The 72,089-nt window shown below is 34.8% G+C and overlaps 1 protein-coding gene and 1 pseudogene across 1 annotated transcript; both read left to right on the forward strand.

The window, feature by feature from the left end:
• The first annotated feature begins 18,038 nt into the window (after window positions 1–18,038).
• Window positions 18,039–27,351, forward strand: LOC132065822 (pectin acetylesterase 8-like; annotated as a pseudogene).
• A 7,153-nt stretch (window positions 27,352–34,504) lies between these two features.
• On the forward strand, window positions 34,505–39,245 carry LOC132030358 (probable cinnamyl alcohol dehydrogenase 6). Its single transcript, XM_059419962.1, has 6 exons — window positions 34,505–34,660; window positions 34,761–34,874; window positions 35,628–35,855; window positions 36,800–37,088; window positions 38,037–38,190; window positions 38,794–39,245. Exons 1-6 carry the CDS (start codon window positions 34,509–34,511, stop codon window positions 38,997–38,999), a joined length of 1,143 nt encoding a protein of 380 aa, XP_059275945.1. The 5' UTR covers window positions 34,505–34,508; the 3' UTR covers window positions 39,000–39,245.
• Window positions 39,246–72,089: the final 32,844 nt, after the last annotated feature.

Raw genomic sequence — 72,089 nt, forward strand, 5'->3', positions numbered from 1 at the left:
GCTCTATAACACTCACTTCTCTTATGGTTTACGATATTACGCATACCTATCTTATTTTGATATTGTTGTAACAATTCTTTTTATCTATTAAATGTTAATTATAATATGACACATTTACCCTTGCTGATATATATACTCCACCAGTAATTAATTTTAAAAAAAATCTTTAGAAATCAATATAAACTTACAAAAAATTATATGATAAGTCATATGGGGGTTGAGGAACCTTTATAGCCTAGAGTTGCTAGCGAAAAACTATGAGCATGTTATGAAATAAAAACTATAAAGTAAATACACCAAAACAAGTGTATAGAAAGAGACTGATATATTATTCAACTTTTTAACTGATATCCAAATGTATAAATGAGACTCCTATTTATAGGAGGGAAAAGAGAACAGCTGGGTGGCCAAGCCAACCAGGGAAAGGCTTGGAGGCCACGTTCCCTTAGTGGCCAAGCCACGTGATGGCCAAAAGACTTAATGGCCAAGTAAATTGATGGACATCCATCAGAATTCACAATACTCCTCCTTGGATGTCCATTAATTAGATGATGTGCTTCGTTAAAACCTTATTAGGAAAAACCCTGTGGGAAAAAGCCTCAATGAAGGAAAAAGAGTACACATATCTAGTAATACGCTTTGAGAGCTGCCTCATTAAAAACCTTACCAAGAAAACCCAATGGGACAAAACCTTGGTTAAGGAAAAAAAAGAGTACAACACGTATTTTCACTCCCCCTGACGAAGACTAAAATTCAGATGTCGGAGTCTTCGCATTCCAATCTTGAATATCATCTTCTCAAGAGTTGAAGTTAGTAAAGATTTGGTGAACAAATCTGCAGGATTGTCACTTGAACGGATTTGTTGCACATCAATATCACCATTCTTCTGGAGATCATGTGTGAAGAATAACTTTGGTGAAATGTGCTTCGTTCTATCTCCTTTTATGAAGCCTCCTTTTAATTGAGTTATGCATGCAGTATTATCTTCATATAATACTATGGGTATTTTTGTATCACACTTCAAGCCACATCTTTCTCTGATGAAATGTATCACTGATCTCAACCACACACATTCTCTACTTGCTTCATGAATAGCTATTATCTCAGCATGATTCGAAGAAGTAGCAACAATGGACTGCTTTGTAGATCGCCATGATATAGCAGTACCTCCGCATGTAAACAGATAGCCTGTTTGAGATCGAGCTTTATGTGGATCAGATAAATAACTCCGTATCCGCATAACCAACAAGATCCGTACTACCTTTGTTAGTATAAAACGGACCCGTATCACTAGTTCCCTTCGATATCGCAATATATGTTTAACTCCGTTCCAATGTCTTCATGTAGGAGAAGAGCTATATCTTGCTAGCAAATTAACAGAGAGAATGCTATGTCGGTCTTGTAGCGTTAGCAAGATACATAAGTGCACCAATTGCACTAAGATATTGTACTTCGGACCAGTTAAGCTCTTCATTTTCTTCCCCGAGGTCGGAACGGAGCTTTATTCACTTCAAGTGAGCGAACAACCATTGGAGAACTTAACGGATGCACATTGTCCATGTAAAATTGTTTTAAAACTTTATCGGTATAAGCAGAATGACGGATAAAGATCCCGTCGGCTAAATGTTCAATTTGCAAACCAAGACAAAGTTTTGTTTTTCCGAGATCTTTCATCTCAAATTCTTTCTTTAAATACTCAATTGCCTTTTGGAGCTCTTCTGGAGTTCTAATTAGATTTATGTCATCGATATAAACAGCAAGTATAATGAACCCTGATTTTGTTTTCTTAATAAAAACATATGGACAAATGGCATCATTTATATATCCTTCATTTATCAAGTACTCACTTAGGAGATTATACCACATGCGTCCTGATTGTTTTAAACCATATAATGATCTTTGTAATCTGATTGAGTACATTTCCCGAGACTTTAAACCAAATGCTTCAGGCATTTTATATCCTTCGGGAATTTTCATATAAATTTCATTATCAAGTGAGCCATAAAGATAAGCTGTAACCACATCCATCAGATGTATTTCAAGGGTTTCATATACAGCTAAACCGATGAGATATAGAAATGTTATAGCATCTATAACTGGTGAATACGTTTCTTCATAGTCGACGCTGGGTCTTTGAGAGAATCCTTGTGTAACAAGGCGTGCTTTGTATCGCACAACTTCATTTCTCTCATTTCTTTTCCGTACAAAGACCCATTTATGGCCAACTGAGACCCATTTATGGCCAACTGGTTTTACACCATTAGGCGTTTGGACTACAGGTCCAAAAACCTCACGTTTAGTAAGTAAATTCAATTCTAATTGAACTGCTTCTTGCCATTTTGGCCAATCATATCTTCGTCGACATTCTTCGACAGATTGAGGTTCCTGATCCTCATTGCCTTTCATAATATTTAGTGCAACATTATATGCAAAAACACTATTCATCGCAATTTCCAAACGATTCAAATTGACCACATCACCAGTAGAACTTAATGATAGTTTTTTACTCACTGGAGTCTCGAGTTTGCTGATTTCTTCAGAAGTATCAGGATTAATCAGATCTTGAATCTCTTCATGAGATCCTTTCATAGTGTCATTCTGATCTTTGTTTGTATTTCTTTTTCTAGGATTTTTATCCTTGGAGCCCAATGGCCTACCACGCTTCAGGCGTGGATGAGATTCAGAGGCTATGACACTAGTAGATTGTCCCTTTGGAACATCAATTCGAATAGGCACATTCTTTGTAGGGATATGCGACTTAGTTATTCTTTTCAAATCAGTAAGTGCGTCTGCCATTTGGTTTGCTATTTTCTGCAAGTGGATGATCTTCTGGATCTCTTGCTCACATATAGGGGCACGTGGATCAAAATGAGATAGTGATGAAACTTTCCACGCAATTTCTCTTTTGGTTTCTTCTTTTCTCTCTCTCCCTAATTGTGGAAAATTTGTTTCATCAAATCGACAATCTGCAAATCGTGCAGTGAATAAATCTCCTGTTAATGGTTCAAGGTAGTGAATAATAGAGGGTGATTCAAACCCAACATATATTCCTAACCTTCTTTGGGGGCCCATGTTAGTGCGTTGTGGTGGTGCTACTGGCACATATACAAAGACAACCAAAGATTCGGAGATGAGTAATATTTAGTTCATGACCAAATAATAATTGTGACGGGGAGTATTTATTATAATGAGTCGGTCTGAGGCGAATAAGGTGTCACAACCCCAACGAGGAGTATGACAGGCTCCGACCCGTAGGCCGAAAGTCACCTGACTTAACAGTTACTTGGACATCACATACCATAACTCAAAGAACACCTGCACGCAGAAAAGGCCCAACATATAAATATTCGATAATTCAACACATATGTATACATGCAGACCGATAAGGTCGCCACAATATAAAGTATATCATAAAGCCGGCAAGGCTATCAGTAAATATCCAGAACCCAAAACAAGGCTGACAAGGCCACACATAATATTTACATATCCCACTATGTCTATGAGCCTCTAAGAGTGTACGTATGAACATATACTACACTAGCAGAAAAATACCAAAAGACAGTAAGTCCGGAGAAGTGGCACTTGCTAACGCCGCTGAAGTTGGAAAGTCCTACTGCGGTCGCTCCTCAATAACCCTGTCAGTGCACGAAATGCAGTGTCCTGTGCAATGGGACGTCAGTATGGATAAAAGTACTGAGTATGTAAGGCTGGAATTAATAACATAAGTAAAACGGAGATACAAAGACAATAGAAGTAACCTGCCATCTAAGAACGTACAGTATACAATGCATGAGTTTAAAATCATATTCAAGCATATATATATATATATATATATAAATAGTATCATCATTATAACGTACCCGGCCTTTTCAGGACTCGGTGTATAACGTACCCGGCCTTTTCGGGACTCGGTGTGTAACGTACCCGGCCCTTTTGGGACTCGGTGTGTAATATCAACTGATCAGTGGTTGCACAATAGGTGCCGTACCCGGCCGACTATAGCGCGGCTCGGTGTAGTAAAATAGTGCATACATACATATATATCATGCATAATAAGCCAGTGAAGTAATAACGGCCTTTTGGAGTGACATACGGTCATAACCTCCGAATGAATTATGGAGCTCGTATCGAATCCAAGGAATTAGCTTAATGGTGATAAACATAATAATATGGTAAGAATCAATCAAATAAGTAAGGCATTAAGATTTGAAATACATAGCATAGGAATGGAGTGAAGTTGTTATGGAACGCTTATGCTCATGTTGTAGGTGGGTTCGTGCCAAAGAAAGAAGGAAACGAACTCCTTACATACCTTATCCATCAAGCCACCACTTAAAGAATTCCTTACACCGATGCTTGCCCTTCACCCGAATCTATATATCGAGAAATACATCTTTAATCATACTTTCATCATATTTTCATCAACTTATAAGCACTAATTATTGAAGACTAATTTGGGTTACAAAAATTTGGGCAGCATCTCCCCTATATCATATACTTCCTCCAAATACCAAAACAACTCCCAACAATATCAACAACAACATCCTCAATATTCTACAAGATAAATATGTATATTCTCATCCAAAACTCTCTTCAAACCTCAATCCATAAACCAACAACATCAACACAACAAACTATAACTTTTATTCTTGTAAATATTCCTAAATCAACGTTGACAAAGAGAGATTCAATGATTCATACCTTATCTTTACCAAAGTGGAAAAATCTTCAATATTTACTTTGTTTCCAAGCCAACTCCAACACAGAATGAAATTATAATCGAGACTACACGTTGTCCGGACCTTGATTAATACGCCGTAACTTGAATTTTACTCAAAATCCTCACTTTTTATGTGATGTAAGAGCCTCTTCACTTGCTGAATTTTCTGGAAATTTTTAGAAGTTTTTGATGGAAAAAAAATGAGGTTTTTAACCTTTTTATAGTGGCTAAAAGTCGGCAGTACTGTAGCAGCTCTGTTTCTGCTTTGTCAGCTGAATTTGTAACGTACATAATTCTCTACTCCGATGTCCTATCGACGAGAGGTTTGTTGCATTGAAAACTAGACTCGACGAACTTCATTTTAGGCTTTTGCTTTACCTTAAAACTCCTCATATACTAAAAGATATTCTTCCTCAAAGTTGGGCCAAAATTGCCCCTCATATTTCCTTCAAAATTCGAACAAATTTAATTTCCTTGATTCACTTGCCCTTCAATCCTTCCATAGATAACCCTCATAAACATAAGGTAAGCACATCTATTCTGGTGTATCCTTGGAGGTAACTCCAATTTCCATACTTAAAACCGCCAACACCTACGAATTTCCGCGTACCAAACTACGGGGTGTAACATAAGGGATGCTGCATGTAAGATAGCATGACCCCAAATGGTAGTAGGCAACCGTGTTTTCATGAGTAATGGTCTTACTATCAATTGCAAACGCTTAATAAATGACTCAGCAAGGCCATTTTGGGTATGAACATGAGCTACAGGATGTTCAACCTTTATCGCAATTGATAAACAATAATCATCAAAAGCTTGGGATGTAAATTCTCCAAAGATTATCAAGACGTATAGCCTTAATAGGATAATTTGGGAATTGTGCCCTTAAGCGTATTATTTGTGCCAATAATTTCGCAAATGCCAGGTTGCGAGACAATATGAGGCACACATGTGACCATCTCGAAGACGCATCTATTAGAACCATAAAATATCTGAATGACCCACAAGATGGGTTAATAGGTCCACATATATCCCCTTGTATACGATCTAGAAAAGCAGGGGATTCAACGTCAACTTTCATTGGTGATGGCCTGGTTATCAATTTGCCCTGATGACAAGCGGCACATGAAAATTCACTACTTTCAAGAATCTTCAGGTTCTCAAGTGGATGCCCATTTGAATTTTTAATAATTCGTCTCATCATTATTGATCCAGGATGACCCATTCGGTCATGCCAAAGCACAAAAGTTCCTGAATCGTTAAACTTCTAGTTTACGATTGAGTGTGCTTCAATTGTACTAATTTCTGCATAGTACAGGCCAGAAGACAAAGTTCGTAATTTCTCCAAAACATATTTCTGGCCGGAGACATTCTTTGTAATAATAAGATATTCATCATGTATTTCATTTAATGTCTCGACGTGATACCCATTACGGCGGATATCTTTGAAACTCAACAAGTTTCTTGGGGATCTAGAAGAGAATAATGCATCTTCTATAACAAGTTTCGTCCCCTTAGGTAGAAATATAGTAGCTCTTCCGGAGCCTTCAATTAATTTCGAATTTCCAGAAATTGTACTAACATTTCCCTTTTTCTTAAGCAAGTGAGAAAAGTATTTCTCATCTTTGAATATGGCATGCGTTGTTCCACTATCAATCACACAAATATCTTCATGATTGGTCATTGATCCAAATAATATTTGAGGATTTTCCATATATTCTTCAAAACGAAAGAATAGACAAAGTAAACATCGAAGTAGATATTATGATTAGACAAAGCATTAAATATGCTTTATTACATATATTACTATTAAACAAAGCATCACACACACTTCATTTACATAACTATGGAAACATAACCACATTAGCTAATACAAACGGCATGTATGAAATATCTAAGTTATTACAGATCCATCACCGATCAGATGATCTATTTTCCCTTCAGGGTGTTCAAAGAAATCTGCCACATCTAGATGCATGAGTTCAACATTATCTTCAGAAATGAAATTTGCTTCGGCATTCTTTTCGGCCTTTTTGAGGGAGGCTTGATACAACTCAACTAGGTGCTTTGGCGTACGACAGGTACGTGACCAATGCCCCTTCCCTCCACATCGGAAGCATTTATTTTCTGAATTTTTCTTTTGCACAGCTTCATGCTTTTCCTCCTTCTTTTTACACTGCTGGTGATGAAGGGTATTATTTGGTGCAATACGAGAATCATGATTAAAATTCCTTCCTCGACCACGGCCATGACCACGACTGGGGCCACGACCTCTTCCACGCCTAAAATTGTGAAAGTTTGCCTCATTCACTTCAGGGAATGGAGCAGTACCAGTAGGTCGACTTTCATGATTTTTCATTAATAATTCGTTATGTTGTTCAGCAAGTAAAAGATGTGCAATAAGTTCACAATATTTCTTGAACCTCATTTCTCGGTACTGCTGCTGCAGGAGCATACTCGAGGCGGGAAAAGTGGAGAATCTTTTCTCCAAAGATATCATGCTCAGTAACATTTTGACCACATAATTTTAACTGAGAAATAATTTTAAACATTGTAGAATTATATGCCTTAATAGATTTAAAATCTTGTAGCCTTAAATGGACCCAATCATAATTTGCTTGTGGTAGTATGACCATCTTCAGGTGATCATATCTATCTCTCAGATCATTCCACAGTGTAAGAGGATCTTTAACCATGAGATATTCCATTTTCAAATTCTCATCAAGATGATGGCGGAGGAATATCATTGCCTTGGCACGGTCTTGGTTTGATGCCTCATTTTTATCTTTGATGGTGTTTGCCAGGCCCATCGCATTAAGGTGAATCTCGGCATCAAGAACCCAAGACATATAGCTATTGCCGGATATATCTAAGGCTATAAATTCACGTTTAGTAAGATTTGCCATTAGTAAAGGGAAAAAGAAAGTCAATAAATTCGAGGCTTTTAAAGTATTTGCTCGAGATAACAGAGTCTCGTGCTGATAACGTGTTATGAAATAAAAACTATAAAGTAAATACACCAAAACAAGTGTATAGAAAGAGACTGATATATTATTCAACTTTTTAACTGATATCCAAATGTATAAATGAGTCTCCTATTTATAGGAGGGAAAAGAGAACAGCTGGGTGGCCAAGCCAACCAGGGAAAGGCTTGGAGGCCACGTTCCCTTAGTGGCCAAGTCACGTGATGGCCAAAAGACTTAGTGGCCAAGTAAATTGATGGACATCCATCAGAATTCACAATAGAGCAAAATTTATTGCACAACCTACTTTGGGCAAACGCGAGCAACAAATTTAATTTTATTAAATTTCCCCCTAGAGATTCTTGCTCGAGTTAACATTCATTTTGAGTGCAATCCTTTTGTGCTATATTTTCCGGTAACACATTCCTCATATGTGTAACTCAAACTTATTATCCTTTGATCTGAATGATTTAAGAGTTTTATTATAAGATGATAATTTTAAAGTATAAGGGTATGTGTTCATGACGGAATAAAAAAAAGGTGTTCATGACAGATACAAAGTCGTTCCATAGGAAGAATGTTATCGGTGTCGTAGTTGCCATTTGATTTTGTATTTGGGTTATGATTGATTTTCATTTATGCATAAAGCATTAATACTTTTAAGTTTTAATCCGTTACCTTATTACCCTTTTACTCAAATCTTGAAAAAGAGAAAAGGAAAATAAATTTGCTGGAAATCCTAATTTGGTTTCTTTTGTAGAGAAGATGGTTTGTTGGTCTTGTTCGAAAGACCGAAGAGGAAGAGGAACGTAGAAGAGAAAATTCGAGGAGTTCGAGCCTAGATATTTGTTTGTCCAAGAAAGAGTTTAATCTTAGCAAGGGTAAATGTGTCATATTGTAAATTTTTAATATTTATAATAATAGATAAAAAGAATTGTTACAATGAAATCAAAATAAGAGAGGTATGTGTAATATCGTAAACCACAAAAGAGGTGAGTGTTACGAAGCGAAACCTAAGGGGAGGTCTCTGAAATTATCCCTTAATAATAACTAAGATTGAGTTCAGAACTTACCCCCAAGAAGAAATGAATTACCACTCTCAAATCTCCCAAAATCGAAGTGTACAACTCAAATTATGTGAATTGGGAAATAAGACTTGAAATGGAAGATTTATGGACTGATTTCAGCAATCCTTGCTGGTGCGAGACATCCCGCGTAGGTGCGACGCCTCCCTTGCGGAAAAATCCACGCAGGTGCAGGCTTTACTAAACTCCCGAAGACCCATAGGTGCGACTCCGCAGCTACGCAGTCTATCTCGCAGGTTTGGTTGCACCAGAACCAGAAAAATCTGCTTTTTATCAAATCCGATCCAAACCGAAACTCATCTGAGATCTCTCGGACACAAACCAAACACGCAAACTTATCATAACACATGCTACGAACTCGCTCGCGCACTCGGATTTCCCAAAAGAGGCCGCCTTGACCCGGTGTTGACCCAAGTCAACACCAACCAAACCAAAACCAACATCCTAACCAATGACCCAAAACACAAACGGACACCTCGGTACCCAAACCAAAAGCTCAACTAAGTCAAAAATCACATTCCAAACCTAACAGAACTATCAGAATTCTATTCCGGACGCAATTACCCAATAGTCAACTATTGGTCAACTCTTTTTCACTTATCCAACTTAGAAGACTCTAAACTCCTCAAAACCAAACTAGACTCACTCGATAGCCTCGAAAACCGCGTCACCCATCCTCAAATCCTAAATACAGGAAGTCGAACTACGAGAAATATTATTTTGGGAAGAAAAGAGTAAAATGCTTAAAACGACCGAACGGGTCGTTACAAGGCTATAGTCTATAAGACTTAATTGGGTATCCTAACGGTGATACTTATTAGCCTGTGATGATCTACTTTCATTTTATTGGATGCAGATACAATCGATATATCACGTTCCTGGTACGACTAGTTTAGACCAGGTAACAGTATAACTTCCTCCCCTCCTCCTCCTTCTTCTTCTTCTTCTTCTTCTTCTTCTTCTTCTTCTTCTTCTCTTTTAAGTGGGAGATTCAGTCTTATTGTCTAATTAAATCTATATATATAATATAAAGCTAGAAATAGACAATCCTATGTGGCACCTCTCTATGGCCAAGGATCCTATTTATCTTTTTCTCCCTTTTTTGACTTTTTCTCTCTTTTTTTGTTAATAATTTTATGTTAAAAAAATCATCTCCATAACTCACACCTCTTTATTTATCATAAATTCTATTCATAATAAATATTAATAATATCCATAACCTCCAAGCTTTTCATGTTCATAACCCTCTAATTGTTTAATGTACAAATTTATGACACCTTAAAATCACTCTAATTTCTATTCATATAAATTTCTTTTGAGTCATGTTGGTTATCCTCTTTGTCAGTTTGTTGTATAGAGCATTTGTTTGGGTTCTTGAGGATATGAATGGAGAAATTCTTCAGAAAATGATTTCAGATTTCTCTCTGCTTCTCTTTTTATTTTATTTTAGAGAATTTGATTATGCTATATTAACAACATAGTCCTTATTTTCACTTTAACTCATAATTATAGTATTTTCTAAACTTTCATTTGCTTGGTTGTTTTTTTATTTTTATGTGTTCTTTTCTTTGTTAGCGTAACTTATAATGTCTCCATGTCAGGATGTTTTCGAAAGTGAAAGCATGGAAAAGAAGCCTACGTAAACGTGCATGCTGCTTAAGGAAGTAAGTATATGTCATTTGGTAGTCATGTGAATCAATTTATAATATACCTAATGAAAGAGCATGAGAATGTAAAATTGTTTGTAATATTCAAATTACAATTTAATTCATAATATTTATTGATATGTAAAATTGCAGTCTTCAAGTTTTTCATTTTCTTTTTGTTGATTAAAGTCTTCAAGTTTTTCAGATTTTTAAGTTTCTAAGAGAGTAAATACAATTTATAAACTCATGATCTCGAAATAGCACATACAACAAAAATTTGTCAGTCTCTATCTCTTCTTCTGTTTCTTTTCTTTCGCTATTTTTGAGAGGGAGTGTAAATCGAGTTTTTTTTTTTTTTTTTTTTTTTTTTTGGCACTTGGACTAACTGATGCCATGATGGATTGCAGGGAACGTTGATTGAATTATATATGATTATGATTAGATCGTAAGATCTTTTAAAATAGGAAGGGTAATGAATTTTGATGAAAAAGGCAATTACACCTATATTTTAAATGGCGTTATTCGGAACGCAACAATGTTATTTTACGGGATGGACAAGGAGGAGGATAGAATTTTGATGTTCTGAGCTCTCTAAATTCACACTGTTACTTTGTGCAAAAAAATATGTATATATATTTGCAAGGAGGATACAAAATAAACAAAACATCTAAAAGAACAAGGTAAATTCGAAAAGGCCGTATAAACTTATACGACCAAAATCATTGATAAAAGTTCTTACAAATAATTTTCGACAAACATTGAGATACGTTCGTTGATGCACTTTGTAGGCAAGTAACTTTTATGTGCTAAAAAGTGGGAAATGAAAGAGGAAGATAACCATTTATAACCAAATTATGAAGTAATTTTGGATGTTTAATATAACACATAAATCATGAGTTTATGAGATATAGTTAATTAAGAGAAAATTTGATATTTTGCAATTTAGTAGAAGGAAATGGGCAAATCAACTTGATTAATTTAAGGAAAGATCACTATAATTACTAATTTTTTGGTTGGATTGAAAAAAAAGGTAAAACATAGTAATGTATAAAAAGAGAGAAGGTAAAAGTGAGCCGAAAAATAATGTTAGAATGAATACAAAGAAAAAAGTGATTACATAAGAAAATTATTAAGATGGAAAATGGAAGGAAAAAGATAAGAAAAAGAGAAATAGATAATCAAGAAAAATTCAAAAAAGGAAAAAAAGAAGATAAATTTCAATTATGTCAAGAAGGTAATGAGTAAGGTGAAAAAAAGACACACAACCTTGACAATAATGACGTTTCGCGAGTGTATGACTCATGCTCCTTTAGGTTCTGAAGTTTTTATTTGCAATGTGTTGGGTCAAATTTCTATTACTTTACCGGATTATTCGTTGCTGCATATTTACACTATACAATATGATCAAATTGAGGAGGGTTATTTGTTAAATATTGAGTTGAGTTGAAGTGAGATTTGCTTTTTCATTTGTCATCAGTTTGGTAAATATTATTCGAACAAACAGTAGTGTTACAATTGAAGAATATAGAAAAGATAAAACTAATTGATAAGCAAAGATTGATATTTTTAAATAAAAAATTAAATAACTACTTAGGTATATTTTAATTTAATGACCGCGCGAAGCGCGAGCTAATTCACTAGTCTATATATCTAATATAAACCTAGGCATAGACAAAGTGATGTGGCACCTCTCTATGACCTAGAATACTATTTATCTTTTTTCTCATTTTTTTGGATTTTCTCTCATTTTAAAATTAATTGCTATGTATTAAAAATATCAAAAGCAACTCTCTTAATTCTCTTAATCATGCCTCTTAATTATCTTAGTTACACCTTTTTTCTCCCCCTCTACAACCGTTGGTTATGCTTCCCTGGAATTTAATGTGGAAGTTGAAACATATTTTTTTTTCAATTATTGAAAAATTAAAAGGAGTCCATCACGTATTTGTAGGTTATGAAGGAGGTTTTATCATTAACCTTGAAGACTAATACTCTAAGTATGCCTATCATTCAACATATACTCTTATCTCTAACCTAATAGAATGTCTTTATTTTCTGCTACATTCTCAAGATTTTTTTAATTTAATTTAATCAATTTGATTGATAATTTTCTACTTTTTGTAGGTGCAAAAAATGGTTGGAATGCTATGGTTTCGCTCCAAGAAATGGTTTTGATGTACATTTTATGCTACCGAATCATGGTGAACTCTCTTTGTTCCTAGCTGCCATGGAACTTATTTTGTAACTATATATTGCAATTGATTTTTGCATAGGTTTTGTAAGTTTTTATGTTATTTGATATTTGATACTTTCGTTACGGATTGTGCCGTTTAGACACAAATATTAAACAATAACTGAGACAATTGTGATGTTATGAAAAAATTTAATTATTCACGTACGTCAACAATATATATATATATTTAGCTGGATTTCTCTCTCGTTCAATAGAATATATTCTCTTTATCTTCTTCTTTTTCTCCTTGTGCATTTCCCCCTACATTCATTGATTCAGACGTTTCTTCAAGTAAATATATTGGAGACTGCATCTTTAATATACAAGAATATGTCAGCATAGAATTTTAAGATGGATAATCATATGTTAATAGCTTTATGCAATCATTGTGAAAAGTGGGTAAATGGGGAAGGAAGAGATTTAAGTGCCTCAATTATCATAATTGTTACTAATCTTCCATTTCCTATCCCCTCATTGTAACTGTTAGCAGTTACACGTAGACATGCATTGATAGTGAGAATTGAGAGGTTTTAGTTTTAGGATATAAATTAAATGTAGTTACAATTTTTAGAGTAGCAGAACATGAGACCCAAAAAGATCAGAAAAAAAGAAGAAGATGCTAGACTATATTCCTCCATTGAAGAGGATAAGATAAATTTTACTGCGTATGGACATTTGAAATTGGAGTTGAAGATGGAGTTGTGTTTGGTTATAGTTTTTTGCAAAGAATATTTGGTTATTTGAATGTACTGAAAGTGAAAACAAAGTTTTATGTGTTTTTCAAATTTCAAATACAACTTGGAGAAGTTTTATTATGTGCCTCACACAACTAACATTAGTTGTGTGAGGCTGTTTTTTGTGAGACAAAAAATTGGATCCACATCTTACACTTTTGGGTCTACATATTTAGGTCCACTTTTTTATCTCACAAAAATGAGCCTCACACAACTAATGTCAGTTGTGTGAGGCACATATTAAAAGTTTTCAAACAACTTGATTTTCATAGCTAAAGGCTGATTTTCAAATTAAGTGAATTTTTTTTTAAAAAACAGTGAAAAATTCTCATGGCCAAACGGGATCCACTGTTAAGTTTCTTCATAGTTTCTTTTAAAAGTTTTACCATTTTTAGCTTTTTTTTTCCTTGGCGTTTAAAGTATTAGATATGCTTAGATAAGCATTGTGACTTTCCTTTTTGCTCGAAAAGCTAATGTGTTCACTAGACAATTTCATTAATACATAAGTGAGTATTTTCTTCTAATGATTTTCTTTTTCTTATTGTGACAAGATGAGTGTTCTTCCTATGTCTAGGTTTTTTAATTAGACATTGGGAAAGACTTCTTTAACAAGAAGTTGTGGTGATGATCGAGATTTTAGTTATAAATTCTGACGAATCGCCAGGATTTCAGGCATAAGGCTTATCTTAGCCACAAATTAATCCGGATGATCACCATAAAAACTTCAACACCAAATTTTTGTTCTATAATTTATTGAAATTGTTCTACAATGTTTCATTTAAATAAGTCAATTTAATTAATTTGTGAGTGAAGTAAATTAACCCATTCTCTTAGATTAGGATTTTAGAAATATTAAAAAATTGTAGGATAAGTTAGAAAAGAATCATTTCGCGTATCTAATCAGATTTTTGTAACCGTAAGCGCGGACCATTTCACTAGTTGCTTTAGTATTTTGGGGGCTATGCCCGAGACATGGGCGGAGCCACCTTAGGCGAAGGATGACCGGTGCACACCATTCGCCAGAAAATTATGCGGTCTACATAAGTTAAATGTTAGCTATTATGAATATATATTTAATTTTGCACACCATTAACATAAGTGAGAAGAAAATTTGCACACCCTTTACCAAATTCTTGGCTCCGCAACTAGCCCGAGAACATATGTTTTCAGATTTTTATCAATACTCTATAGAAACTCATGACTTAACATAATGGGTGTTTATAGATTAAGCCACAATTACTAGTCTTCAGTTACGGACTCAGACATATTACCACATTGTTATCTATGGTTGGATTTCTGGTTGAATTGATCAAACCGCTCAATTGGTTTATCTATCAGTTAATTAGGTTCAAGGTTCGCTCGAGTAATAATTAGAGTGAGATACATATCAAGTCCCACCCTAAAATGGTCATGACAATTATATTTATACTAATATGTATCTCATATTCTAAATTAAAATATAAAAATTACATTTTTATTTTTACAAAATTCTGGTTCTCTTTTAAGATATTCTCCAAAATTTATATAGTTTACAGTACTAAGCGCTCCCATATTAAAATCCTAAAATGCATGGGAAATTTTAGAAATCTGCCAGAATTTTGTGATTGACAATCTTTCTGGGTAGAGGCGGAGCCAGTAAGGGGGTAGGGGGTTCACCTGAACCCTTTCGGTCAAAATTACACTTTATATACAAGATTAAAATCATTTTTATGTATATATAGTAGATGTTGAAACCCCTTTGGCTTCTTCGTGTGTTTACTTCTTTGTATATTTGAACCCCTTTAGTAAAAATTACGCCCCGCAATTGTTTCTCGGAGCAAATATATGAAGATATTTACTATCCTAACAATGATAATTAAGACTCTACTTTAATTAATTAGATGAAAACCGCTAGTGTTAAAATATGATATGTGTCCCCTATCCACGTAAAAACTTTGGAAAATATAGATAATAGGAAATGAGGAGAAGCCGCTAACTCCCCTTTTCAGAGACTTTCCCAATAATTATGTCTCTTCCCAACCATTAATGTTAATTATGTCTCGATCACTATTTATAACGGTTTGGAGTTCTGCGCTATTTATGGTATTGCTAGATATAAGACCCTCGTTCATAAGCCCTAATAGAACAGAGTTGCAGAACGTATAAATAGAACATTACTTGAGAAAGCCCATTGTATGCTCTCAAATGCTGGTTTATGGCACCGCCGTGATTTTTGGGCCGAAGTCGTTTCTACGGCTTGTTACCTCGTCAATTTGTCTCCACATTCATCTATTGAATTTAAAATTCCCGAAGAAGTTTAGTCTGGTAATCCCGTTGACTACTCTATTCTTAGGGGTCGTTTGGTAGAGGGTATAAGGGCGGATATACCGGTACTAAATTCTTGGGTTAAATTTGTACCACGTTTGGTTTGAGTTATTAATTAGTCCCGGTATAATTTTATACCACAATCTTGGATAATATTATCCCATTGGAAAGCTGGTATAACTAATACCGGTATTAATAATCTTGGGATAACTTTTCTAAATGACCATCTTACCCCTTAACCACAATTCCTGCACAGTTTCTGCATTTTCTGCATAGTTTCTGCACTCATTTTTGCACAATTTCTGCATTTTTTGTATTTTCTGCATTCGTTTTTGCATTTTTCTGCATAATTTCTGCAATCTTTTTTGCACAATTTCTGCACAGTTTCTGCATTTTCTGCATAGTACTCATTTTTGCACAATTTCTGCATTTTTTGGCTTCAGTTTTTGTATTTTCTGCAATTGTTTTGGCATTTTTTTGCACAGTTTCGGCATAGTTTCGGGCGTTCTGCCCACTTTTTTGCATTTTTCTGCACATTTTCAGCATTTTTCTGCATAAGTTTTGTACTACTTATGCACAATAAGCCATTGAATATCAAGGTTAAAATTGAAAATGAAAAGTTTATCCAGCTTTATCCAACTTCAAACCAAACACATGCTTTGGATTATTAATGGTATATCCCACCTTTAATCCAATGAACCAAACAAAGAACTAGTACTAAATAATCCAGGGATTATTTAGTCCCAGGATTATAATCCCAGGACTATAATCCCAGCATAACTTTGTCCGCGTACCAAACGACCACTTAGAGTTTTTGGATGCACTGTTTTTTCTCATGTCAATGATGGGAAGCTAGCCCCCAGGGCTGTTAAGTGCATGTTTCTTGTTCATGCTTCTGAGTCTAAAGGATATCGTTTGTGGTGTCCTAGCTCTAAGAAAATTATTCAGAGTCGGGATGTAATTTTTAATGAGGCTGTTATGTTATCTTCTAGGAAAGAGTCTGTTGTTTCCTCTACAGGTAATGATGATATGAAAGATGCCAGTGAGAAGGTGGAGGTAGAAGTGAGTCATGAAGCTCATGAAGTTGGCCCTGTTTCTTCTACAGTTCCTCAGGCTAGCGAGGAGGCTCCTGTTGATGAGCCAAGTACTAGTACCACACGTCCCGTCGAGCCACAGGTGGAGGATGATCATGTTATTGCTCGTGATAGACCGAGACGAGTTATAAAGAAGCCTGCTCGATATGCTGACACTGATGATGATGGGCTTATTGCTTATGCTTTTGCAGTTGCACAAGAAATTCCCGAGGGAGTTGGTCCTTCTACTTACTCTGAGGCAATTTCTTGTCCTAATTCCTCAAATTGGTTAGTGGCTATGCAAGAAGAGATGGAAAGCTTGCACAAAAATAATACATGGGAGTTATGTGAGCGCCCAAAGGTCACGTGCATTGATCGCAAAAATGGATCTACAAACTAAAAGATGGTATTCCCGGGGTTGAAAAAGCAAGATGGAAAGCTCACTTAGTGGTTCGTGGTTGCCACCAAAAGGAAGGTATTGACTTTAATGAAGTTTGGAAGGTATTGACTTTAATGAAGTTTGGAAGGTATTGACTTTAATGAAGTTTTCTGTCCTATTATTCGTCATACCTCCATTAGAGTGTTACTTGCTATTGTTGCTCTTTTTAACTTGGAGTTGGAGCAACTTGATGTTAAAACTGCGTTTCTTCATGGAGTTAGAAGAAGAAATTTATATGAAGCAACCCGAGGGTTTTATTGTTCCTGGCAAGGTGCAATTTGTTTGTCGGTTGAAAACATCTCTTTATGGCCTTAAACAAACTCCAAGACAGTTGTACAAAAGTTTTGATTCCTTCATGATTGGGCAAGACTACAAACGTAGTAAGTATGATAATTGTGTGTATTTTTGACAGTTTTCTGGTGGTTCCTTCGTTTACTTGTTGTTATATGTTGATGATATGTTGATTGCTTCTAAAGACAAGTCTTTGATCAACAAGTTAAAAGCTCAACTTAATTCTGAGTTTAAGATAAAGGATCTTGGTGCAGCTAAGAAGATTCTAGGTATGGAGATTCACAGGGATCGAAAAGCTGGGAAGCTTTACCTGTCTCAGAGGAAGTATTTTGAGAAAGTCCTCGATAGGTTTAATATGTTTGATTGTAAACCTGTTTCTACTCCGTTTGCTGCTCATTTCAAACTGTCTGCTGACTCTTGTCCTAAGTCCGAGGAGGACATTGAGAGGATGTCTACTATCCTATATGTTAGTGCTGTTGGTAGCCTTATGTATGCTATGGTTTGCACTAGACCTGATTTAGCTTTTGCGGTAAGCATGGTAAGTTGATACATGCATAATCCTGGAAAGGATAATTGGAATGCCGTGAAATGGATTCTTTGTTATGTGAAAGGGTCCGTTAATATTGGTTTGGTATTTGATAGAGCCAAGGCATCATCTTATGATGTTGTTGGGTTCGTTGATTTTGATTATGGTGGTGATCTCAATCGTAGTAGGTCTATTTCTGGTTACATTTTTGCCACTGTGCTCTGGTGCTATCTCTTGGAAAGTACAATTACAGTCTATTGCGGCCCTTTCTACTACCGAAGCTGAGTATATCGCTGCAACTGAAGGGGTTAAAGAAGCTACATGGTTGTGAGGTCTTCTTATTGATCTTAGTGTTCAACAGGGTACTACCGTTGTATTTTCTGATAGTCAGAGTGCTATTCATCTTACCAAGGCCGATTCTCATCGCTCAAAGACCAAGCATATTAGCGTTAAATACCACTTTATCAGAGATACTATTGCTGCAGGGGAGATTTTGGTAAAGAAAGTTCATACGTTAGAGAATCCCGTAGATATGTTAACCAAGCCGCTTGCTATTACTGAGTTTAAGCATTGCTTAGACTTAGTTGGTGTTCTTCATGCTTAAATTGCCCTTCGGGGATTTATGAGGTGACGAGTGTTGATGTTGATGTATTTTGGTCCAAGGTGGAGATTGTTAGAATATGTCCCAATAAAAGGGTTTCACGAAATTGTCCCATTCCAACAGGGATTCGATAATTGTCCCATTCCAACTGGGATTTGACTGGCTGTCCCATTCTAACTGGGATTTGAACATCTTCAACCCCTATTTAAAGGATATTTTTCGGCCAGAACATCAAGTGAAAGAGAACAACTATCAAGACTATCAACACTACACACAAGACTATATTCCACACTTACGTTAGAGAGAGTTTTCATTGAGAGATTGTAATCTTTCGTTTCCTTTGATCTCGTTGTGCTTCGACACCCTGTTGAGATCGTTTTGTACTCCTCACCTTATAGTTGATTTCTCTACGCTTCGCGCCCCGTGATTTTTCCCGTCTTGGGTTTTCCACGTAAATCTTATGTTCATTACTTTTATTGCTTTCTTGCATTATTGTTCTTGTGTTGGTGCATCCTAATCGGTTCCGCTGCATCACTCGCTTATTTCTTAACAAAACTTGAAGTCATATTTAATGGAACAATTTATCAAAATTAGGGGTGTGCTTGGCATGAAGGAAAACATTTTTTGGAAAATACTTTCTAATTTTCTTATGTTAAGTTGGTCATCAAACTATATTGGAAAAGACTTTCTCTAAGAAAACAAGATGAGGGAAATGACTTTTCCGGTGAAAATAGGAAAAACAAATTTCGGAAGTGACATTTCACTCCACCAATCCTTCAACACACTCATCCCAACCCAGGCCCTCCCACCATAGCCCTCATCTCCATCGTCCCCACCTCCCTGCCCCATATCTCATCCCCAAAATATTTGCCTAGATTACAATTTATATATAAATATTTTTGGGATTATATTTTTTGCTTACTTATCAAACACCAGAAAATAAACAGCAGGAAAATCACTTATTTTACAGAAAAACATTTTCAGGAAAATATTTTTGTGTACCAAACCCACCCTAGAAGTTGTGCATTTTCAAATAAAAAAGTTTAAAAATGAGAGAAAATCTTTTCTTAATGGACGTAGTGCAACATCTATAGTGAGTCATAATTTTGGAAATATAATTAACTTTGTTGTTAGGGAGGAGGATGGTGTAAAGATGTGAGAGACTGCAAGAATCGTTCACGGAGTTCCTTTGGTTCTTCAAAGCATGTGGGTCTATTCAAATTTAGAAGTCACTTCAGCAAGAATCAAAGTGCTAATCCAGGTACATCTTCGATTCAATTATCAAGATTCCCTTTATGCACACCAATTTTTTTTTTTTTTTTTTTTTTTCAAAGAGCAACGAGAATATCTGTGCTATTATTTGTTATTTCTATGATTGTTTGAGAAGCTATACATGTAAAATAAAAAGGGTCCTGATCCTACACTGTATATTCACCGCAAGAAAGAAGACATTTGCCAACAATTTTTTTTTGTTGCCATAGTATTGACTATTGTTGCAAGTGCTTTTGGCAACAATATTATTTTTGTTGTTGCATAAACTTTTCTCATCGGCTGTTATTGCAACGACGTGCTACAACTTTTTTATTGTTGCCAAAAGTATATAAGCCAACAATAAAACTAAGCTGTTGCCAAATATTGAATTTTGCCAATAATATTATTTTTGTTGCCAAAGAGTTGTTGTCATTTCTGTACTTTCTTGTAGTGATTGATTCATTTAATTTTAGTAGGTAGGATCAGCGGAGCAGGTCAATTTAATGGTTAAAATGGATATCTTTTTATTTGGAGAAAGATCATGCATATCCCCTCAAACCAAAATAATTACCCGCCCATACCCTCATTATATTCGTACCCCTAGAAAAAATCAAAAATATTTACTTGAGATGCCCCCCCAGTTATATACCAAGACGGTATTATGAATGATCATGTTCATTTATTAAAAATGACACAATTTTCTCGAAAAATACCTCTATGATACTATTGTCTTATATACAAATACCGTGATGGTATCATGAAGGATTGCTTCAGTCCTTCAATGAGACACTCCTCAGGACCATGGTACCACCATGGTATATAAATATAATGAGATGGTAGCATAGAGGACTGTTTCAGTCCTTCTCTTAGTCCTCCATGATACCATCGTGATATATAAATAGACTGCGATGATATCACGGAGGAAGGGGATTGGCCGAGGGGTATGTCGGGTAAAAATTTCTAGCCGATAGGGGTAGAAGCGAAAATAGTTTGGGAAGGGGCATGGGCAGGTAAATATTTAATATTTTAGGGGTATTATGTGATGTTTTCCCTTTTTATTTTTCAAAAGTTTGTCTTAAAAAAATATGTGTCAGCAATATCTACCGAAAATATCACCTAAATTGATGAAATGACAAAAATTGAGTGATTTTTTCGTTAGAAAACACAAAAAAATGACTATATAAGATAATTATCATTAGTTGAGTGGTCGTCTAAGAAAAACTCTTAAAAAATTAAAAGGAATCCGCTTAACAGGTATAAGTTTAATTCTCACTTTTCCCCTTCCCCGACGTAATTGGCAAGTACATTTGTGTGATGCTATCTCATAAATGAAACAAGCTTGTTTATAGTATTACCAAAGGGGTCCTTCTACTATAAGCCAAAAGAGGTATGATTTTACATTTGTGGTTACTACAATAAATGTAATTTGCAGAACTAATAGCTTTACAATGCAAAACGTGCAGATTTGTTCAATTGGAATAAAGTCATGGTTGCATATTGTGATGGAGGAGTATTCACCGGAGATGTTGAAAGAGTTGATCCTGTATGTTATTTGTAAAAGCAATTATATAGTTTTGTTTAGAGTCCGGAGATAAAATGGGTTATTTTTACAGCAAAGAGCACAAAATGAGTTGCTCTTTTTTTTTTTTTATACCACAATGGGTATTTCGTTGGTTATCCAACGAAATACCCAAAGTTTTTGTTCATGGCGCTTTTTTTTCAACCAAATATATATATATATATATATATATATATTTTTTTTTTTTTTTTTTTTTTTTTTTGCATTTCGTGATGCTATTCACGAAATAGCATTAAATTTTTTTTTTTTTTTAAATTTGATAACAGCATTAACAAAAACGAAATTTAAAAAAAAAAAAAATTTGTCCCATACGAAATAGGATAAAAAATATATAAATATTTTTTATCCTATTTCGTTGGTAGTCCAACGAAATAGGACAAAAATATTTTTTTTTTAAATTTCGTTTTTGTTAATGCTGTTATCAAATTAAAAAAAAAAAAAATTAATGATATTTCGTTAACCATTTCACGAAATGCAATAAAATTAAAAAAAATTATTATATTATCCTATTTCATTTTTGTATAAACGAAACAATTTTTTTTTTTAATTTCGTTATTTGTGTAAGCGAAATAATTTTTTTTATTTTGTTTATACAAAAATGAAATAGGAAAATATAATAATTTTTTTAAATTTGGTTGCATTTCGTGAAATGCTTAACGAAATAGCATTAATTTTTTTTTTTATTTGGCTCATAACAAAAACGAAATTAAAAAAATTAATATTTTTGTCCTATTTCGTTGGACTGCCAACGAAATAGGACAAAAATATTTAATTTTTTTAATTTCGTTTTTTGTATAAACGAAATATATATTTTTTATTTCGTTTATATAAAAACGAAATAGGAAAATATAATTTTATATAGAACCTGATATTTTTTTCGGACAATAATGTAGGCTCAATACATCAAGGATACGTAGAATTCGGATAGTCATTTTAGGGGTTGAAAAGGTGTCCGTAAGTTTTGTTTGAAAAAACTTAGTGTTTTTTCCATACTTTGACAAACGATTAGTCGTGTGTCAAACTCTAAAACGTCAACATTTTATATAGAACACGATATTTTTTTTAAATGCGTACTATAATGTAGATTTTTACATCAAGGATACGTAAACGGTCGGATCGTCGTTTTAGGGGTTGAAAAGATAGCCGAAGTAAATTTTGTTTAAGGTTTAAGTGTTTTATTTTTTAAGGTTTTGATTTAAGCGTGTTATTTTTTAATCAAGACATAACGTTATTTTGAATATAAATCTAATTCTAATTCTAAAAAATATAAGGTGAAAAACTAGTTGTAAAGTGGTCAAACTTTAGATGGTCATAACTTTGCGCTCGGACGTCCGATTTACGCATTTTTTTTTTGAACTTGCGTATTTTTTCGAGATCTATGCGGGCAAACTGCCACAAGGCGGTTTGGCCGAGCCGATTTTTAAAAAAACACCTTTTATCCCATTCAATTTCAATTTTCCCCCAAATTGGCCTGAAATTTTCAGTTTTATTTACTTATAAGATGATGATACGCAATAGATTTCAACGTAAAAATCCCAGGGTAATGTAGTTGTGAATGTCAATTTCACTTCTGCGGTTTCAATTTTTGAAAATAAAAGTTCGACTAATTTTCTCGACATATAAAGTTGACTAAAATAACCTTACGGTAAACAAAACTTACTTCGGGCACCTTTTCAACCCCTAAAATGACTATCCGAACGTCTATGTATCCTTGATGTATGGGCCTACATTATTGTACGCAAAAAAAATATCGTTCTATATAAAATATTGACGTTTCGGAGTCTTGACACACGACTAATCGTTGGTCAAAGTATGGAAAAAACACTAAGTTTTTTCAAACAAAAAAAAAAAAAATTACTAATTTTTTTTTTTTTTTCGATTATAGCCATAGCGCGGTATTTTCTATCGCAAAAAAAAAAAAAAAAAATTCTTTAGCGCGGATTTTTTGCGCTAAAGGTAGTTTTTAACTCTTTTTTTTGTTGGGGTATTTTGGTTCATTTGATTTTTATTGAGTCATTTTTTTGTTCCGGACCCTTTTTGTATGAGCCAAATACTATTTCTTTAGTAGTATCACGAAATAAAAAAAAATTATTATATTTTCCTATTTCATTTTTGTATAAACGAAATAAAAAAAAATTTATTTCGTTTATACAAAAAACGAAATAAAAAAATTAAAAAATTTGTCCTATTTCGTTGGACTACCAACGAAATAGGACAATTTTTTTTTTTTAATTTCGTTTTTTTATGAACCAAATTAAAAAAAAAAAAAATTTAATGCTATTTCGTGAATGCTGGGTATTTCGTGAAAAAAAAACTGCCATGAACAGTAAATGCTGGGTATTTCGTTGGATAACCAACGAAATACCCATTGTGGTATAAAAAAAAAAGAGCAGCCCATTTTGGGCTCTTTGCCGTAAAAATAACCCATTTTGGCTCCGGACTCGTTTTGTTTATATCTACCATATAGTTTTAATTCTTGATTTGGAAAACAGGGTTTTTAATAACTTCATTCATAATTAAGATATTAAATTATAACCAAATCAACAATTTCTCTCAAATGAACCAGTATATTATTAGTAATAATTTAATATATGACAAGGCTAGTAAATTTAAGTGGGAAAATTACCGTCCAATGATTTGAGTGATCTAGTTTACAAAATAGCCAGTAAATGTATATGTTTTGTACATTTATAATATAATATACATATACTATACATTTAATGTACAGATAATATATATAATCAGTGTATAGAGTTTGTATATTTGGCTAGCGCTGGTAAATAAGTTTGTCCGAAGGGACAAAATTGAAAGAAGCGCAAATTTAAATGGGCCACAGGATGGAGTTATCTGTATTGTTATTCATTATTAGAGGTTAAGCTTCAATTCACATTCTTACTTCTCTAGTTTTTTTTAGGCCACCAATCTTCACTTTAGAGGTGCAAGGATTTTTTCTGCAGTGATGGAAGATCTATTAGCGAAAGGATTAAAGGATGCCAAAAATGTATGTCAACTTAATTTACTTATTTTACAAAGTAAATAATATATTGCCTTAATATTGTTTTTATTCTTCCATGCGTTACACATACATACCAATAAAAGTTTATTGTACTAGGCCCTTCTTATTGGCAGTTCTTCAGGTGCATATCCAGCAATGTTATATTGTGATCCCTTCGGCAAACTATTGCCTAATACTCCTAGAGTAAAATGCTTGACTGATAGTGGTTATTTCATCGATGTGTAAGATTAATTCTTTTATGTTGTTACGTTGCAAATGTTTGAAGATGATTCAATATGTGTAAGAATTACATTACAATTTTACATTTTTTTTGGTTCTTTTTTCAGCAAGAAGAATCTTGAGAAGGCAAAAGGATTTGAACCAATCTAAAAAGCACTTGTTACTTTACATGTATAATCTCCTCCTTTCCTATCTTTTCCTCTTGCATTTTCGACTTACTCAAACAGACAATTCACAAGACTAAAAACTGGCAATTTTATGTCAATATTTGTATATGTAGGTCTGTGACATATAAATGTAGCTCAATCAATTTTGTTCTACATCAATTCCTTCTTGTGTAAATAGACCGAACTAATGGCTTTACTTATTTTTATTAAAGTTGTTGATAAAAAATTGCTTATTTGAGTTACAGGGGTCTGCCAAAGCACTACCAAAATCCTGCACTTCAATAATGAAGCCAGAGTTGGTACAAATTACTGCTTGATTGAATTTTCCTCATGTGCAGTTGTGCATTATTAGGGTGTTCCGATGTTGAAATAATTACTGAAAATCCCTATACATTTTGCAGTGTTTCTTCCCACAAAATATGCAACATGATATCAAAACACCACTTTTTACAATCATGTCAGCATTCGATAAAGTTCAGGTAGTTATATTATATGTATATCAGTTGGTATATATGTATCTCTTACACTGGCTTGTCATTAAACTATGGAAAATAGTAAAAAGAATGTCTTTGAAGTATGCAAAATTCAAAACATTTTCCCTTCATTAATAGTTTGGTTCAATTATTTCCCCGCCGGTACTTAATTGGGCAAAAATAGCCCTTATTTCACACATAGATGCCGTAATTAGTTAGTGTAAGATAAGGTATTTTTGGCCAATTAAATAATGGCAGGGGCATGGTTGGACACTTGGGCTAGACTATTAAACGAGGGCAAATGTTATGAATTTCACGTACTTTAAGAACATTTTTAACTCTTTTTCCAATTAAACTGTTATAGATAATATTCAATTATGTGTTTAATTATCTCCTAGGATACCATTCTCTGAACTAAATGTAGTGCAGGTTGGAACTACATTAGGCGATTATTACAATGTCATCAAATATAATTATTGCTCTGCTAGTCAAAAGAAAAACCTCAAAGGTTAGATGACAAAACTTTTTCCAATGTTCCAAGTTTATGTGAATGATTAAAGGATAGGAATCATGCTAGATATCGAAACTAATGTAAGACCAAAATATTCGGAGGACCCTTTTGAGAAAACAAAAAATATGTAATTGTCAACAAAGTTGTTTCTTTTATTTTTTTATCCAAAAATCTCTTCTTACTTAGAACAGGTCGTCGATTCAGTATTAGATAAAGGAGGTAAAATCTCGTTTTTACAATTTAGAATAAGTGGTTCAAATCATTTTATCAATATGAGTATCCTATATCGATAAAATATTTTTTCTTGAAACCACCTCTATATTAACATCCCCAACAGGTTGCATTTCTAATTTTCTGAGTGGTTTATTTCAGAACTTCGATTGGAGTTCTTAACTAAGTTGCCAAATGCAAGTGATCCAAAATCAAGAGGAGCTTTCATTGACTCTCAATTTCATCATACTCGACTTCAGAGTTACTGGAATCCAGAGAATGCCAGTGTGTTGAATAATGTGGTATGATATTATTTAGTGGCTTTCAACTTTAGTTGTTGTCTGAAACAAAACAGAAATATAAATTCTGCTTAAAGGTGTGTTTGGTATGAAAGGAAAATGTTTTACATTGAAAATATTTTCCTAGAAAATGTATTCTTAGATAATAAGGTGTGATTTTACTTATTTTCTAGTGTTTGTTAAGTAAGCAAAAAAATATTCTCCCCAAAATCATTTATATGTAATCTAGAAAAATACTATGGAGATGGTCAACGGGTTTGGGGTTAGGACATTAAGGGGGAGACAATAAACTTGAAATACCAGTACTTATGGACATTGTTTTTCAAAATATTTTGACCATCCAAACATGAGAAAATTAAAAAACATTTTATTTTATTTTATAGAACTTAAACTAGATGTTAGAGACAAAAATAGATAGCAAAATTATTGGAGAACAAAAATTGTTTTATTTGAACGTAAACAATAAGCCGGACCTTAAACTATCTATAACCTGCATTGTACATCCGCGAAAAACAAAATTACTTACTGTTCTATTTCACCTACTGTTCTCGAGATCTATATATCCCATCATGAAAGTTTTGAGAAGTTCCAGCATCTTGATTTTTTAATATGCTTTTCCAGTTTTGTGCTTGAAAAATTATAACTATCGGAAAAGGAAAACAATTATTTAATAAGTAGTTCATCCCAATTTATGTGACACTCTAAAGAACACCACCTTTCTATATCTGGTAAGAATTTGACTTTAAACTTCTCATTTTATGAGATAATTTATGACCACACATTTATTTATGATAACTTTATTTTAGACCCAATAGTCTTCCTTTTTTTCGTAAACTCTGTGTTCAGTCAAACATCTTTACGAAAATTGGGACGGAGGGAGCCTTAATTAAGGTTTATGTGCTGACAATGATAAAGGCATTTGGAGATTGGTACTTTGACAGGTAGTACTCTTATCTCATAGCCAAGCATGACTTGCCAATACCACGAAATAAACTCCCTGGATCATGCTGATGGGTTGCTCTAGGAGTAATTAAACACATGGAGACTGCAAAATGGCATGGAATATGTGTCTTATATTATACTCCGTGTAGATACTGAAAAAGTTGTGAATGTTATCGAGTTTTAGATTTCCACTTGCATATGTTAAGTATTCAACCTACATGTATGTTGCAGCAAACTTCTAATATACTCCTATTTAATGTGAAGTTAATGATCACTTTCATCGTCTAACAAATTGATCCGAAATTCATACTACCTCCGGTTCGAAAAGAGTGTCCACTTAGCTATTTACACACCCCTTAAGAAAATACTAATTTCTAGACAAAAATAGGTAATTTGACTGAATTACCTCTAATTAAGTATTGGGATTTGGTCACTTCACTTAATAAGGATAAATTTGAAAAAACAAGGTTAATTCTTTTTTGATTTGGTAAGTAGACATTCTTTTTAAACAAAACAAAAAAATTAAAATAACGGCTAAGTGGACACTTTTTTTTTAACCAGAGGAGTAGTTGTTAATGTTTGATTACTTCTAGCTAAGCCCACTTACACAATTGTTTAATGTTGATTCTTATAGCAAGTTTATATTTTGCATAATATAAGCGCTGAACAGTCGTCCTGCTTAAGCTTTGTATAGACATTGCATCTATAAATATTGTAAAAGATCAAATTTTGGTGAAATTTTTTGGGATGCTAGACATTTACAAGACTGGATAGATTTGGTTTAAAGTCGAGATGAGGCAGAGAACTTTATTTGACGTAATTAATTCGATTCTCAACTTGATGACCGCTATTTAAGGCATAATCAAAATTCATAATTTCTAGTATAAGTTTAGCCGCCTCAAATTCAACTTCGCACACGGGTTTGACATCAATCTTTTATTTATTTTTCTCTTTAAAAAATCATGAATTAAATCAAAAGTATTTAAGTAGAGATGAGTAAAGAAACAAACAATGTTTAACAGTAAACACATAATCAAAATTGGTTTACAAAAGAGTGAAGAAGAAAACGATGAAGGAGGAGGAGACAGAGTAGGCAGCATTTCGTTTAAAGTTTGCCAACACTTTCTACACGTTAAATATTTTGACAAAACTGACTATAGCTCGAATAGTAAGGTAGACACTGGTCACCTCATGATTTTTTTTTTTTTTTTTAATTTGGCATTATATTGAGCTACACAAATAAGAAATACTATCCAACACTGGAACCTACAATTTGATAAATTAGTACGTCTTTCTTTTGCTATAATTATGTCGTTCGAGACAAATTTGACGATGAACAATAGTTATGCCGTTTGAGTTAATATAAGATGCTGGAAATCAGGTAATGGTAGAAGGAAAATGCCATAGAATTGAATCAGAATAGCGACATCTTTTCATTTTACAATAAAGTAATGCTAGAGGGAACATGCCATGAAACTGACTCAGAATCACAACTATTTTTTTGTTTGTTTCGTTATTTTAGTTTCCTTTTAAGGATTGGAGTTATGTGTTCTTTATTCACAGAATCTAAGTCTTTTACGATTATGCTTTATGTTGTAGTTTATCTCATATATGGTCGCTGAATTTCAAAATACCGATAAAGTCAAAAAATTATATTTATATCATCAAAATCACAGAACTATGCATTAATTTTTCAAAAAGTACAATTCACCAAAGAGTTGATTATTGATAAGTGAATTGTAGCATCGTGCCATGGTTTAAAAAGATTGTAGGATTTCTCGTTCATGCTTTGCAAAGAAGGTACGATTATGGTTATATTTCGTTGCTCTGAAAAGAGGTTTTTATTTTTAATTATTTTATCTTCAGCTAAAATTTGTCATAAAATTGTTAGGAGATTGTTCTGACATTCTTCTGTACCACCAAAGTATTTGGTGGTGGGGTGGATGCGATTTCTTTCACCCCTAACAAAATGTCTCGAATACGAGTTCAAAGAGTTGATAAAAAAAGGACTTAATCAAATCAATTTCAAATTAATCAAATCAATAGATGTTGGATAACGAAGGATGAGACACAAAAAAGGACTTATTTATGTCCAAATACAAATCCCATCATGAAAATAATATATTTTTTAGAATTTCCTGATCATGCAAGTACTTTTGTCGTCTTCCTCCACCTTTTTCTTTCTTTCCTCCTTATCCTATTCACATGACTAAACAAATAGGTTGGTGATATATTTGCTTTTAATGTCATCTATAGTGTATGAAATACAAAAGAGAATGGTTAGATGGAGGATGATTCAGCAACTGGCTTTACTCCAAGTCTCCAATAGCAGCTCTGAAATAAAAATAACAAATTCAACCAAGTACTAAAAGAGGCAAGAGAGGAAGACTTGAACTTAACATATAATAACATCAACTATAATAAGAACATGATTCAGACAAAAAGGAATTCATCTAAAGTTCTGCACATGTACGTGATTGTTTCATTCTTTTAGATGTGTCTTCCTTGTTTATATCCGTTGACTGCCGTCCATCCACGTGGTCAATTTAGAGGTTAGTAATTGGTAGTGTGATGCTTTGGAATAGACTTGATAATTAAATTTTATGTTAACTAAAGTATGTTATTACAATAAGCATGGCGGGCTCACCAAGGTTAGGAGAGTCCGGGGCTTCTTGAATCTTGAAAGTTGACTTTCTTTTTCAATCAACTGGCATACCTTGAACCTAACAGACCCAAAATTCTTTCTTTACTTTATCTTCCAAAATTTCTAGTTTGTGATTGAGGGCGGCCAAATATGAGATAGGTTGCAACTATAGTCAGAACTGAATTTGGCAAATTTCCTAATATTGTGGTTCTAAACACAGGAGTTTCTTTTCTCGAGTCGGACAATAATACTGCTTGGGCCTTCCTTCTAAAATCGAAATTTTATTTTAAAAAGATTTTCAAAAAAGCACTTTTGGCGAAAGTTAGCTTTGTGTTTGGCCAATTAATTAAAAAAACACTTTTGAGCACGAATTAGTGTTTGTAAGCTTTAAAAAGTGCTTCGCTTGTATTTTTCTCAAAAGTACTTTTCAAAAAAGTGCTTTTGGCAAAAATCGTTTTTTCTAGCCACCGAAAAACGTTTCTTACTCCCCAAAAGCACTTATTTTCTCCCAAAAGCTTGGCCAAACACCTCACTTTTTTTTAAATAAGCACTTATTGAAAAAATAAGTCCTTTTAGAGGAAAAATAAGCTTGGCCAAACAGGCTACAAGCCTTATGACGGAAGGGGGACAAAGTACGGATCACTTGTCGATCTGTGATCAAAGAAAACTATAGTTACAGAATGGGATATAGATTGACAAGCACAAAAGGGTAGGCTTGGCTATTAATCTACACTCAGAATTACTATGAAAAGTTTGCCTTTACTTGTCCTTGTTATGATTACTAGGGTATCCAAAGATAACTGATAAATCGTATCAAATTAAATCGATAAATTGAGCATCGATAAAAAAACTGACTGATTGTTTAGTTTGATTTGATTTGATATTGAGAAAAAAAATTCCTCCATAATTGATTTGGTTTGGTTTGGTTTAACTAAAAAATGTCAAATCAAAATCAAACTAAATCGACACTATGTGCATATAATGTTTTAAATTTTTTTATATTTAAAAATATTTTATAGTGTCATTTGGAAGTATTTCTTAAAAGTTTTCATGATCTTTGTTTCAAACACATGTTATTTCGGGTTTGGACTTACAATTTTGAATGGTCTACTAAGTCTGTTATAGAATTATAGCTCATAGATGTCTATTATTCAATTTAAATCAAAATCAATCTATGTCCATTTCCATTACTCTTATTAACAGTATTTGTTTTATGGATTTTCATTAGCTTTACTGTTGGCGACACTATCTTTTAGCATAATGTCATAACTCTTCTCAAATTTTGTGTTTTTTCTTTTGAAAAGCACAATATATTGTTGTATTTAACTAGGACCGAAGAAATATTTGGACGCACACGTGGAAGTAACTATGAATCTTTTAAGATAGTTAAATGCTTTGTCATCTACTTAGTGATGCACATGAATGAATTAATGAGATTCTCATAGTCCCTGTCTACGTACTATATAGAGAAATCCAGGGCCGTCTCAACAAGATTAGGGGCCTAAGGCCAAGCTTCAAAGAGAGACCCTATTTTTATTAAAAGAAAAAATTGTGATATATATGTTTATTTAAAGTCTATTTTTAAAGTTTTTTTTAGATGCGAAGTCATTAATTAATATTTTATAATCGTCAAGAACAATACAAAGTTGTTAACAATTTTTCAAATCAATTTATTCTAAAAAATATTCAAGTGACAACAATATAGCTAATCAATCACGTCACTAAAAAAAATTCTTCTTCTTTTTTTTTCTTTTTTTTTTTTATAAAAATTGTTTACTCCCTCTATCTCAAGTTTTGTGACACAATTTGAATTTTAGGAGTCAAATTTTATTTTTTATATCCGAAATTCGGACATACAATCTTTAAGTTTTTTGAAATACAATTTACATATTTAGAAACTACATATAAAAATATTATAAGTCACAATAATTTTTTAAACAAATTAGCAATAAAACATGATAAAAAATGGGGCCCCAAAAATTTGGGGCCCAAGGCCATTGCCTTAGTGGCCTTGGCCTTGAGCCGGCCCTGGAGAAATCACAACCAAGGGAACGAGTTTGGCATAATCGACGGGGAAAAAAGAATTTATTGATTTGGATGAAAAACCCAACAAAATAATTAATTAATTTGGTTTGATAAATAAAAAAATCGAATCATACTAGCTAGTTATTATCGAACAATCACCAAACCATGGTAACCATCCACGGAGAATGATCTAATTTTGTGATGTCTACAAGTCTTTGCTAAAAAAAAAAAAAAAAAAAAGAACCTTTGGTGAATAATATATCACAATTCACACACAAGCTTTCTTTTTTTGAATGGCTAGGATAGACCACTTGCTCTGTGGCATCAGAACAGCTATAAACTATAGTAATAAAATTTATTTTTAGATTCTTTTGTTTGACTATAGTTTTCTGCAACTAGTAGTATGTAGGGGTGTAAATGGACAGGGGTGGTTCGAATTTTTTAAATACCAAATCAAACCAATTACGTCTGATTTTTAAATTTATAAACCAAATCAAATCAATAAAATTCGGGTTTTTCAACTTCAGTTTCTCTCGGTTATTCGGTTTTCTCAGGTTTTTCGGATTTTTTTCCAGAAAAGTCTTCATACAAAATATATAACTTTTACTTCAAATATTTCTTTAGTCTTAGTAAGATACAACTATATAATTAAGGTTTTTCTTAAAAAAATAACACAAAATGTGAAATGAGTGATGACATTGTATTAAAATATTCAACAAAAAAGATAATAAAATCGGTTAAAATAAATATTGCTGATTAATAAGCCATAAAGAAAATGACCATAATCTAAAAATACTAAGTCATGCTAAAATAAGTGCGGCTAATAAGTATTAATTACATGACAAAGAAAAAAAATTAAGTTATGTATTTTCACTCTCTAAATCAATTATGCTAAACTAAAGAATATATATCCAACATTATTGTCATTCCTAGTGTTAGAGTTGAATTTCTTTTGTTAGCATTAGTGTTGAGTTGGTTTTGGTTAAACTTTATTTGAGTTATTAACATTCATGGGATATAAAATTTATTGACATTCAAAATTCTAAGTTCAAGCTTGAAATAATATAATAAAAGGCAAAAAAACTATAAAAAAAATTTAAGAAATATTTATAAAATACATTACAAATCAATATTTTTATTTATAAAATATTTAAAAAATTGAATACATGTAATGTCGGGTTGGTTTGGTTCGGTTTGGCTTTTTTTCTTAGCTAAAACCAAACCAAACCAATTATGGTCGGATTTTTTTTTCAACACCAAACCACTAATCGAATTTTTTTTCTCGATTTGACTCGATTTATCGGTTGATTTGACTCGGTTTATCGGTTTTCTTTGTACATCCCTAGTAGTATGTATTATTCCCTCGGACTAGCGCACGTCCTAAAACGAGGATTAGGTAAAGAAATTGATAATTAATCCTAGGATTAGATATAGTGGTATCTTGGATCCATGCCGAATACCACTAGGTTATATTTCATATGTGTCCTGCAAACTATGTATTTTTAGCTTCTTCTGTTTTTTCTAAGCTCAAAAACATAAACTTAACAAACTTTAAATCTGAATATAAAGATGAGACTGCAAGTACTTTATGTCTCACAATTCACATTTATTTCACCTACTAGCAGGGCTATATGTTGCAAACTAGATCTTTACTCTGTAGGTCTACTCAATTATATCAAAACAGTTAGATATCTAGAGCCTAAACAGTTAGATATCTAGAGCCTGTTTGGATGGGCTTATGGCTTTTGATTTATAAGCCAAAAGTCATAATTTAGGATTCTAGCTTATGTCTTTTGACTTATGTTTACTATTTTGGCTTAAAAACATGTGATTGAAAACACTTTTTTTATTTTACTTAAACACTATAAAAGTGCTTAAAAATCATTTCGACTTAAAAGCACCTAAAATAAGCGAATCCAAACAGGCTCCTAATGGTGCATAGAGTTTAACGCAGTATAAATTTATACTATTAAGTTATCTAAAAGATAATTATAGAAGTCATTAACCATAGGATAAACACTTACCTGAAAAATAAGGCAGACAATATGCTATAGCAAGTTAACTTACACTAGCTAATAGTGTAAAAACTATACATGAATCTTCGTTAGGTGTACAGATAGGGTAAAGATCTTTTTATACTTTTAGTAAATATTAACTTGCGATAGAAGGTTAGTTACCGTTTTTACGAGATTATCAACAGAGAAATTTACATATATATATATACCTAACAAGTAACTTGATTGAAAATATTTTTTATACTGCCAATCAGGGGTGGAACCAGGTAGAGGCAAATGAGTTCATCCGCACCCCCTTTGATAGAGAATTACACTGTATATACAAGTTACTTCTGAATCCCCTTGGCTTTTTGGTGTGTTTATTCTTCATATTTTAAACTCCCTTAGTGAAAATCCCGACTCTGCCACTGCTGTCAGTAACTTAAACTCAAAAACAGAATATATTGTCGATATGAATAGGAATGAGAACTCTATAAATTAAGACAAAGGTCCCCTCTTCATTTGAAAACCAACACGCTACAAAAATAGAAAGCCTTGTCAAAATGCCACTCTCTCCATCTGTACTCAAAGCTCTAATAACAACTCCTGCCATCTCTCCAATGGCTAAATCAACTCCAAAGCTCACAAAAACTGCACTTGGTTGGGCTGCTCACGACTCCTCTGGCAAGTTGACACCATTTATCTTCAAGAGAAGGTTTGTAATATATCTTAATTAGTACATTATTACCATTAATTACTTCAACAGTGTTGTTTTCCTAGTTTTTGGAAATTCTAACAATTGTTTCGAGTTGTAGAGAAAATGGAGTTGATGATGTGACCATCAAGATATTGTATTGTGGGATGTGTCGTACAGATGTGCACTTTGCCAAGAATGATTGGGGCAACACAGCCTATCCTATTGTTCCCGGGTAACTTATTGCACAATAATCATTTCACTATATATATATATATATATATATATATATATATATATATATATATATATATATATATATATATATATATATACACAATAATCATTTCACTATATATATATATATATATATATATATATATGTTAGTATATTTCCAATAACTCATGCAAATGACCCCCAACCCTAACCCACCCCAACAACACATACTTATTTTAGAAGTAAAATTTTGTATGATTTGAGACAAAGAGGATAATATGGCTAGGAGATAGATTCATAATCGATTGGGCTGTTGGACCCTGGATCCACCTAGCCTGTATAATAAAATCTGAAAATATTATTGACTCGTTCACTTGAAGTAATTTGTCAAAGTATCAAGTCCTTTATGATTGAATTGAACTAGACTAGAAATCGCGGATGAGTCATCCCGAGGTCTACTCACAAGTTATTCAATTTATTTTTCTTCTGAAAATCTGGTTATACTTCATATTGATCTATAGTTGAGCACTTAGCTGAAAATTTTCCCTGCTTAATTATTTGCCCATTTGTATGGCCTATTTTAGTAATATACATTGGCTGTACAAAATTTATCTGCGGTAGCAGATTAGTTACCACCTTTATCAGGCTACCAAGTGATGTTTAGCATAGAAATCTTACCTATAATTAAATCTTATAAGTGACATATTTTTGACAATATTATTGTATCATCAGTACATAGAACTTAAACTTTGATTTGTAATATAATTTTAGGTATGAAATAACTGGAATTGTAATTAAGGTGGGAAGCAATGTCTCAAACCTCAAGATAGGGGAGAGAGTAGGAGTTGGATATGTAGCAGCATCATGTTTGGAATGTGAACTTTGCAAGAGCTTCCAGGAGAACTACTGTGACCATATGAGACCTGTCTATAATAGCATTCATTGGGATGGCAGTCCTACCTATGGTGGTTACTCCACAATGTTGGTTGCAGATCACAGGTAACAAGAAATCAACATCTCTTAATGTGCACAACTTGGACAAAATGAAGTATGACGTCCAATTATGCTTTAGATCTTCACTTTTTTACCATTTTGCATATTTTCTCAACTTGATTAGTAGTAACTTTTATTAAATGTAGTGGCTAGGTAAAGAAAAAATCTTTGAACTAGAAAAAAAAAGTTGGAACTTGGAAACACCCACGAACTTGTCGCTAATTTGTGATTAAATCGCTCGTAGTTGATAGAATATTTTGATATTATGTCGCTAATCCGTCGCTAAATAGGATTAGCGACGAAAGTTCTATGTGTTTAGCTACATAATTTGTCTGTCGCTACTTCCTGTTTGTTTTTTTTTTTTTTTAGTAGTGTTGGATTTAGATCCCTAATAAGTAATAACATCAATGCATCACAATATTCAAATAACTATACAAGAGAAGTTATGCTAGCTATTTAAAAGATGTTACATATCTAGTTGCACCGGAAGGTGTGACTGGACATTTGCACAAATGGCTTTTTTTACTCATCCTCTAGTAATTTGATGAAAAAGGCCTACTAGTCAAAAAATGAGTTCATCAAATTACTTTCAAATGAAGAATTTCACCTACTAGGCTAAAAGAATAATTTAAACAGTAGCCTAAAAATTATACGGTGCAAATTTTCCTGGTGTGGCCTAGTAGTCAATATATAGGATGAAAATCACGAGAAACCAGTGTTTAACTCTCAGTAAAAATAAAAAATATTAGATCATTTCTTTTCATCTGTCTAAATTTTGGTGGGTGTTGATGAAAGGTAATAGGTATTCAGTGAAATAGATAAACTAGGCGCAAATTGGCTATCACACCATAAACAATGTTAGTATAATCTAAATACTATCTAATTGTGTTCCTTCTAATTTTCTTTTTTTTCTCTTCCTATTCTTCTCTAATTGTTTTAATTAAATGTAGATATGTAGTGCACATACCAGAGAGCTTGCCCATGGATAGAGCAGCACCACTAATGGGAGCAGGGCTGACAGTATACACTGCCATGAAACACAGCAACTTATTTGAATCAAAAGGAAAACATATGGCAGTAATAGGTTTAGGAGGTGTTGGACATATGGCTATCAAATTTGGAAAGGCTTTTGGTCATCATGTTACTGTTATTAGCACCTCTCCTTTTAAAGAAAAAGATGCAAAAGAGAAATTGGGTGCTGATGGCTTTATATTGAGCACTGACCTCAAACAAATGCTGGTTTGTAAACTCGTACCAACTCTTAAAGGGGATTAATTTTGGAAACTTACATAAATGTATTGTTGGCTTAATTATCGACAGTAGCTTAAATATACAAAACCTATATACTGATATGTATATTATGCGTATAGTACATATATCATATGTATAGTATATATATATATATATATATATATATGTATAAATGTACAAAACTTACACATTTGCTGGCTATTTTTTATAACAAATTACTTGAGCTGTAATTTTATCTTGGTCATACAATTTTCAGTTTATTAAAAAAAATTATAAATTTCATTTTTATAATAGACAATAATTCAATTATTACATATTACAAAAACTAAAAACCTTTTCCGACTAATTCAATTATTATTTTTTAAAATGCTAAATTCAGTCCCATAAACACAAGTATAGTAGGACGATACCAGAAACCCAATTGCATAATAATGTTGGTGTGGAAGAACTTTAAAATATTAAAACACATTTTCCGACTAATTTACTAAAATTTAAAAGAACCCCCATGATGTGCCTCATGCTGAAAGACATGAGGTTATCATTATTGTTCTAATAAAAATAATCCTTTTTTGTGTATTTATGTTGTGATATATGGATATTTATATAAGTTGAGTTGCTGACACACATATCTATACTTATATGACTATTTTATACATGTGGCAGAATACATGTGTGTTTTTTTAGAACGGACCAATATTTTTCGACGTTTTTAAACTTTATATAAGCATAATTAAGTTTTTTCTGTCACAATAATTAATTTATTACTTTACTACTACAATAAACTATCCCTTTAGAAGGATTAAGTAGATTAAACCTACTTCAAGTCATCACATCATCAGTACTACAATAAACTATCCCTTTTAGTTTTTATAACATTTTTGTTACTTATTTGCTCTTCTTGCTTTTTTTTTTTTTCTTCTTTTTGGTGATTGGCAGAGGAACAGAAGAAGTCTAGATTTTGTTATAGACACAGTATCAGCAAAGCATTCTCTAGGGCCTTATTTAGAGCTGCTAAAAGTGAATGGAATTATATCAATTGTAGGAGAACCAGCTCAGCCAATTGAAGTCCCAGCTACACCTTTGATATATGGTAAACATTTCCTGCAGAAATAATTTTGACTTCTCTTAAATTTCAGCACGAATTATTCAGAAGCGGATACATAATTTAAAGTTTACGGGTTCCTACAACGACCTCAACTTAATATACTACAATAATAACTGGGTTCACAGTAAAATATCATTAGATGTTTGACAACATATACATTGATAGTGCATACGTTGTGTATATTTTGGCTATGTTGGTAAAATATCATTAGATGTTTGACAGATTTTTTTTAAGGGTTACGGTTACGGATATGTACAGTTCGGCCAAATACTTTACCAACATAGCCAAAATATACACAACGTATGCACTATCAGTATATATGTTGTGTATAGGTATGTATATTATATGTATAGTATATGCATATTTTAGTATAAATATACACAACCTATACATGTTGTACATATTTTGTAAACTAGTTGGCCGAAGTGTTTAGGACTGTAATTATCCTTTTTTAATATATATAAAGATCTGGGCAAAAATTACAGGATTTCGGTAAAACGGTACTAGATCTGCCCCTGGAATTATTAATCTATAGAAAACATGTCATATTCAAGTCGTTTTATTTTTCTTTTTTGAAAAATGTTTCAGGCAAGAAAGTTATTAGGGGTAGCATTATTGGAAGTGTGAAGGAGATACAAGAGATGATGTACTTTTGTGGAGAACACAATATCTTGTGTGACATAGAGGTTGTTTCAACTGATAAAATTAATGAAGCCTTTGATAGGCTTGCCAAGAATGATGTTAAGTTTCGATTTGTCCTCAATGTAGCTGGACACCAATCCTCAAAGCTTTAGAGAGTTTCAAGAATGGTGTTTATTGTTCAAGGCTCTTACATAGTTTCAAGTTGTTTGTGTTTTTTGGGATTTTTCAGTGCGAATTTTAATTTTGTCGGGCCTCAATGAGGATATCAGACGCTGGGTGGAAAAAAAAAAAATTGTTTGTGCTTCTTCTTGTATGTAGCTTACTGTGTCTTGATTTGAGTCACAAGCTTTATGTTCTATTGAAGATTTTCGACCATCATTAAATCAAAATAATGGATCTATTAATCAGCTCTTAAATTCCTCATGGCAAGAAACTGAGATGGTTTTTTAACTCGCTATAGAGTTTAAGATGTTAATATTAGTTCGTGTAATATATTAAGATTGGGCTCCTCTCCATTTCCCTTCTCTCCATTTTCCCCAGGTTCTACCTTAGATTAGGGACACGTGCATGGGTTAGAATTAATGGCTAAGATTTAATTGGCTAAAATAAGGCTCTAACCATGATTTACATAGTTAATAACTTATCCATAAATATATTAAAATATTCTGTCTCTTCCTAGCTATTTTAATTTTCCTACACAGTAAAATATTTTTGCTTATTATCAGTTTACTCATTCTTTTCTCCCTCTTTGCGCCAAAACAATTTTTGGTGTAAATTTTTTTGCAACACTCGAAAATCATGGCTGCAGATATCTTTCAGATTTTGAAATAGGATTTTTCAACCCTGCTATGTGGATAAAGAAAAATGAAAGGAATCTATACCCTCTTTCAGAAATATACTATTACCAATTGAATAATGGGGTCTATATTTTGTGAATTAATAAGCATCATAATTGAGAAAGATGAAAAATATCACCAATTGAATAATGGGTTTGCGTAGGAAAACAAAAATAAGTGGGAGAAATCATCGGGGTAAAAGAGCAAAAATATTTTCCTGTGTAGGAAAATTAAAATAGGAGGAGAGAGAAAATATTTTAATATATTGATGGATAAGTTATTAATTATGTAAATTATGGTTAGGGCCTTATTTTAGTCAATTAAATCTTAGCCATTAATTCTAACCCATGTCATGTGTCCCTAATCTAAAGTAGAACTTGGGGAAAATGGAGAGAAGGGAAATGGAGAGGAGCTCAATCCAAAGTAATGAATGAAAATTTAATTTGATAGTAAAAAAATATCACTAAGTTGTCTAAATTTGAGTTGAGTTGTATTTTTTTTTTTTTTTTTAAAAAACGTTCTAAAAAATTATATAAATTAGGATGGATGAAGAATTTTATAACTTGCACTCTTTTTCCCCAAGCCCTTCCTCCAAACAAAACAAAGAAAAGAAATTCTTAAACCCTAACACGGTACGTAACATAAGATACCTAAAAGATAACTTCTCATACACAAAGTTTCTTTTTCTCTTGCCCTAAAAACCTTGCATCCTCTTCCTTCCAAACCTATGGCGAATTGGGCAGAGTTGCCGCAAGATCTCCTTTCTTTGATTGCAAATCGTGTTAAAGCAATAGAAGATTCATTGCTTTTGGTTCTGTTTGTACCTCTTGGCAAACTGCTGCTACAAAGAAAAATTCCGATGTGCTTTCTCCCCAAGTTCCATTGCTTATGCTGGCGGATAAAGATGATGATTTTCGAGAATTTTACTCTCTTTCCAAGAAGAAAGTTTCGCGCATGTTTCTCCCGGAAGCTAAAGGGCGAGAGTGTTTTCCATCAAAGGGATGGCTCTGCACCTTGACATCTACCGGTGAGATGAACTTGTTGCATCCTTTCTCTGGCATCAGTATAAAGCTTCCCTATCTTGGTCCTCGAGGATAGAGCTGGAACTACATGGAGAAAGCTGTCTTATCTGCTAGTCCTTCTCTTACATCAGATTATGTATTGGTGATTAACTATTATGGACATTCTAATCATTTGGCTTTTTGGCGACCTCGAAACTTCAACTGGTCTCATATCGACATTAACAATAAAGGTGGAGTCGCGGGTATTAATTATTATAAGGGCCAATTCTATTGTGTGACATGGTGTGGCGAAGTATGGGTTTTTGACGTTTCTCCTAGTATTCCCGAACCACCGATTGTAAAGGCACGCTTGCTTGTTTGGCTGAAAGATGATATATTTTATCCACTGACATTTTCAGTTCAGTTCTACCTAGTCGAGCTATCCGGTGCACTATTACTTGTTACCCGATTTTCTAACCGATTTCCTTAAGGCAAAGATTGGTTAGAAACCTTTGAATTTAAAGTCTTTGAGTTAGATGTAAACAATTGCAAATTGACAAAGATTAGCACCTTGGGAGATTCAACCATTTTTGTGGGCCTTAGTGACGCAATTTCCATTGACTCATCTCTATTTACAAGAGTCAAGCCTAATCATATATATTTTACTGATAATTGCATTAAAGACTCTAAAGAGGATGATCGAAGAGATATCGGTGCTTACAATCTTGACGATGGAAAAATTGAATCTTTTTATCCCGGTTTGTCACTGAGTCATATTTCCCCGCCAAATTTTGTCACACTATCTTTCTACTAAAGTGATTGCAGTCATGAGTTAATTTCTTTTTCAGATGGTGTCTCTTTTCAGTTTGGTGATCTGTTTCTCAAATTATCAGTTTGATATTTTTTTTTAATCAATCTCCTCCATCTCTGAGAGGATGGAAGCATTTTATAGATAAAAAGGAGAATATACATAACAATGGAGTACTAACTCCCTGTGCCTACTAAGAATGGAACACACTCCATTCTATGAGACTAGTAGGCTTTCAAGTATACTCACAAAAAGAAGATTACACTGGAAGGAGACAAATCCTTTCCAGTCAAGTCCTTACATAACCTATGAAGGTACATCAAAATTGTACATTCTATACATATTCTCGTCTAGAGAGAAGGAGTTTTTGTGAACTTTCTTCCCGAAAGAAGGCATCTGTAATTTGTCCATGTTGAATTCTCCTTTAGCTTCCTTAGGAAAAAGATGAAAGTTATTCATGTGAACAGGTTCAGAGCATTTCAAACCCCAGTTGGCCAAAATATCATCTACTTTATTGCCTTGTCTAAAACAGTGTTTGATGCTCCAGTTGTCAAAATTTTCCATCTTCTTTTGGATATCTTGAGTGATGTTCTTTAAACTCTAAGGAGGTTCAATGTTTTCCAGAATCCATTCAGTGAGCATCTTCCATCTCTAAATTTTTAATGCCTGTACTGATGCACCACTCAACCCCAGTTCTAAGTGCCACTGCTTGCCCATATTATTTGTCATGATTCCTAAAGGTTTTGCATACGCATTCACAAAAGACCGTAATGATTCCTCGTCCACCACTAATACCAGGATTGCCTTTGGTACAACCATCTGAGTTGAGCTTGAAGAAACCATTGATAGGTGTTTTCCACTTGACTATCACAAAAGCGATATGAGTCTCGGCATGATCAAGCATATTTAGGAAAATCTTCCAATCAAGGAAAGGATGAATATTGTTGAATTTTTTATGAGTGATCATGATCAGCCGTTGTTAAATGTGGTGAATGATATTTCTCAATTGCATTTGTTTGTTGTCAAATTTGCTACTGCATCTGGCCTTCCAGATCTGCCAGATGATAATGCTAGGAAGGACTTGCATGACCAGTTCTTGCAGAGGATTAGATGTTTTAACAATCCACCAATTGATAATATGATGTCTGATTCCTGAATTGCCAAACCTGATGCCAAACATATGATTGAAAAATATCCAGACTCTTTGACTAATCATACTCCTTAGGAATAGGTGATCCACATCTTCTTGTTGATGACTTGAGCAACATGAACACATAGAAGGGATTTGGATCCCAAACTTGCCCATATTCTGATCTACAGTTATCCTATTCTTAAGAAGTTTCCAAAGGAAGAAAGAGATTTTGAAGGGAATTTTTTTGTGCCAAATGATTTTGTTGAAATGAGAAGAGGTATGATGATCTCTAATAATGTTCCGCACACATTTCAGGAAAATTTTCCATCTGGACTAGGGGTCCATACAGGGTGGTCCTTCAGAACAAAAGATTTTCTGGTAATTCCTTAGATGTGGTTGATAATATTGTCAGGAAGAACTTTTTTGAGTTTGGGGATATTCCATCCATCTAATGTCATATAATCAGAAACAATGCCTTTGACAGAAGTGGAAGCATTTCCATAGTTAGCTAATCTCCCTTTTCCTGTCCAGTCATCCCACCAAAAACTAGAATTGCCTTTGTTGATATTCCATAGGATCAGGTAGTCTATTTTATCTCTGATTTTCATCATTCTCCTCCAACAATGAGATTGAGTATAACTTCTTTTTCTAGCACTGGGGTGCACTCTTCTTGCATATTTGGCTTTCAGGAAATCAGACCAAAGAGAATCTTTTGTCCTAAATTGCCACCAAAATTTAGCTCCAACATTCTCGTTAATTTCATGAAGGGATTTGATACCAATGCCACTTTCAGTAGTGGTCCCGCACATTTTATGCCAAGCAACCTGATGGTGTTTAGTCTTTCCTTCATTGCTGCCCTAAAAGAAATTGGCAAACATTTTTTCCATGAGCTTAAGGATGCCTTTTGGGGGTTGACAGATAGATAATAGGTGAACTGGCATTGCTGATAAAACATGTTTGATCAATATGAATTTTCCTCCAGAAGATAGCATTTTGCAATGCCAGGTTCCAAGCTTTTTGAGAATTTCGGTAGCAGCATCTGTGAAATATTCAATCTTCTTCCTCCGCTGGAATAAAGGACATCCTAGGTATTTTATTAGAAATTCCTTCCTTTGAGCCTGCAACATATTAGATACAATATTAATTCTATTAATGGAGATGTTATCATTCATAATAAAACAACTTTTCTCCCTATTAATAAGTTGCCCAGAGTTCTTTTCATATTTTTTTAAGCAATCCATCACCAACTCAAGTGTTTGTGATCTTCCTGTATAGAAAATGATAAGATCATCAGCATAAGAAAGATGATTAATCTTAGTTCCATTAGGTTGCATATAGAAACTAATAAATCTAGGATTAGTATATAGGTTATTAAGCAGTCTAGATAATGCTTCAAAGAACAATAATAAATAAGGAAGGGGACAAAGGATCTCCCTGTTTTACTCCTCTTTGTGATTTGAAGAAACCATGTCTCTTCCCATTTATAACCACACTGTACCACATATTGGACATCAGATTCCAAATAGTGTGCACCCAAGCTTCATTGAAACCCATCTTTCTCATCACAGAACAAATAAAGTTCCATGACATCCTGTCATAAGCCTTGGTCATATCAATCTTGAATACTACATTGCCTCCCTTGTTATTCTTCTTCATGTCATGAATGATTTCTTGAGCCAACAGGACATTCTCCCCAATAGCTCTCCCTTTAACAAATCCACTCTGGTTAGGAGATATTAGTTTAGGAATAATCTTAGACAGTCTGTTGTTAAGCACCTTGGAAACAATTTTTTGTGTAACATTGCTCAGACTTATAGGTCTAAATTCAGAGAATTCCTGAGGAGATTCAACTTTAGGTAGCAATAGAATGAGGCAAGTACTGGTGAAGAATTTTGGCATCTGCTTGCCTCCAATAACTGCTTTAACCATGTTAAACATATCATCTCCCACAATTTCCCAAGCTTTTTGAAAGAAAAGCCCACTGAAACCATCAGGGCTTGGGGAACTATTGGGGCTAATGTCAATGACAGCCTTTTTGGCTTCTTGAATAGTTGGGACAACATTCAGATAATCATTGTCACTTTTAGTGATCAAATTAGGAATGTGCTTTAAAATACTTCTATCAATAATATCAATTCCTTGAGAAAATAAATTTTGGTAAAATTCAACTGCAGTTATGCCAATCTCATTATCACCCTGAATCCAATCTCCATTATGCAGAATTCTATGCATATTAAGAATGCTTCTTCTTCCTCTAACCACTGAGTGAAAGAAGCTAGTGTTTTCATCACCTTCAACTTGCCATTTCAAATTAGCCTTTTGTCTCCAAAAGGAGTCAACTTTTTTATGGTATAGGATAATATCAACTTTGGTTTTATGAAGATGCATTCTATTATTCTCAGAAGCCATACTCTGATAATTTTCTTCTTCCTGAATAACCTTTTCTTCCAGATGTTTCAAGTGAACAAATATATCACCTATGGTATTCCTGGACCATATGCTCAGAGCTCTACTAGTGTTTTTCATTTTTTGTTGAACTTCCCAGAAGATATTACCCTCAGTTTGAGTACACCAATTCTCTTTAACAATATCTAGAAAGCCATCATGGTCAGTCCAAAAATTAAGGAACCTGAAATATCTGATCATTTCATTTTGGTTGGTACCACAATTAATTAGAAGAGGACGGTGATCAGAGCTGATCCTAGGCATGTGAATGACATTAGAAATAGGGAAAACGTCATTCCAATTGTCATTTACCACCATCCTGTCTAATCTTTTCCAGATAACATTTTCTTCTTTTCTTTCATTGCACCAAGTAAACCTGCTTCCAGAGAAGCCAATATCATTAAGACCACAGTTTTGTAGGCATTCCATGAATGGAATGATTTTGTTGAGTCTATGAGGTATTCCTCCCATTTTCTCCTCAGTAGACAGAATGCTATTGAAATCTCCACAAACAGCCCAAGGAGCATTAATGATATGAGCAGTATTCCTCATATAGGCCCATAAATCTTCTCTCCCAGCAGTTTTGGATTTAGCATAAACTATAGAAATAAAACATTCTATGTCATTGTCCATAAACTTACAGGTGACCATTTGATCATAGCTAGTCCAAACTGAACATTTCAGAGAAGAATCCCAGAACACCCAGATCTTGTTGCTACAATTTACATGACAACCCTGCATACCAAGTATGACTTTATATCTATCAATGTTGATTTCTTTTATAAAAGGTTCCTGAATAACTACCAAAGAAATTCTATGTTGTAAAATCATGTGTTTTAGCCTTTCAGTGGAGGCTTGAGATTTCATTCCTCTAATGTTCCAATTGAGAATATTAATCATTAAGACCAGTAGAGGATGGTTTTTGTAAATTCAACTTTTGGCCTCTTATGATAGGAGCTTCTCTGATTGCCCATGCTTGTGTTTGTGATTCTTCTTAGGTGACTGATTCCCTTGCTCGATATCTTTGGGATTTTTTTGATGATTGGCTTTATTGGCACTAAATCCCACCACTGTTTGTATAAGATTTTCTACTTCCTCATCTGATGAATCTTCTGACTCTTCTTCTTCTGAGGAGCTAGCATCTGCCCATTCATCACTGGATTCCTTATCATGATCTTGTCCTTTTTCATGTTGAGCTTTCTCCTTTCCCCTGTCTTGATTATCAGGTTCCTTCTCCTTACTCAATTCTTCAAAGTTGTTCTGAATCATAGGAATGTCAGGCTCTGAAGGTTTTTGTGTTTGTTGTTTCCTTGTTTGTCCTCATGAGATTTTGTGTGAGCCTTCTTGCTTCTGCTACCTTTCCTTCCTTTGACTTCTTGCCAATCATCACCAAATATGTCAACCTGCAGTTCATTATGATCTTTGATAAGAAATACCTGCATCTGAGATTTAGGCTCATTGTCATTAATTTCAGTAGGTATTATCTGAGCATTATCATCATCATTTTGTGTCTCATTTTGGTTAACACATTTGGACTTGATATTAGTGTCCTGGACAATCTCAACATGTTCCACGGTAATCCCTTGATCATTTATATCATCCATCTCTTTGAGATTATTGTTGATCATGGTATACTCAATATCATTGTTTTCTTTTTCCTTGGTATCATCAATGCTGATAACATGATCTTCTTTGTCAACATTATTGGTTTCATTGACATCCCTCTCCTTAGAGACTACTTTTTCATTGGTAGGCATAGGTTTGTCTTTACCAAACAAAGATCCTGTAGGCTTGTATACAATTTTTGGGGGTTCACTTTGTCCCTTTTTGTTAGTTCTAGGAACATTCTAGTTTTTCTTTGCATCTCTACCCCTTTCATTCTTTTGTGGAATGGAAACTTGTTTTTTGGGCTCATCTTTTTTAGGTTCAACCTCCACCTGTTTTTTATTGTGTTCATTTTTCCTCGCAACTTCCTTTTTTTCCTCTCAGCTTCCTTTTTTTCCTCCTGCATCCTCTTTTCAAGTACCCTACAATTTGCTAAATTGTGTCCCAACCTCCGACAATGTTTGCAATACTTAGGAATATTTTCATATTCAATTCTCTGGACAAATCCTTTGAGAGGAGAGTCCTCATCTTCATCCCCAATCCAAACATTATGAATCAAAGGCTTTAGAAGATCAATTTCAATTCAAACCTTTGCCTTGCTAGGTCTATTTTGACTTTTAGTAGCTAAGTCCAATTCAAGAGGAATACCAGCATCACTTATAATTTGTTTAATATAATGCCAGTTATGCAAGTGAAATGGCAAACCTGGAAGTAGAGCCCAGACTGGGACAGTTGGTAAATCTTCTTCAGGTTTAAAGTTCGGAGTTCGTTTTTGGAGCCACATTTGAAGATCATCAATTTCAATCATCCTCTTATATAGCACCATATTGAAGTCTTCCTCGCAAGTGAAGTTCAAGAACACATTGAAATTGTCGAATACACCTATCTTGACATTTCCTTTTAGCGAGAATTTTTCAGAGAATCTAGAGCGGAGAACATCAATTTGGGGTCGAGTCTTGATGAATCTGCCCACTAGTGTTCTCCTACATTGATACGCCATCTTGCCATAAAATTCCCTAGATTTGAAGATCACCGTATGCATCCCATTATGGTTAGTTCTCCTTGCTATTGCAGGTTGTTCACGATGGGTTTGATTAACAGAGGAGTTGGAGGGATCGGTTACCGAAGTGGCATAAGAGATACCTACTTTTTCAATTGCTTGAGGGTTCGAAGTCGCCACAGTTGGGGCATCAATAATATCATCTCCACTCACTGGAGGGACGCCTATCGGCGGCCCCATGGTCAGGAGCGTGAGACTCAAACGCAGGTGTTTAGAGAGCCGTTATGTTGAAGAGAGAGAAGAGAGAAAATAGCCGTTTTTTTCTTTATCAGTTTGAATTTAAGTTTATCTATTTATTTTCCTTCATGGTAATCTTTATATGATATATGAATGTTATGGGCTTTCTTTACAAAATTGAAAAAAAAAAAAAAAAAAACTTCTCTGTTAATACATGGAAAAATCATTTTTAATGATATAGAAGGAATGCCATAGACCCACTGGCGCCCTTGAGCAAGTACTTCTCAAACGCTTCCAACAAAATTAACATATTCCCACCTTTAATTTGCTTAATGGAATGCCAACTCTATTTGAAAGCTTACTCAATTTGTCAATCTCATAGTCATATAAAAGAGGGGGATTGTGGTAGATTGAGAATTACACAAACCAGTTACTAATTAATTTGAATTTTCACAATATTAAAATGTATGGGACGTGCTCATTATGTTTGGCAATTAAAGGAAACTTTATTCATTACCAATGACCTTACCTCTATATATTTCATCCCCAGATGTCATGTTGAGAGAACTAAAAACACACTAAGAGAAAACATCAAATAATTACAAAAATAAATATATTTACAAAAAAAACTTGTAAAGATAAAAGCAAAAGTCTAATCTAGAAAAATAGCTAATTTCTAAGTCCCTGGCAACGGTGCCAAAAACTTGTTGCTTCCAAACGCACACGCAATTATACGCTGTCGTACAAGTAATATATGATTAAAGTCCATAAATCGTACTCACAGGGACTTATGATTAACTATTTACTAAATTAAACTAATGCTAATTATCTAAAAAAGAAATAAAATCCAAAGTTATATTTATAAACTAACTAAAAATAAAAGAAAGCAAATAATGAACTTCAACCAAGAAAGAGCAGATTTTTATCGTAGAAACAAATCTAGGGCTATGACTACTAACAATCCAGTTGAGTCTTCTAATTGTACATCTATTTTTTTTTCCTGGATTACTAGTTGACGGGTTAATTATTGCTTTATGAGTATCTTCTGAGTTGCTCACAAGCCTGTAGATGTTACTCTAACACCTATATTCCTATGGTCATCAGAAAATAACAAGAATACATTTATAGCTCCGTATTCAACTAAGCAAGGCTAAAGGGTATATTTTTATCCTCATTAGCGAAATGATTATTCGAACAAGCTCTATTTATTCTTGTTATGCATGCAAATTCCCTATCCCTAGTTCAATTCACACACCACAGATAGTGTTCAACTATTGGCCAGATAATCAAATAATTAAGACCAAGAATAAATAAATAACCCAAAGATGGAAAACCAATAAATGTAAACGATAATCAAACATCAACTTTCATGTTTGAGCCAAAACCCTAGAACTAAAGAGTTTAGCTCCACATATACTTGGAGGAAAAATAACAAATCATCCGAATAAAAACGTAAAACTGAGTATTACAAAGAATAGAAGGTAAAACCACCATCGTAACTAAGGCCTCCATGGCGGCTCCAAGCTCTCTCCAGGTCCAATGTTCTCCAAAAAATTGTGTCTTATGGACTATTTATAGATGTAGGAAAAAGCCCAAATAAAATAACTGAGTCCAAATCGAATTGGGAAATAATTAGATTCCAGAAAATGGCTCATGCATCGAACTGGCCGAAGCTTAAACAAAATTCTCGTGTTCACTGTTGGTTGCTTCTGTTACACCTCGTGAATTTTCGCGTCGTCGTAAGCAAACTAACATGAATATAGAGAGGTTATGATACCCCTAAAAGGTTAAGGAAGACTTTTAATAAGCGTTAGACAAGTATTTAAAGGTTTCAGAATCAAGCGAATCGAAAAAATTAGGTTCGTTGAAAATTTGGAAAAACTTGGCAGAATTTTTGACAGGATTTTGGTCCAACTTTAAAGAGGCATATCTCCTACAATATAAGGAGTTACGGAATCCATAACCTTGTAAATTGAAGTTCAGCGAGTCTTCTTTCCAATGCAACTGACAGATCACATTTCTGTGAAGTACGAAGGAAAGTACGGCCCGTACAATAAAGTACGTCCCGCATTTTTTGGGCGTATTTCGCCAAAATTTTCAGAAAGTTAAAATTTTTGCCTCCAAAGTACGGGATGAACGATATCACGTACTTTGAAGTACGTGATGAACAGTAACCCGTACTTTACCCAAAATTTCCAGAAATTTGAGTCGGTGAAATTTTTTTCCCAAGCTTTTAAATGGCCAATTCCACGACCTAGGCTTCATTGTTTCACCCAAAATAAATCCCTAAAGCCTCTCCAAGCTTCCATTAACATCCATAACCACCCCAAATCAAATCAAGGAAGGATCAAACTCCTAAATCCTCAACTAGTTTATAGAAAGGTGCTTGCTCTTGTTTCTACATAGAGTTGTGGTGAACTTGGTCTTGAAACAAATTGTGTGAGTTGAAGTTCTTCAAATACAAGATATGTTCCTCACCATATTTATATGGTTGAGTTGATGTAAAAGTTTAATACCCCTTAGAAAGGAAAAGAATTAAAGTGGAGAAGCTATAAATGTGGTAGTGAGGAAGATGACTATGAGGTGAACTCAAAAAGGAGATTTGGTTAAATTTGAGACTAATTTGAAAATAATTTCTTGATTATGATATTATAGATGTTGTTATTGTTGTTTGGGGGCTGTTTTGCAATATGGTGGAAGTTGATAAAATAGGGCAAGTGTTGTCCAAATTTCGTTAGTTCGTAATTATGCTAGTTTGAACTTAAGAAGGTTTTCAAGACTTAACCTTAGTGTAAATCCTCTTGAACGTAGATTTCGCGGACGTTAGAGGAGAACGTTAAGTAAATAGAAGTCGTAAAGGTATGTAAGGCTACCCCTTTCTTTCAAAAGGCATGAATCCTATGTTATGATCCCCTATATGCTATCTATGTTACCTTTACTCCTAGAAGTTCTAGTGAACCTTAACTCTCAAGAGTCTTATGATATGATTGAGCTTACCATGAAATTCTTGACTACATTCATGATAGTTGGTCTCATCTTATGTTGTTATTCCCTCAAAGCAAGACAAGATAGTGATGATGCTTATGATGATGATTTTCATCCTAGAAAGGCTAAAGCTTAAAGTTCTCAATGTTTTCATGATACTAATGAGTTTGTCACATATTTATTGATTTTATTCATTATTGATGATCTCACCTTATGATCATTGTCCCTTCAAGGTGAGATGTAGCGACGATTAATGTTCCATAACATAATCGGAGGTTACCGACCTTACATCACTCCGATAGAGTTGTAGCTTTTAATTGGGCTCTCATGCATGCTTATTTTTATGTATGATTGCACCGGGCCTAGTTGGCCGGGCAGACACCACTTCGGTGGGCGGCTTATGGATGATGATAGTTACATCAGGCCTAGTTGGCCGGGCAGTCACCACTAGCGGGCGGCGTGAGATGATTACCCCACACGCGGGATAGTGATGATATTATGTTATGTATGTATGAAAAATGTTTTCTTAAAAGGCTAAGCATGCATTCTATCATGCTTCCTATTCGCCTTATTACATTAGGTTTTGATATACAGGTTATCTCTTTCTCTCATGGTTCCTTATTGCTTTATTACATTATTGTTCATGCCTTACATGCTCAGTACATTGTTCGTACTGACGTCTTTCCTTTTTGGTGGACGCTGCATTCATGCCCGTAGGTAGACAAGGATATTTTGTATATCATTTTGTAGCCTGTGACGATATATATATATATATATATATATATATATATATATATATATATATATATATATATATATATATATATATATATATATATATATATATATATATATATATAGATATATATCTATAGATCGGATATATATATATATATATATCTATATATATATATTGTATATATATATATATGTATATGTTTTGTGTATATATTTATATATATATATATATATATATATACATACGTATATATATATGGCATATATGTATACGGGGTCTTATATCCCGTCCTTTGTATATATCCCGGTACATCCATACATATATATATATATAGAGGCTCGTATATATATATATATATATACATATGTATAGATATGTTTCATGATCATATACATACTAGTGCATATATTTGTATATCTTTTTTATATATACATACCATATATATATAGTGGGCTCGTATATATATATATATATATGGGGTGGATATACATACATATGTATATATATATAGAACGTTATATATATATCTTCTATATATATATAGAGTATTATATATACCTATATATACATATATATATAATATATATTCATTTTGGTTGTGTCAATTGAGAGTTATATATATATGGTATATATATATATACATATGTATACACCGAGATAGATATTATATATATATGGAGATATATATATATATATATATATATATATATATAGATATATATATATATATATATGGCTATACTCGGGTACCCGTCATAATGGCCGATTTGGTTGGGTCATGACAAAAGTGGTATCGGCGGTGCCTTGTAGGCTATCTCCGGTACGTCCTAGGGTGTGTCTACGAGCCGTTTCCGGTAGAGTCTTGTTTATGGGTGTGAAGTGCGCCACACTTATAAATAAGAGGCTACAAGGCATTTAGGAACTATTGACCTTTCTTTCTCATCTTAGATCGTGCGATAGAGTCATGTCAAGAATGCAACTATCTAATCTTTTCCTTTTTAATTTTCAGCGATGCCTCTGAGAAAGAAGAAGAAAGTCAGCGCAATACTGGGCGCTGCTGGAGAAGGTACCAGCCGAGAACCCCCGGTTGAGCTAGGACATAGCGAGGCTCAGAGTGCTACTCCCTCGCATGCTACTTCTATTCCTCCAATAGCAGAAGAGCATGGAAGGGCTCCAGCCCCTCCCTCTGTTGCTCCAGATCAGGACTTGCGAGATGCAGTCCAGTTACTGACTCAGTTAGTAGCCGCTCAGGCCTAGCGGTAGGGTGCGGGCTAGGGTGACAGAGCGATTAGTGCAAGAGCCCGTGATTTTATTAGTTTAAATCCTCCAGAATTTTACGGGTCAAAGTCGGATGAAGACCCGCAGGGCTTTATAGATGAGATGCTGAGGACGTTGAGGATCATACATGCTTCTGATACTAAATCAGTGGAATTGGCTTCCTATAGATTGTGGGATATGGTCGTTCTTTGGTTTAACAATTCGATATCTTCGAGAGGGGTAAATGCACCTCTCCCGGTATGGAAAGAGTTCGTAGATGCCTTCATTCGCCATTATTTGCCACCTGAGGTTCGATGGGCCCGAGCCGACAGATTCTTAAATCTCAGACAGGGAAATATGAGTGCCCGAGAGTATAGCCTTTGGTTCAATTCATTGGCTAGATATGCTCCGGCAATGGTAGCCGATATGGGAGACCGGGTACACATGTTTGTGAGTGGTTTAGGGCCACATTTGATTAAAGATTGCTTGATAGCTTCACTCCAGGAAGGAATGGATATTTCCCATATTTAAGCCCATACCCAGAATTTGGAAGAGCAACAATAGCCGCAAAGGGGCGAGCGTGAGTTTGATAGAGGGCATAGTAAGAGGGCCAGATCTGCAGGTGCTAGCGGTGAGTATAAAGGGGGTCAGAGGCAGCAGTACTCCAGGTATTCAGGCTAATCCACGTCTAGTGCACCTCATCGATTTGCGGGCAGGAGGTTTGACCGCCCTATTTATTCTGGATCGGGTCAGAGCTCGAGAGTTTCGGGTTCCCAGTTTGGAGGCGATCTTAGTCAGAGGAGACCACCTGTACCATGATACAGCCAGTGCGGTAAATTACATACGGGTCAATGTCGCCGAGGCTCAGATGCTTGTTATGCCTGTGGTCAGAGCGTGATTGTCCATCCTTGGGTGATAGATGTAGCGTCCAGCCTACAGGATCAGCAGCCGGTTCCTCGTCGTCAGTACGCCCTGTGGGGCAAGGCTTGCAGGCGCCATCAGGTCGTGGTAGAGGCCGAGGGGGAGCATCCAGTTCGAGTGGCCCTCAGCCTCGTATTTATGCATTAGCGGGGCGGCAGGATCTTGAGTCTTCCCCTGATGTGGTCACAGGTATATTATCAGTATTCTCTCATGATGTTTATGCGTTAATTGATCCGGGTTCTACTTTATCATATATTACTCCTTACATTGCTAATCATATTGGGGTGAAACCTGAACCAATCAAACCTTTTGAAGTGTCTACCCCTGTTAGTGACCCGATAATAGCTAAACAGGTATATAGAAACTGTGTGGTGGTGGTGTGTGATCGTTATACTATAGCTGATTTGATTGAATTGAAGATGGTAGACTTTGATGTCATTATGGGTATGGATTGGTTGGCTTCCTGTTATGCCAATGTTGATTATAGAACAAAAATGGTTCGTTTCCAATTTCCAGGAGAGCCGGTTCTAGAATGGAAAGGGAATACAGAGTCCTCGAGAGGTAGGTTTATTTCCTATCTCAAAGTGAAGAAAATAATTGCTAAGGGTTATATCTATCATTTAGTCTGAGTTCAAGATACAGAAGCAAAGCTACCGACTATTCAATCTGTTCCAGTAGTGAATGAATTTCTTGATGTGTTCCCGGACGAGCTTCCAGGCCTTCCACCAGAATGGGAGATCGAGTTTACTATTGATGTGTTACCAGACACTGAGCCAATATCTATTCCCCCTTACAGAATGGCTCCTGCAGAATTGAAAGAGCTAAAGGCACAACTGAAGGATCTACTTGAGAAAGGATTTATTAGGCCTAGTTTATCGCCGTGGGGAGCACCTGTGTTGTTCGTAAGGAAGAAAGATGGTTCCTTGCGGATGTGCATCGACTATAGGCAGTTGAACAAGGTGACGATAAAGAATAAATACCCACTTCCGAGAATCGATGATTTATTCGACTAGTTGCAGGGTGCTAAATGATTTTCAAAGATAGATCAGAGATCAGGATACCACCAAGTGAGAGTCAGGGAAGAGGACATTCCGAAGACAGCTTTCAGAACTAGATATGGTCATTACGAGTTTCGGGTAATGTCGTTTGGATTGACTAACGCCCCAGCGGTATTCATGAACTTGATGAATAATGTGTTCAGGCCTTTTCTCGATCTATTCGTGATTGTGTTCATCGATAATATTCTGGTATATTCTCGGTCGGAGGCAGAGCATGCAGATCATCTACGTACTGTTCTTGGAATTCTTCGGACTCGGGAATTAGATGCCAAGTTTTCAAAATGTGAGTTCTGGTTGAATTCTGTAACTTTTCTAACCATATTATTTCAGCTGATGGTATTCGAGTAGATAACCAAAAGATTGAGGCTGTGAAGACTTAGCCAAGGCCTATAACACCTACGGAGGTCCGTAGCTTTCTAGGGTTGGCAAGTTATTACAGAAGGTTTGTAGAAGGATCCTCTTCTTTTTCTGCACCGTTGACGAAGCTAACTCAGAAATCAGCAAAATTCCAATGGACCGACGCTTGTGAGCGTAGTTTTCAAGAGTTTAAGAATAGATTGACTTCGACCCAGGTCCTGACACTTCCAGAAAGATCAGAAGGTTATGTTGTTTATTGTGATGCCTCCGGTGTTGGATTAGGTTGTGTGTTGATGCAACATGGTAAGGTGATTGCTTATGTTTCAAGGCAGTTGCGCAAACATGAGAAAAACTATCCCACCCATGATCTAGAGTTGGTCGGTGATCCATGCATTGAAAATGTGGAGACATTATTTATATGGAGTCCATGTTGATATCTATACAGATGATAAGAGTTTCCAATATATCTTCAAACAGAAGGAGTTGAATCTATGACAAAGGCGATGGTTAGAGCTATTAAAAGATTATGATGTTAGCATTTTACATCATCCTAGAAAAGCAAATATAGTAGCTGATGCTCTTAGCCACAAATCCATGGGTAGTTTATGTGATGTCCAGCCAGAGAAGAAGGAGTTAGCTCGTGATCTTCAACGGCTAGCCAGTCTGGGAGTTCGCTTGATGGATTCAGGCAATACGAGAGTTACTATTCCTAATCTGGCTGCCTCATCTTTAGTAGTTGAGGTGAAAAAGCGCCAATATGAAGACCCCGAGTTAAGTCATTATAAAGATACATTTCCTAAAAATGAAAAGTCACCATTTGAGATTTCTGCGGATGGAGTTCTCGGGTATCGAAGCAGGCTATGTGTCCCAGATGTTACAGGATTACGCCGTCAGATTTTGGAAGAAGCCCATCATTCCCGTTATTCTATTCATCCCGGAGCGACAAAGATGTACCATGATCTCAAGTCTATATATTGGTGGGACGGAATGAAGAAAGATATAGCAGAGTTTGTAGCTCAGTGTCCTAATTTCCAACAGGTGAAAATTGAGCATCAAAAGCCCGGTGGATTGTTGCAAGCTATAGAAATTCTAACTTAGAAATGGGAAGTGATCAATATGGATTTTATTGTGGGCTTGCCTCATTCTCAGCGTAAGTATGACTCTATATGGGTAATTGTTGACAGACTTACAAAGTCAGCTCATTTCCTGCCAGTCAGAACTACATGCTCAGAAGCAGATTATGCAAAGCTATATCTCAAAGACATAGTACGACTTCATGGTGTCCCAATATCCATTATCACTGATAGGGGAGCACAATTTACAGCTAATTTCTGGAAGTCCTTCCAAGAAGGTTTGGGAACTCAGGTGAGACTTAGCATAGCATTTCATACACAGACTGATGGGCAAGCTGAGCGTACCATTCAGACCCTTGAACATATGTTACGAGCATGTGTATTAGATTTTGGAGGTAATTGGGATGATCATTTCCCACTCATTGAATTTGCATATAACAATAGTTATCACTCTAGCATTCAAATGGCTCCATATGAGGCTTTATATGGGAGAAAGTGTAGATCGCCAATTGGATGGTTCGAGGTAGGGGAGATAAAGTTAGTAGGCCCGGAATTGATCCAACAAGTGGTAGAAAAGATCAAGCTTAGCCGAGACCGGTTGTTGACAGCCCAGAGTCGTCAGAAATCTTATGCAGACAATCGTCGGTGAGACTTGGAATTCCAAGTTAACGATTGGGTATTCTTGAAAGTGTCGCCAATGAAGGGTGTAATGAGATTTGGCAAGAAGGGAAAGCTTAGTCCCCGGTATATTGGGCCTTACAAGATTGTGCGCAAAGTGGGCCAAGTGGCTTATGAGTTAGATCTGCCTTCGGACTTGGAGTCAGTCCACCCAGTTTTTCATGTGTCAATGCTTCGTAAGTGCATTGGAGATCCTTCCAAAATTGTGCCTGTAGATGATGTCCAAGTTACTAAGAAATTATCCTATGAAGAGGTACTTATTGCCATTCTAGATAGGCAAGTTCGGAGGCTCAGAACCACAGACGTAGCTTCAGTTAAGTTCTATGGAGAAACAATAATAGGGAAGAAATGACTTGGGAAGCTAAGGAAGATATGAAGTCCAGGTATCCACATTTTTTCCTACTCCCAGAGAAGGTTCAGACAGGGACATCATTGCCTTCAGGTGCGTAATGCTTCTTTTGATAATTTCTTAGTCGTGTTTGGCCAATATTGTTATTGTTGTTGTAGCCTTGTGAGGCATTGTATATTTTGGGTTGTTGTGACAGGATGGTAGTGGTATAGTTACAGGGGAAACTCTGGCAAAATTTTTGTAGAATCCGTAAGAGTTTAACATTCGAGGACGAATGTTTCTAAGGGGGGAAGGATGTTACATCTCGTGAATTTTCGCGTCGTCGTAAGCAAACTAACATGAATATAGAGAGGCTATGATACCCCTAAAAGGTTAAGGAAGACTTTTAATAAGTGTTAGACAAGTATTTAAAGGTTTCGGAATCAAGTGAATCGAAGAAATTAGGTTCGTTGAAAATTTGGAAAAACTTGGCAGATTTTTTGACAGGATTTTGGTCCAACTTTAAAGAGGCATATCTCCTAGAATATAAGAAGTTACGGAATCCATAACCTATGTAAATTGAAGTTTAGCGAGTCTTCTTTCCAATGTAATTGACAAATCGCATTTCTGTGAAGTACGGAGGAAAGTACGGCCCGTACAATAAAGTACGTCCCGCACATTTTGGGCGTATTTTGCCAAAATTTCCAGAAAGTTAAAATTTTTGCCTCCAAAGTACGGGATGAACAGTATCACGTACTTTGAAGTACGTGATGAACAGTAACCCGTACTTTGCCCGAAATTTCCAGAAATTTGAGTCGGTGGAATTTTTTTCCCAAGCTTTTAAATGGCCATTTCCACGACCTAGGCTTCATTTTTTCACCCAAAATAAATCCCTAAAGCCTCTCCAAGCTTCCATTAACATCCATAACCACCCCAAATCAAATCAAGGAAGGATCAAACTCCTAAATCCTCAACTATTTTATAGAAAGGTGCTTGCTCTTGTTTCTACAAAGAGTTGTGGTGAACTAGGTCTTGAAACAAGTTGTGTGAGTTGAAGTTCTTCAAATACAAGATATGTTCCTCACCCTATTTGTATGGTTGAGTTGATGTAAAGGTTCAATACCCCTTAGAAAGGAAAAGAATTAAAGTGAAGAAGCTATAAATGTGGTAGTGAGGAAGATGACTATGAGTTGAACTCAAAAAGGGGATTTGGTTAAATTTAAGACTAATTTGAATATAACTTCTTGATTATGATATTATGGATGTTGTTATTGTTGTTTAGGGGTTGTTTTGCAATATGGTGGAAGTTGATAAAATAGGGCAAGTGCTGCCCAAATTTCGTTAGTTCGTAATTATGCTAGTTTGAACTTAAGAAGGTTTTCAAGACTTAACCTTAGTGTAAATCCTCTTGAACGTAGATTTCGCGGACGTTGGAGGAGAACGTTAAGTAAATAGAAGTCGTAAAGGTATGTAAGGCTACCCCTTTCTTTCAAAAGGCATGAATCCTATGTTATGATATTCTATATGCTATCTATGTTACCTTTATCCCTAGAAGTTCTAGTGAACCTTAACTCTCAACAGTCTTATGATATGATTGAGCTTACCATGAAATTCTTGACTACATTCATGATAGTTGGTCTCATCTTATGTTGTTATTCCCTCAAAGCAAGACAAGATAGTGATGATGCTTATGATGATGATTTTCATCCTAGAAAGGCTAAAGCTTAAAGTTCTCAATGTTTTCATGATACTAATGATCCTTTGTCACATGTTTATTGATTTTATTCATTATTTATGATCTCACCTTATGATCATTGTCCCTTCAAGGTGAGATGTAGCGACGATTAATGTTCCATAACATAATCGGAGGTTACCGACCTTACGTCACTCCAATAGAGTTGTAGCTTTTAATTGGGCTCTCATGCATGCTTATTTTTATGTATGATTACACACAACCATTTGGCCTGGCGTACACCATTTCGGTGGGCGGCTTATGGATGATGATAGTTACACCGTGCCTAGTTGGTCGGCAAATACCACTAGGGGGCGGCGTGAGATAATTACCCCGGACGCGGGCTAATGATGATCTTATGTTATGTATGTATGAAAAATGTTTTCTTAAATGGCTAAGCATGCATGGTATTCGCCTTAAGAGGCAGTTTGATATACAGGTTATCTCTTTCTCTCATGTTTCCTTATTGCTTTATTACATTATTGTTCATGCCTTACATGCTCAGTACATTGTTCGTACTGACGTCTTTCCTTTTTAGTGGACGCCGTTCATTATGCCCGCAGTAGACAGGGAGACGGATCTGATCCCTAGGAGCTTTGTCGGCGGAGATTCGGGAGCACTCTACTACTCGGAGTCGCGATCTATTGGTATACTTCTATTATGTATATATTGGGCATGGCGGGGTCTGTCCGTCCTTTGTGATTCCAATACTCCGATAGAGGCTCGTAGACATGTGTAGGTAGTAGATGTTTCATGACCTCACTAGTGCATATTTTGTTTATCATTTTTGTAGCCTTGTGGGCTCGTATATACATATATATATATATATATATATATATATATATATATATATATGTATATGGGGTGGAGTTGAACGTTGTCTTATAATGAGTTTTACCTTGAGAATTATATTCATTCCGGTTGTGTCAATTGAGAGTTACATATATGGTCCACCGAGATAGATTGGAGAAATATGTTAGATGGTGCTCGGTAGGCTAACTCCGGGTACCCGTCATGGCCCTCTGGTTGGGTCGTGACAGCTTCTTTTTTCCTTATTAATTGCCAATCATTACACCATAAATAGCCAATGATTAGGCCATCATAACGTCTGCCACTTGTCTTCTTTCCTTCTTTTTTTTAATTTTCCTTTTTCTTCTACGCTTTATTCAATTTTGCTCCAAATCTCTTCAATTTTGTACCGCTTTTTTCCTCCACAATAAAATATAACATTAAGCACAAATCAATACAATTAATACTCAAAAGATGATTAAAGTTACTAGAATGTGAGGCAACAATGGGTAAATATATGCATGTTTGGCCGAACATCAGTGTAACCACCCTAACATGTCCTTTCATATTGTTTGGGTGAAGGACATCCAAAGTAAAGATGTTCAGCAATTTCTAGTTCTGAATTGCAAAATACACATGCAACATCAACATTCATTCCCCATTTTAATAATATATCTTTGGTCCTCATTTTACCATGTAAGTGCAACCATATGATAAAGGTCTATTTTGGTTCAGCAATATTTTAATAGATTAAATCCATCCATTCTAATTTGAGACATCACCTCTCAATTTTCTATAGGCAGCTGATATTTGGAATTTGCCTCTGTGAATCAGTTGAGTAATATCACCTAAAGTCTGCCACTACTTTTTCATATTCATAATCTTTCTTACCATCCATGAAGCCTGTATAATTGCTCTACTTCTTTATGTAGTAAGTGTGAACTTAAGTAACTCATAATTTCTCCTTTTGTTGACTCAATGCCAATAACAGGTTAACATATGGCAGCTTGGTTCCATATATTCAGGTTAAGAACATTCGGACCTCCAGTCCTTTTTAGTAAGAAGATCTTATCCCAAGCTACCAATGCTCTTCTAGTAATTATAGCCTCACCTATCCATAGACCATAGGTAACTCCTGCATATGGGTTCTATCATCTTGATGACTTTTTTGGACAGACTGTGCCTAATACGCTTGCACTCCAATTAGGACAGCTTTGATAAGTTGTAGCCTGCCTGCATATAATAAGTATTTAGCCATCCAAGTAGTTATTCTAGTTGTGATCTTCCCAACCGATGGCTTACATTGCATCATAGCGACCCTCTTGGTTGATAAAGGAACACCTAGATATTTAAATGGTAGCTCCCTCATTCTATAGTCTAGCATAGACACAGCATGCTCCTTTGTGTGTGCACTTCAACTCCTCCAAAATAACATGACTTTTTCTTATCTATTCCCTGAACCGTGAAGCTGCCAAGAACATATTAAACATATCTCTAAGCAGTTGCACTGTTTTCTCATCCCCTCTTGAAAATATTAGAAGATCATCTCTTTAAACAAAGATGTGTGATACCAAACTTCTGACATCTTAGGTGATAGTTAAAATCAGGGTCATTCTTCAGATCACTTAAGCATCTATGCAACTACTCTATCAGCAACACAAAAATATAGGGATACAAGGGAACATCCTGTCTTAGACCCCTTATAGCCTTTATTGTTTCTGTCAATCCATCATTGATTAAGAAGGAGTAGCTAACAGTTTGTATACATATCATAATCTTATTCACCATCTTACTGGGAAAACCAAGCTCCTTCAACACATGATTCATAAAATGCCACTATACTGAGTCATTGACCTTCTGCAAATTCAGTTTAATCATGCATCTGAAAGAAACATATCTTCTGGTAAACCTTCTTACTAACTGATCTTAACTGAGTATAATATGATCTGAATTAAGTCTACCATAAATAAAAGCTAATTGACTCTGTCCTATGTTGCTCCCAAACGCGCACGCAAGTATACGCGGTCGTACAAGTAATATAGGATTGTTAAGTCCAGATATCGTACCCACAGAGACTTAGATTTTATACCGTTCAACTAATTTAAACTTCGTTATAACTATTCAAGAAAGTAGCAATCAAAGTGTTTGTTGTGACTAAACTAGAACTGAAAGTAAACAAATGAATATGAGTGTTTTGTGACTGAGAAACTTGTGACGAAGACTATAAGGTTTATCAGATGAGAGAAAGTTCCAGGGTCATGGCTTTCAACAATCCAATTGATCTTTCGACAATTCTACCTATCTTATTTCCTGAGTTACTAGTTGACGGGTTAATTATAACTTTATGAGTATCTTCCGAGTTGCTCACAAGCCTGTAGATGTTACTACAACGCCTATATCCCCATGTTCGTCAGAGGTAACAAGAACACATTTACTTCTCCATATTCAACTAAGCAAGGCTAAAGGGTATATTCCTATCCTCATTAGCGAAACGATTATATCGAACAAGTCCTATTTATTCTTATTACGCATGTGAATTCCTTATCCCTAGTTCAATTCACACGCCACAAATAGTGTTTAATTAGTGATCAAGTAACTAGATCATTAAGATCAAAAATAAATAGTCAACCCAAAATATGGAAATTTAATTGACAATAACTATCGTCAAACCAACTATCATGTCTTTCGCCACAACCCTAGAATTAAGAAGTTTAGCTACTCATGATTCTAGATGAAGAACAAGATTCATGAATAATCTAGGGTTGAAAAGAAGCAAATAAAATAAACCTAGAGAGAGAAAGTAGAACGGCGGCTTACAAGTCTTTGAAAATATCCCAGCACACCGTTTACAATTAATAAAAACATCTATTTATAGTCTAGGTTAAAAGCTAAAATAAGCTGACCTAATCCCGATCGAAACGGGAAAACTACGCGTAACTCCGCTTTCCTTCCGCGATGCGGAAGGATCGCCTGATGCAGCCATGAGCTTTTCTTCCGCGATGCTGATGAAAAGCATGAGTGTGCAAAATCTCAAGAGTTTGGTTAGAGAGTTGATTTTCTCGCTTTCTCCACGCGATGCGGATGAAAAGCGGAGTCTTCAGTGATTTCATTTCTTCTCCAACTGTTGCGCACTTCTCACGTCACCACGTTCAGGTGAAAAAGCTACCCAAAGTCTACCAAAACTGCTCGATTTTCATCCAAATGGCCTCGTCTGTTACACCTTGTAGTTTTTTGCATTAAGATTCGTCGTAAGTTAGCTGTCTTAATTTTGGACACCGGGATTTGCCTCTGAGGTTGGACATGTTTAGCTTATCCTTAAAAGTGTTTAAGTTCATGTTTGGTAAGTTGCGGAAGGATTAGAGAATAAGTGAATCGAAGCGGAAAGGTTCGTTAAAAGTTGTTTCTGGAAAATATAGAATATGGACCGTATAATTGAGATATGGTCCGTATTTTGAGATATGGACCGTATTTAAGGATTTTAAAAATTTCCAGAGAAGGCAGTTTTGGAGGTGGTATTATACGGCCAACTATACGGACCGTATAATTTTATACGGACGAGAATGTTGGCCGTACAACGTTATACGACCAATGATACGGTATATATATATATATATATATATATATATATATATATATATATATATATATATATATATATATATGATGTTACACCTCGCAAATTTTTCCATTGGTTATGTCGAAGGTAAACTAGCGTAAGCCAGAGAGGCCATGGAATCCTTATAAGGTTAAGGAAGACTTTTAACAAGTGTTAAGAAAGTATCTAAAGGTTCCGGGATCAAGCGAATTGAAGAAATTAAGTTTGTCAAAACTTTGGGAAAACTTGGCAGAATTCTGAACAGGATTTTTGGTCCAACTTTAGGGAGGTATATCTCTTAGCATATGAGGAGTTACAGAATGCATAACTTATGTAAATTCAAGTTCAGAGAGTCTTCTTTCTAATTCAACTGACAGATTCCAAATCTGAGAAATAAGTCCAAAGTTACTGCCCGTATAAAATTATCCGATTTGAGATACGTGTCGTATAATTTATACGGCCAAGTTATATGGCCAGTATAATACAATGTCGGTGAAATTTTCCAGAATTTAAGTATGACGACCCTCTTTAGTTTAGTCATTTTAAACATAATCCCAAGTTCAAGAGAGCTCTAGAAACCTCTTCAAACATATTCCAACATTTCTCCAAGCCAAAATCAAGGATCAAAGTACTTAGGGTTACAAAGTGAAATTTAAACTTGATTTTTTTTTTTTTTTTTTTTGTAAAAAGCTTTGAAGGGTAATTTAAGGTGAAGTGATTTTGGAATTGAAGTGTTCTTAAATTTTGAGGTAAGATTTCATCTTAGTTATGTATTTATGAGTTTATTTGGCAATTATATTAAGATTTGAGGAGAAGAAATTGAAGGAAAAGTTTAAATATGAATTTGATAATATTTTGAGTTTTAAATTAACTTGAGTTATGATTGTTAGCATGTTATGAGTATAATCTTGTTATGAGGGATACTAATGATGTTGAGGAAGTGTTGTATACAAGTGTATAAGGGGGTTGTGTTGAAGTTGTTATGGATTGATTATGAAAAGAAGTTTTGGGATTGAATTGAGTATAATTTGAATGTAATCTTTTGATTATGGAATTGTTGATGCTTTATTATGGTTTTGGGAGTTGTTTTGAAATTGGAGGAAGTAAAGGATATAAGGGAAATGTTGTCCGATTTTCATTAGCTTACCAATTAATTTAGTTTGAACTTATAAGTGTTTCAATGACTTACCCTTAGTGCGGATCATCTTGAATGTAGATTTACAAGCTCAGGAGGATAGGTGTTGAGTAGTTAAGGAGACGACGAGGTATTTAAGGCTATCCCTTTACTTCTTTTTGGCATGATCCTTGTGAACCAAACGAATACGTAACGTTAATCCATAATGACTCTATTCTTAGAGTTAGGGATGATCCTTGTTATTCATGTTCCATAATGTTATCTTCAGAAAGTCTTTCTTTAGATCCAGTATGGGTTCTAGAGTTACTTGTACTCCTATCATATTTATGCATTGCATTGCATTTATATATATACATACATATGCATATACAAACCCGAGATCCCTCAGGCGCTATATGCGCGTATATTATGTATGTATATATATATATATATATATATATATATACATATATATAAAGGGTATGGGGAAGGTGACGGCATTATATACGCACTACCACCTGATCAGCTGGTCATATGATAATACGATGATGATGATGATGATGATGATAATGCCAGCCGATACGATACGATAGGATGCCCACAGTGGCTAGACAGGCGTTATATACGCATATATATATGTATGACCTCATGCATGCATGCACAATATTTACGCATATCATTAGCCCTCAGAGGCAGTTCAGATGCACAGTATTTATGCATATCATTGGTCCATAGAAATAGCTCAGATGTACAGGTTTATTTTCTCTCATGTTTCATGTTACTCTCATGTCTCTATTATGCTGTTTTTCATGCCTTACATACTCAGTACATTGTCCGTACTGACGTCCCTTTGCTGGGGGCGCTGTGTTTCATGCCCGCAGGTCTTGATATATAGGTTGATGGACCTCTCAGTAGGATATCAGCTCAGCGGACAGTGTTGGTGCACGCCACTTGTTCCGGAGTTGCTCTGTGCGTCAGCATGGCTGCATATGCACTTGCATGGGTATGGTGGGGCCCTGTCCTGGCCACGTTGTGTCATGTACTCCAGTCAAGGCTTGTAGACAATATGTACAGTTAGATGCATGTGACAGTCTTGTCGGCTTATCCAGTATATCCAGCTTGTATACTTGGTTTCAGCTTAACGGTGTATATTATCTTAGGGCTTGTGTCCTACACAGCTTATGATATCTATGAATTAGCATTATGGCCCTCTCAAATATGACTATGAGATGTATGTATGTTCAGTGGTGCTCGGCAGGTAGGGCCCGGGTGCCCGTCATGGCCCATCTAGCTTGGGTCGTGACATCGTCGCACCTAATCACACAAATATAACAACATAAGCCTGGATACTGCGATTTCATCATCAAGAAAGCAAGTAAAGTACTAAGATTTAGAGGGAAAGCGACACGAAACCTAGATATTTGTGCCAAATATCATCCTATAATCCCATCTATCACACCTTGATTCTAGCTGAAATTATCTTGAATATACTTTTGTACAATGTAGAACGACAGGCAATAGGTCTAAAATCTCTCACCAAGGTGGGTGGTTCTTGGAATAAGAGTGACCACTGTGTTGTGTTTTTTACTGCCCTGAGAAACCTGTTTTTTCTTTCTTCTGGAAGAATTCCTGGACAACCTTGTGAATATCATTCTGGACAATTCTCCAAGCTTTTTTGAAAAAGTATGCATTAAAACCATCAATCCTTGGTGCTATATTATCATCTAATATCAAAGAGAGTTGCTTTAACATCATCCATTGTAATTTCTGCACAGATTCCTCAACGTTGATTGGTACTAGATCCTTGTCTCATAATATTCAAGTCAACAGCAGGTAGTGTATCAGCTGCAGATTCCAATAATCCTTTATAGAATTTCAACATTTCCATTTCAATATGAGCTTGCTTCTGTAATAATCTTCCATTCCCCCTTTAATACAGAAATGTTGTTAGTCCTTTCCGTTGCCTTCATGCAATTGAAAAATATTTGTTATTTCCATCTCATTCCTTTATCCAATGAGCTATTGATTTCTGCTACAATATTTTCTCCTATACGTTCATCCATTTGTATAGATCTTTCGTTGCCTCCTTCTCCCTTTCCATCAAATCAAGTACAACATTTATAGTGATCATTGTATGTATGTCTTGTATTTTGTCCCATGATTCACCGACTCTTCTATCAACATTCCCTAGTTCTCCAACCTTGAGGTTCTTCAGTGGCTCTTTGCATAGCTTCAGTTTACTCCATAAATACTCCGTACATTTGATATTCGGCTAAAACGTCTATATTTTAAGTACATTATCGCCTCATATATATCATACTAGTTATGTGAGGCCGTCATGCTTGCCCGGCCCAAACTCGAATATAAAAGCGGATATTTTAACTAAAGAAATATAATTTGTGTTAGTACAAGTGTACAATAACAACAACAACAACCATATACCCATTGTAGTCCCACAAGTGGGTAGTTATATAAAAGCAAAATTTTCATTCCACTCCTTTAATATTTTAACTTCCATTTTGATGAAATTATTTAATTCAAATCAAATTTGGAACAGAATTTGACATTATAACTTATGTATCCTAATTTTCTGAAGTTATTTAATTCTAAATAAATAATCTATACATAGTTAATGAACTTTTAAGACAAATACATAATTTAACTTGTGCAGCAGATGGAGCTGCTCCTCTCTTAATTAGGGATTAGGGGTTCGAACATGGATATGGAAAAAAATCTTTGGAGGAAGCGCTCCCCCCGAATAGGCGCGATGCAGTGCGAATTATCTGGATTAATTGGGCTCAAATGCGGATATCGAGCACCAATCAAAAAATCAAAGAACGTGAAAAATGAGGTAGGAGGTTCGATAGCTTTTGAAAAGTAGACTTTAAAAACAAAAACAAAAAAATTGACATAAATAAATAAGATTAGGACCTAAAAGTAATTAATTAAAAAGTTTTAAAAAAAATTGAAAATTATTGTAAGGACTACAAAAGTCCCCAGGCTCGATAGCTTTTGAAAAGTAGACTTTAAAAACAAAAAACAAAAAAATTGACTTAAATAAATAAAATTAGGACATAAAAGTAATTAATGAAAAAGTTTTTAAAAATTTGGGAAATTATTGTGAGGACTACAACTACAAAAGTCCCCAGGCTCGATAGCTTTTGAAAAGTAGACTTTAAAAACAAAAAACAAAAAAATTGACTTAAATAAATAAAATTAGGACATAAAAGTAATTAATGAAAAAGTTTTTAAAAATTTGGGAAATTATTGTGAGGACTACAAAAGTCCTCACATTCCCTCTTATATATAATAGTAATTATAGTTATGTGGTTTATGTGTTATTGAGACATTTTGATCTTATTACGTGTTTTATGTGTGTAGGAAGTGCGTTGGATTGAAACAAGCCGAAGAGGGATAATTGGCAAGAGAAGGGGCATCCACATGCCCGCATTGCAACCAGGCTAGCGAGCTAAGAGACCTGGCAGCGACACAAAGCCGTGAAGTCCTGCTAAAGGCGTCCTCCATCTCAAGCAGCTGCTAAATATTGGCGAGGAGGTTCTCGTCAACCTCCTCACGTAGAATCGAGATACATCCCATTATTTTACACTAGTGGAAAACAAAGTTAAACAAGGACAAAATTCAGACGAGTGGGAAGAAGTTAATCAAGATGAGACTCAAGAACTACTTAGATTAAGTATTCAATAAGGGAAATTTAAATACTATGAGAGGAAATATATCTAATACCTTGTAATTTGCTACTCGAGATCGTTGAAATACCTTGTAACTTACTACTCAAACTGCTAGAACTAATTTAGTTTTTATATGAGTAGCATATATAATAGATTTTAGAGTTGGGACTTCGACTATTAATTACATGTTGGCTTGTAGTCGTTTTTATTCTCATAGACCCAAGGTGAACAATTTAATGTTTTATTATCTCTAAACTTAATATATAAATACATTTTATTCATACAAATTTATTTGGCACAGTTCGGTAATTTTTCGATTCATTTTTATAAAATTAAATTAAAAAAACTATCAAATTATTTGGTACGGTTATAGATTTATATAGAACTCTATGGTATTATTAAAAAAAAAAAAAAAGCCTAATAATCGATTCGATATGATACGATTCGGTCGGTTAAGTCGAGTTTTTTAAACCCATTGACACTCAGTTCAAATAGCAGCAGCCTTTTGATCAATCCAGTCGATTCTTATTTCTATTGATCGCTAAAAATCTCAAGAAAGTTCACGATTTAGTCTTCCAACTAAAGATGGCAAAATGTGAAAAAATAGAATTCAGTAAGAGTGCATAGATGTAAAAACAATCAATTATTCCACTTAACTTCAACAATCATAAACAGAAAATAAGGATTTCCAAAAATAAAAATCAGTTTTCAAAAGTACAAGTACGGAACTTGCAGGTGAAAAAACTTTTTCGTTTTCCTTTATTTTAGTTTATAATATTGTTCTTTTATTAACTTTCCTCTTTGTTTACGTGACCGGCTCATGAGATAGACTCTAGCATAGTCCTGACGAGCAGCTGCCGGTGTTGAGCCTCTGACAGGTGCTGCAACACGGGCTCTGCCCCTACCTTGCCCCCTGAAATCGATATTCTCGAGAACCAGATTCTCGCACTGAAGAATGAAAAGCTGCTCGTGCTCCTCTCTACTATGAGAGTATATCTAAATGTCATCGATGAAGACAATGACGAAAGAATCCAAATATGGCCTGAAGACTCCATTAATCTTATCAATTATCTTTAGTCCGTTCATTCAAGGATGCTATGAAATCACGCAACTTAGTACATCATGAATCACCTTCCCATCAATCTTATCACGTCAGTTATCTGAAATGGATATGGTCAGCGCTGTTGCGCTCATGGAGCTAGCGCGATTGCACTGGCGGAAAAAGATTTGGTCAGCGCAATGCGCGATTACGCTGAAGGAAAACAATTTGGCCAGCGCTATTGTCAAGAACCAGCAGTTTAGTCAAGTAAAGATCCCTCAGCAGGCCTCTTGGATGGTCAGACAACTATTTGAGGCAAGAGAAACATTGTTCCAGGGGCAAACAAGTCTCAAAATATAATAATTAACTTGATTAGGAGCCAATATTAGCTATTAACTCAAAATAAACATACTTTATTTTTTGAGTAAAGGTCTTGTAAGGTCACTCTGTAAGATTAACTTAATGCGCATAGGATCTTGAACACAATAATCTTACATGGAGACAATACGGAAAACAATAATCTTACATGGAGACAATACAGAAAACATACCTGATGCGAAAGACATTATCACTAAAGCAGAAGCGTTACTTGTAGAAATTGGTTTCTACCTCCTTACCCTAGCCTCACGTTACCATAGTCGTCAATGATGGAAAAAGTGTATAGAGATTTTGTGGTAACCCTAATGGGTGGAAGAAGGACCAATTTATAAGGGTTGAGACTTAATACGGTACGTCCATCAAGTAACCGATCTAACAGATGAGATTTATTCTTCATTAAATATTAGTTATGGGATTTACATCAATTTGGCCACACAATATAATTAATAAAGTCTAACATTCTCCCACTTGGCCCAATGACAACATTAATATCAAATGATGTAAACATTACTTGTGCATAAATAAATCTCTTCTATAATGTCCATCATACATACCATAATATGACAAACCACTAATGTGAGTTATGGCAGTTATACATAATATTTGTGCTGCATACTCCCTTCCATCTACTACAACATTAGCAACTTATCATACTAGGTTCATAAGCTATAAAACATTTAACATTAATGGTCCACAATAATGTCTCATTGAGACTTATCCTGTAATACCTCAATACAATAATGTATACACCATTATAAGAAAGAGGAAATTCATTAATGTATATCAGAAACACATAATTGAGCTCAGAGTGTCAAAACATCATAAAAACCTTAGTCATAAATACAACCAAGGCCCATTCTATGTACATGTTCTTTAAATGTCTTCGGTTGTAAACCTTTCGTTAACGGACCTGCAATCATGAGATCAGTTCTAATATGATCAAGCGACACCCTTTGTTTTATAACTTCATCCTTGACTGTAAAGTACTTTAATTCCATATGTTTGGCACCTTTGGAGTACTTATCGTTCTTGGAGAAGAATATTGCTGCAGTATTATCACAATAAATTTTCATCGACTTGGTAATGGTGTCGATAACCCCAAGTCCTGAAATAAAGTTCCGCAGCCATAATGCATGAATTGTGGCTTCAAAACATGCCACGAATTCTACTTCCATTGTGGATGCGGCAATGAAAGATTGCTTAGCACTCTTCCACGATACCGCTCCTTCCGCTAATAGGAACAAGTAACCAAAAGTGGACTTTCTAGTGTCAACACATCCACCATGATCTGAATCCGAGTATCTAATAACTAATTACAAGTTGTTGGACGACATGTAATCCTTTGTTCCTTTCAGGTACCTCAAGACTTGCTTTGCAGCTTTCCAATGATCAATTCCCGGGTTACTCTGATATCTTCCTAACATTCCGACCGCAAAACTAATATCCGGTCTTGTGCAAGTTTGAGCATACATCAAACTTCCAACAATAGAAGAGTAAGGAATTAACTCCATTTCTTTTCGTTTTACATCATTCTTTGGACATTACATGAGACTGAATTTGTCCCCCATTTGAATTGGAACAATTCCTACTGAACAATTGCTCATATTAAATCTCTCCAAAACCCTTTCGATATAGCCTTTCTAAGACAGTCCCAATAATCCTTGTGATCTATCACGGAATATTTCTATCCCTATCACATATGATGCCTCACCCATATCTTTCATTTCAAAATTCTTAGAGAGAAAATCTTTCATCTCACATAATATGCCCAAATTATTAGCAGCAAGTAAAATGTCGTCAACATACAGGACTAAGAATATAAACTTGCTTCCACTGATCTTTTGTTATATACACCGATCAACGGTGTTCTCCTTAAATCCAAAAGATGTTATGGTATCATTAAACTTTATATACCATTGTCGCGAGGCTTGTTTGAGTTCATACATTGACTTCTTTAATTTACACACCATTTGACCTTTTCCTTTAATTTCGAAACCCTTTGGTTGGTCCATATAAACTTCCTCCTCGAGTCTCCATTAATAAAGGCAGTCTTCACATCCATTTGGTGTAAATCTAAATCATAATGAGCCACCAAAGCCATAATAATTCTTAACAAGTCTTTCTTTGAGACCGGTGAAAAGATCTCTTTATAATCAATGCCTCCTTTCTGAGTATAACCCTTGGCAACAAGTCTGGCTTTATATCGTTCAATATTGCCATTTGAACCGCGCTTGGTCTTGAAGATCCGCCTACACCCAATTCTTTTAGAACTTTTTGGCAATTCAACGAGATCCCAGACTTTGTTGTACTCCATGGATTTTAACTCTTCTTTAATGGCATCAATCCATTTGTCAGACTCAGTGCTTTCTATGACTTGTGAAAATGAAACCAGGTTTTTATTAAGTCCAATGTCAAAATCTGACTCTTGTAAATAAACCATATAATC

This window comes from Lycium ferocissimum, chromosome 1 (genome assembly GCF_029784015.1).
Source record: "Lycium ferocissimum isolate CSIRO_LF1 chromosome 1, AGI_CSIRO_Lferr_CH_V1, whole genome shotgun sequence".
Taxonomy (NCBI): Eukaryota; Viridiplantae; Streptophyta; class Magnoliopsida; order Solanales; family Solanaceae; genus Lycium; species Lycium ferocissimum.

Excerpts from the sequence above, each read along its gene's own strand:
- LOC132030358 (XM_059419962.1), top strand. The coding sequence starts at position 34,509 with ATGCCACTCTCTCCATCTGTACTCAAAGCTCTAATAACAACTCCTGCC. Across the intron at positions 34,661-34,760 it reads CCATTTATCTTCAAGAGAAG|AGAAAATGGAGTTGATGATG; the intron begins GTTTGTAATATA and ends TTCGAGTTGTAG. Across the intron at positions 37,089-38,036 it reads CTGACCTCAAACAAATGCTG|AGGAACAGAAGAAGTCTAGA; the intron begins GTTTGTAAACTC and ends GGTGATTGGCAG.